Here is a 70,610-nt window from a genome sequence, read left to right as displayed (position 1 = left end):
AAACACAGGGTAACCTGTGTCTCTTTAGACTTGGTAGAAACCACACGGGTGTTTGCTGCATGTGCCCATGGAAACGGGGGCCTGCTGGAACTAGCCTTGCTGTCCCATTTTGAAGGCTGCATTCATGCTGCCTTGAAGCTACCTGACATTCCCTGCTCTTGACAGGCCTGTCAACCCTGTAAGAATGCTTCGCTGAAAAGTATGAGTCTGTTCTGTCTGAGCCAGATGCTTCCGTGGCCGCGGTTGTGGTCTGTCTGACAAGCTCTAGAGCTAAAGGGAATCTCAACGTGAAAACTTGCCTCCAGGTTAGGTCACTAGTAGCCGTGCAGAAAGGGAGGCAGGCAGCTGTTTCCATCAGTTCTTAGTCGCTTACATGCTTGATGTGAAAGGAAGTACACTTTTGAGGACTTGTAGGCCTCTCGGGTACGTATCACTTTCCTCCAAGTTCACTGAGTACCTCCACACCCCCGTGGGCCTGCTGAGCCACTTCGAGACCCGTTGGTTGATCCCTCGGAGGCCCTCTGTGCATGCCGCGTGATGGGCAACACCCTGTACGTTCCTTGAGGAGAGGTACATTTCCACAGTCTTCGAACAGCCTCAGGACAACATTTATGGCGAGTCCGACTTTGTCATGGCCCTTGTGTGAGCTTCCGTGAGAAAAGAGTGTGCTTTGAGTACTTCGAGGACCTCGTACCCGAAGTCACTCTGCCTGAGGAGAAAGTCAGCATCTCACCATGCGTTGTCGCTAACGGCACACCCAGCCTGAACAGATGCCTGGAAGTAAGGCCCTGACCTGCCGTGCACAAGCGGAGGCGTGCAGCAGTTTCCATGAGGCGGTGGCCTCTGCTCTGGGTAACTTCCACGGCAGCACAGTTTTCTGGACACCTAGGAGGCTAGCGTGGGCACCCTGCTCCCGGCAGGAACACTGAGTACCCCCAGGCCCACCTGGGTCTGCTAAGCAACATCCAGGCCCGTAGCCCTTTAGAGCCCCTCTGTGTATGCCGAGAGTAGGGAAACGCACTGCACTCTCTTTGGGAGCAGCTTAATTTCCTCAGCACTCGCACACGTTCACGAGCACCGTTGTGGCACGTCCCTCATGGCGTCGAAGTCTGACGCATTGCCCTAGTCTGACCTGAACTCAGAGTAAACCTCGGCTTCGCATTCCATCCAGGAGCTCCTGCCTGAAGTCACCGTGCCTCCCAGAGATAGTGGGCGTGCGTTCTAACTGCCATTTAAGACAGTCCTGCTCTTCCTGTGACACTGCAGGCTTTTGGATAGCCACAGGCCCAGAGGAGCAGCTGCGGCGTTCCTTGGTTGAGGCAGTTCGCTTGATGCAGAACACCCTACTTCGAGAAGTTGATTCAGGGGAGGAAACACAGGGTAACCTGTGTCTCTTTAGACTTGGTAGAAACCACACGGGTGTTTGCTGCATGTGCCCATGGAAACGGGGGCCTGCTGGAACTAGCCTTGCTTTCCCATTTTGAAGGCTGCATTCATGCTGCCTTGAAGCTACCTGACATTCCCTGCTCTTGACAGGCCTGTCAACCCTGTAAGAATGCTTCGCTGAAAAGTATGAGTCTGTTCTGTCTGAGCCAGATGCTTCCGTGGCCGCGGTTGTGGTCTGCCTGACAAGCTCTAGAGCTAAAGGGAATCTCAACGTGAAAACTTGCCTCCAGGTTAGGTCACTAGTAGCCGTGCAGAAAGGGAGGCAGGCAGCTGTTTCCATCAGTTCTTAGTCGCTTACATGCTTGATGTGAAAGGAAGTACACTTTTGAGGACTTGTAGGCCTCTCGGGTACGTATCACTTTCCTCCAAGTTCACTGAGTACCTCCACACCCCCGTGGGCCTGCTGAGCCACTTCGAGACCCGTTGGTTGATCCCTCGGAGGCCCTCTGTGCATGCCGCGTGATGGGCAACACCCTGTACGTTCCTTGAGGAGAGGTACATTTCCACAGTCTTCGAACAGCCTCAGGACAACATTTATGGCGAGTCCGACTTTGTCATGGCCCTTGTGTGAGCTTCCGTGAGAAAAGAGTGTGCTTTGAGTACTTCGAGGACCTCGTACCCGAAGTCACTCTGCCTGAGGAGAAAGTCAGCATCTCACCATGCGGTGTCGCTAACGGCACACCCAGCCTGAACAGATGCCTGGAAGTAAGGTCCTGACCTGCCGTGCACAAGCGGAGGCGTGCAGCAGTTTCCATGAGGCGGTGGCCTCTGCTCTGGGTAACTTCCACGGCAGCACAGTTTTCTGGACACCTAGGAGGCTAGCGTGGGCACCCTGCTCCCGGCAGGAACACTGAGTACCCCCAGGCCCACCTGGGTCTGCTAAGCAACATCCAGGCCCGTAGCCCTTTAGAGCCCCTCTGTGTATGCCGAGAGTAGGGAAACGCACTGCACTCTCTTTGGGAGCAGCTTAATTTCCTCAGCACTCGCACACGTTCACGAACACCGTTGTGGCACGTCCCTCATGGCGTCGAAGTCTGACGCATTGCCCTAGTCTGACCTGAACTCAGAGTAACCCTCGGCTTCGCATTCCATCCAGGAGCTCCTGCCTGAAGTCACCGTGCCTCCCAGAGATAGTGGGCGTGCGTTCTAACTGCCATTTAAGACAGTCCTGCTCTTCCTGTGACACTGCAGGCTTTTGGATAGCCACAGGCCCAGAGGAGCAGCTGCGGCGTTCCTTGGTTGAGGCAGTTCGCTTGATGCAGAACACCCTACTTCGAGAAGTTGATTCAGGGGAGGAAACACAGGGTAACCTGTGTCTCTTTAGACTTGGTAGAAACCACAGGAGTGTATGCTGAGTGTGCCCATGGAAACGGGTTCCTGCTGGAACTAGCCTTGCTGTCCCATTTTGAAGGCTGCATTCATGCTGCCTTGAAGCTACCTGACATTCCCTGCTCTTGACAGGCCTGTCAACCCTGTAAGAATGCTTTGCGGAAAAGTATGCGTCCGTTCTGTCTGAACCAGGTGCTTCCGTGGCCGCGGTTGTGGTCCGCCTGACAAGCTCTAGCGCTATAGGGAATCTCAACGTGAAAACTTGCCTCCAGGTTTGGCCCCTAGTAGCCGTGCAGAAAGGGAGGCAGGCAGCTGTTTCCATGAGTTCTTAGTCGCTTATATGCTTGATGTGAAAGGAAGTACACTTTTGAGGACTCTTAGGCCTCTCCGGTATGCATCACTTTCGCTCCAAGTTCACTGACTACCTCCACACCCCCGTGGGCCGGCTGAGCCACTTCGAGACCCGTTGCTTGAACCCTCGAGGCCCTCTGTGCCTGCCGATTGATGGGCAACACCCTGTATGTTCCTTGAGGAGAGCTACATTTCCGGAGTCCTCGAACAGCCTCAGGACAACATTTATGGCGAGTCCGACTTTGTCATGGCCCTTGTGTGAGCTTCCGTGAGAAAAGAGTGTGCTTTGAGTACTTCGAGGACCTCGTACCCGAAGTCACTCTGCCTGAGGAGAAAGTCAGCATCTCACCATGCGTTGTCGCTAACGGCACACCCAGCCTGAACAGATGCCTGGAAGTAAGGCCCTGACCTGCCGTGCAGAAGCGGAGGCGTGCAGCAGTTTCCATGAGGCGGTGGCCTCTGCTCTGGGTAACTTCCACGGCAGCACAGTTTTCTGGACACCTAGGAGGCTAGCGTGGGCACCCTGCTCCCGGCAGGAACACTGAGTACCCCCAGGCCCACCTGGGTCTGCTAAGTAACATTCAGGCCCGTAGCCCTTTACAGCCCCTCTGTGTATGCCGAGCGTAGGGAAACGCACTGCACTCTCTTTGGGAGCAGCTTAATTTCCTCACCACTCGCACACGTTCAGGAACACCGTTGTGGCACTTCCCTCATGGCGTCGAAGTCTGACGCATTGCCCTAGTCTGAGCTGAACTCAGAGTAACCCTCGGCTTCGCATTCCATCTAGAAGCTCCTGCCTGAAGTCACCGTGCCTCCCAGAGATAGTGGGCGTGCGTTCTAACTGCCATTTAAGACAGTCCTGCTCTTCCTGTGACACTGCAGGCTTTTGGATAGCCACAGGCCCAGAGGAGCAGCTGCGGCGTTCCTTGGTTGAGGCAGTTCGCTTGATGCAGAACACCCTACTTCGAGAAGTTGATTCAGGGGAGGAAACACAGGGTAACCTGTGTCTCTTTAGACTTGGTAGAAACCACACGGGTGTTTGCTGCATGTGCCCATGGAAACGGGGGCCTGCTGGAACTAGCCTTGCTTTCCCATTTTGAAGGCTGCATTCATGCTGCCTTGAAGCTACCTGACATTCCCTGCTCTTGACAGGCCTGTCAACCCTGTAAGAATGCTTCGCTGAAAAGTATGAGTCTGTTCTGTCTGAGCCAGATGCTTCCGTGGCCGCGGTTGTGGTCTGCCTGACAAGCTCTAGAGCTAAAGGGAATCTCAACGTGAAAACTTGCCTCCAGGTTAGGTCACTAGTAGCCGTGCAGAAAGGGAGGCAGGCAGCTGTTTCCATCAGTTCTTAGTCGCTTACATGCTTGATGTGAAAGGAAGTACACTTTTGAGGACTTGTAGGCCTCTCGGGTACGTATCACTTTCCTCCAAGTTCACTGAGTACCTCCACACCCCCGTGGGCCTGCTGAGCCACTTCGAGACCCGTTGGTTGATCCCTCGGAGGCCCTCTGTGCATGCCGCGTGATGGGCAACACCCTGTACGTTCCTTGAGGAGAGGTACATTTCCACAGTCTTCGAACAGCCTCAGGACAACATTTATGGCGAGTCCGACTTTGTCATGGCCCTTGTGTGAGCTTCCGTGAGAAAAGAGTGTGCTTTGAGTACTTCGAGGACCTCGTACCCGAAGTCACTCTGCCTGAGGAGAAAGTCAGCATCTCACCATGCGTTGTCGCTAACGGCACACCCAGCCTGAACAGATGCCTGGAAGTAAGGCCCTGACCTGCCGTGCACAAGCGGAGGCGTGCAGCAGTTTCCATGAGGCGGTGGCCTCTGCTCTGGGTAACTTCCACGGCAGCACAGTTTTCTGGACACCTAGGAGGCTAGCGTGGGCACCCTGCTCCCGGCAGGAACACTGAGTACCCCCAGGCCCACCTGGGTCTGCTAAGTAACATTCAGGCCCGTAGCCCTTTACAGCCCCTCTGTGTATGCCGAGCGTAGGGAAACGCACTGCACTCTCTTTGGGAGCAGCTTAATTTCCTCACCACTCGCACACGTTCAGGAACACCGTTGTGGCACTTCCCTCATGGCGTCGAAGTCTGACGCATTGCCCTAGTCTGAGCTGAACTCAGAGTAACCCTCGGCTTCGCATTCCATCTAGAAGCTCCTGCCTGAAGTCACCGTGCCTCCCAGAGATAGTGGGCGTGCGTTCTAACTGCCATTTAAGACAGTCCTGCTCTTCCTGTGACACTGCAGGCTTTTGGATAGCCACAGGCCCAGAGGAGCAGCTGCGGCGTTCCTTGGTTGAGGCAGTTCGCTTGATGCAGAACACCCTACTTCGAGAAGTTGATTCAGGGGAGGAAACACAGGGTAACCTGTGTCTCTTTAGACTTGGTAGAAACCACACGGGTGTTTGCTGCATGTGCCCATGGAAACGGGGGCCTGCTGGAACTAGCCTTGCTTTCCCATTTTGAAGGCTGCATTCATGCTGCCTTGAAGCTACCTGACATTCCCTGCTCTTGACAGGCCTGTCAACCCTGTAAGAATGCTTCGCTGAAAAGTATGAGTCTGTTCTGTCTGAGCCAGATGCTTCCGTGGCCGCGGTTGTGGTCTGCCTGACAAGCTCTAGAGCTAAAGGGAATCTCAACGTGAAAACTTGCCTCCAGGTTAGGTCACTAGTAGCCGTGCAGAAAGGGGGGCAGGCAGCTGTTTCCATCAGTTCTTAGTCGCTTACATGCTTTATGTGAAAGGAAGTACACTTTTGAGGACTTGTAGGCCTCTCGGGTACGTATCACTTTCCTCCAAGTTCACTGAGTACCTCCACACCCCCGTGGGCCTGCTGAGCCACTTCGAGACCCGTTGGTTGATCCCTCGGAGGCCCTCTGTGCATGCCGCGTGATGGGCAACACCCTGTACGTTCCTTGAGGAGAGGTACATTTCCACAGTCTTCGAACAGCCTCAGGACAACATTTATGGCGAGTCCGACTTTGTCATGGCCCTTGTGTGAGCTTCCGTGAGAAAACAGTGTGCTTTGAGTACTTCGAGGACCTCGTACCCGAAGTCACTCTGCCTGAGGAGAAAGTCAGCATCTCACCATGCGGTGTCGCTAACGGCACACCCAGCCTGAACAGATGCCTGGAAGTAAGGCCCTGACCTGCCGTGCACAAGCGGAGGCGTGCAGCAGTTTCCATGAGGCGGTGGCCTCTGCTCTGGGTAACTTCCACGGCAGCACAGTTTTCTGGACACCTAGGAGGCTAGCGTGGGCACCCTGCTCCCGGCAGGAACACTGAGTACCCCCAGGCCCACCTGCGTCTGCTAAGCAACATCCAGGCCCGTAGCCCTTTAGAGCCCCTCTGTGTATGCCGAGAGTAGGGAAACGCACTGCACTCTCTTTGGGAGCAGCTTAATTTCCTCAGCACTCGCACACGTTCACGAACACCGTTGTGGCACGTCCCTCATGGCGTCGAAGTCTGACGCATTGCCCTAGTCTGACCTGAACTCAGAGTAACCCTCGGCTTCGCATTCCATCCAGGAGCTCCTGCCTGAAGTCACCGTGCCTCCCAGAGATAGTGGGCGTGCGTTCTAACTGCCATTTAAGACAGTCCTGCTCTTCCTGTGACACTGCAGGCTTTTGGATAGCCACAGGCCCAGAGGAGCAGCTGCGGCGTTCCTTGGTTGAGGCAGTTCGCTTGATGCAGAACACCCTACTTCGAGAAGTTGATTCAGGGGAGGAAACACAGGGTAACCTGTGTCTCTTTAGACTTGGTAGAAACCACACGGGTGTTTGCTGCATGTGCCCATGGAAACGGGGGCCTGCTGGAACTAGCCTTGCTTTCCCATTTTGAAGGCTGCATTCATGCTGCCTTGAAGCTACCTGACATTCCCTGCTCTTGACAGGCCTGTCAACCCTGTAAGAATGCTTCGCTGAAAAGTATGAGTCTGTTCTGTCTGAGCCAGATGCTTCCGTGGCCGCGGTTGTGGTCTGCCTGACAAGCTCTAGAGCTAAAGGGAATCTCAACGTGAAAACTTGCCTCCAGGTTAGGTCACTAGTAGCCGTGCAGAAAGGGAGGCAGGCAGCTGTTTCCATCAGTTCCTAGTCGCTTACATGCTTGATGTGAAAGGAAGTACACTTTTGAGGACTTGTAGGCCTCTCGGGTACGTATCACTTTCCTCCAAGTTCACTGAGTACCTCCACACCCCCGTGGGCCTGCTGAGCCACTTCGAGACCCGTTGGTTGATCCCTCGGAGGCCCTCTGTGCATGCCGCGTGATGGGCAACACCCTGTACGTTCCTTGAGGAGAGGTACATTTCCACAGTCTTCGAACAGCCTCAGGACAACATTTATGGCGAGTCCGACTTTGTCATGGCCCTTGTGTGAGCTTCCGTGAGAAAAGAGTGTGCTTTGAGTACTTCGAGGACCTCGTACCCGAAGTCACTCTGCCTGAGGAGAAAGTCAGCATCTCACCATGCGTTGTCGCTAACGGCACACCCAGCCTGAACAGATGCCTGGAAGTAAGGCCCTGACCTGCCGTGCAGAAGCGGAGGCGTGCAGCAGTTTCCATGAGGCGGTGGCCTCTGCTCTGGGTAACTTCCACGGCAGCACAGTTTTCTGGACACCTAGGAGGCTAGCGTGGGCACCCTGCTCCCGGCAGGAACACTGAGTACCCCCAGGCGCACCTGCGTCTGCTAAGCAACATCCAGGCCCGTAGCCCTTTAGAGCCCCTCTGTGTATGCCGAGAGTAGGGAAACGCACTGCACTCTCTTTGGGAGCAGCTTAATTTCCTCAGCACTCGCACACGTTCACGAACACCGTTGTGGCACGTCCCTCATGGCGTCGAAGTCTGACGCATTGCCCTAGTCTGACCTGAACTCAGAGTAACCCTCGGCTTTGCATTCCATCCAGGAGCTCCTGCCTGAAGTCACCGTGCCTCCCAGAGATAGTGGGCGTGCGTTCTAACTGCCATTTAAGACAGTCCTGCTCTTCCTGTGACACTGCAGGCTTTTGGATAGCCACAGGCCCAGAGGAGCAGCTGCGGCGTTCCTTGGTTGAGGCAGTTCGCTTGATGCAGAACACCCTACTTCGAGAAGTTGATTCAGGGGAGGAAACACAGGGTAACCTGTGTCTCTTTAGACTTGGTAGAAACCACAGGAGTGTATGCTGAGTGTGCCCATGGAAACGGGTTCCTGCTGGAACTAGCCTTGCTGTCCCATTTTGAAGGCTGCATTCATGCTGCCTTGAAGCTACCTGACATTCCCTGCTCTTGACAGGCCTGTCAACCCTGTAAGAATGCTTTGCGGAAAAGTATGCGTCCGTTCTGTCTGAACCAGGTGCTTCCGTGGCCGCGGTTGTGGTCCGCCTGACAAGCTCTAGCGCTATAGGGAATCTCAACGTGAAAACTTGCCTCCAGGTTTGGCCCCTAGTAGCCGTGCAGAAAGGGAAGCGGGCAGCTGTTTCCATGAGTTCTTAGTCGCTTATATGCTTGATGTGAAAGGAAGTACACTTTTGAGGACTCTTAGGCCTCTCCGGTATGCATCACTTTCGCTCCAAGTTCACTGACTACCTCCACACCCCCGTGGGCCGGCTGAGCCACTTCGAGACCCGTTGCTTGAACCCTCGGAGGCCCTCTGTGCCTGCCGATTGATGGGCAACACCCTGTATGTTCCTTGAGGAGAGCTACATTTCCGGAGTCCTCGAACAGCCTCAGGACAACATTTATGGCGAGTCCGACTTTGTCATGGCCCTTGTGTGAGCTTCCGTGAGAAAAGAGTGTGCTTTGAGTACTTCGAGGACCTCGTACCCGAAGTCACTCTGCCTGAGGAGAAAGTCAGCATCTCACCATGCGGTGTCGCTAACGGCACACCCAGCCTGAACAGATGCCTGGAAGTAAGGCCCTGACCTGCCGTGCAGAAGCGGAGGCGTGCAGCAGTTTCCATGAAGCGGTGGCCTCTGCTCTGGGTAACTTCCACGGCAGCACAGTTTTCTGGACACCTAGGAGGCTAGCGTGGGCACCCTGCTCCCGGCAGGAACACTGAGTACCCCCAGGCCCACCTGGGTCTGCTAAGTAACATTCAGGCCCGTAGCCCTTTACAGCCCCTCTGTGTATGCCGAGCGTAGGGAAACGCACTGCACTCTCTTTGGGAGCAGCTTAATTTCCTCACCACTCGCACACGTTCAGGAACACCGTTGTGGCACTTCCCTCATGGCGTCGAAGTCTGACGCATTGCCCTAGTCTGAGCTGAACTCAGAGTAACCCTCGGCTTCGCATTCCATCTAGAAGCTCCTGCCTGAAGTCACCGTGCCTCCCAGAGATAGTGGGCGTGCGTTCTAACTGCCATTTAAGACAGTCCTGCTCTTCCTGTGACACTGCAGGCTTTTGGATAGCCACAGGCCCAGAGGAGCAGCTGCGGCGTTCCTTGGTTGAGGCAGTTCGCTTGATGCAGAACACCCTACTTCGAGAAGTTGATTCAGGGGAGGAAACACAGGGTAACCTGTGTCTCTTTAGACTTGGTAGAAACCACACGGGTGTTTGCTGCATGTGCCCATGGAAACGGGGGCCTGCTGGAACTAGCCTTGCTTTCCCATTTTGAAGGCTGCATTCATGCTGCCTTGAAGCTACCTGACATTCCCTGCTCTTGACAGGCCTGTCAACCCTGTAAGAATGCTTCGCTGAAAAGTATGAGTCTGTTCTGTCTGAGCCAGATGCTTCCGTGGCCGCGGTTGTGGTCTGCCTGACAAGCTCTAGAGCTAAAGGGAATCTCAACGTGAAAACTTGCCTCCAGGTTAGGTCACTAGTAGCCGTGCAGAAAGGGAGGCAGGCAGCTGTTTCCATCAGTTCTTAGTCGCTTACATGCTTGATGTGAAAGGAAGTACACTTTTGAGGACTTGTAGGCCTCTCGGGTACGTATCACTTTCCTCCAAGTTCACTGAGTACCTCCACACCCCCGTGGGCCTGCTGAGCCACTTCGAGACCCGTTGGTTGATCCCTCGGAGGCCCTCTGTGCATGCCGCGTGATGGGCAACACCCTGTACGTTCCTTGAGGAGAGGTACATTTCCACAGTCTTCGAACAGCCTCAGGACAACATTTATGGCGAGTCCGACTTTGTCATGGCCCTTGTGTGAGCTTCCGTGAGAAAACAGTGTGCTTTGAGTACTTCGAGGACCTCGTACCCGAAGTCACTCTGCCTGAGGAGAAAGTCAGCATCTCACCATGCGTTGTCGCTAACGGCACACCCAGCCTGAACAGATGCCTGGATGTAAGGCCCTGACTTGCCGTGCAGAAGCGGAGGCGTGCAGCAGTTTCCATGAGGCGGTGGCCTCTGCTCTGGGTAACTTCCACGGCAGCACAGTTTTCTGGACACCTAGGAGGCTAGCGTGGGCACCCTGCTCCCGGCAGGAACACTGAGTACCCCCAGGCCCACCTGGGTCTGCTAAGTAACATTCAGGCCCGTAGCCCTTTACAGCCCCTCTGTGTATGCCGAGCGTAGGGAAACGCACTGCACTCTCTTTGGGAGCAGCTTAATTTCCTCACCACTCGCACACGTTCAGGAACACCGTTGTGGCACTTCCCTCATGGCGTCGAAGTCTGACGCATTGCCCTAGTCTGAGCTGAACTCAGAGTAACCCTCGGCTTCGCATTCCATCTAGAAGCTCCTGCCTGAAGTCACCGTGCCTCCCAGAGATAGTGGGCGTGCGTTCTAACTGCCATTTAAGACAGTCCTGCTCTTCCTGTGACACTGCAGGCTTTTGGATAGCCACAGGCCCAGAGGAGCAGCTGCGGCATTCCTTGGTTGAGGCAGTTCGCTTGATGCAGAACACCCTACTTCGAGAAGTTGATTCAGGGGAGGAAACACAGGGTAACCTGTGTCTCTTTAGACTTGGTAGAAACCACACGGGTGTTTGCTGCATGTGCCCATGGAAACGGGGGCCTGCTGGAACTAGCCTTGCTGTCCCATTTTGAAGGCTGCATTCATGCTGCCTTGAAGCTACCTGACATTCCCTGCTCTTGACAGGCCTGTCAACCCTGTAAGAATGCTTCGCTGAAAAGTATGAGTCTGTTCTGTCTGAGCCAGATGCTTCCGTGGCCGCGGTTGTGGTCTGTCTGACAAGCTCTAGAGCTAAAGGGAATCTCAACGTGAAAACTTGCCTCCAGGTTAGGTCACTAGTAGCCGTGCAGAAAGGGAGGCAGGCAGCTGTTTCCATCAGTTCTTAGTCGCTTACATGCTTGATGTGAAAGGAAGTACACTTTTGAGGACTTGTAGGCCTCTCGGGTACGTATCACTTTCCTCCAAGTTCACTGAGTACCTCCACACCCCCGTGGGCCTGCTGAGCCACTTCGAGACCCGTTGGTTGATCCCTCGGAGGCCCTCTGTGCATGCCGCGTGATGGGCAACACCCTGTACGTTCCTTGAGGAGAGGTACATTTCCACAGTCTTCGAACAGCCTCAGGACAACATTTATGGCGAGTCCGACTTTGTCATGGCCCTTGTGTGAGCTTCCGTGAGAAAAGAGTGTGCTTTGAGTACTTCGAGGACCTCGTACCCGAAGTCACTCTGCCTGAGGAGAAAGTCAGCATCTCACCATGCGTTGTCGCTAACGGCACACCCAGCCTGAACAGATGCCTGGAAGTAAGGCCCTGACCTGCCGTGCACAAGCGGAGGCGTGCAGCAGTTTCCATGAGGCGGTGGCCTCTGCTCTGGGTAACTTCCACGGCAGCACAGTTTTCTGGACACCTAGGAGGCTAGCGTGGGCACCCTGCTCCCGGCAGGAACACTGAGTACCCCCAGGCCCACCTGGGTCTGCTAAGCAACATCCAGGCCCGTAGCCCTTTAGAGCCCCTCTGTGTATGCCGAGAGTAGGGAAACGCACTGCACTCTCTTTGGGAGCAGCTTAATTTCCTCAGCACTCGCACACGTTCACGAGCACCGTTGTGGCACGTCCCTCATGGCGTCGAAGTCTGACGCATTGCCCTAGTCTGACCTGAACTCAGAGTAAACCTCGGCTTCGCATTCCATCCAGGAGCTCCTGCCTGAAGTCACCGTGCCTCCCAGAGATAGTGGGCGTGCGTTCTAACTGCCATTTAAGACAGTCCTGCTCTTCCTGTGACACTGCAGGCTTTTGGATAGCCACAGGCCCAGAGGAGCAGCTGCGGCGTTCCTTGGTTGAGGCAGTTCGCTTGATGCAGAACACCCTACTTCGAGAAGTTGATTCAGGGGAGGAAACACAGGGTAACCTGTGTCTCTTTAGACTTGGTAGAAACCACACGGGTGTTTGCTGCATGTGCCCATGGAAACGGGGGCCTGCTGGAACTAGCCTTGCTTTCCCATTTTGAAGGCTGCATTCATGCTGCCTTGAAGCTACCTGACATTCCCTGCTCTTGACAGGCCTGTCAACCCTGTAAGAATGCTTCGCTGAAAAGTATGAGTCTGTTCTGTCTGAGCCAGATGCTTCCGTGGCCGCGGTTGTGGTCTGCCTGACAAGCTCTAGAGCTAAAGGGAATCTCAACGTGAAAACTTGCCTCCAGGTTAGGTCACTAGTAGCCGTGCAGAAAGGGAGGCAGGCAGCTGTTTCCATCAGTTCTTAGTCGCTTACATGCTTGATGTGAAAGGAAGTACACTTTTGAGGACTTGTAGGCCTCTCGGGTACGTATCACTTTCCTCCAAGTTCACTGAGTACCTCCACACCCCCGTGGGCCTGCTGAGCCACTTCGAGACCCGTTGGTTGATCCCTCGGAGGCCCTCTGTGCATGCCGCGTGATGGGCAACACCCTGTACGTTCCTTGAGGAGAGGTACATTTCCACAGTCTTCGAACAGCCTCAGGACAACATTTATGGCGAGTCCGACTTTGTCATGGCCCTTGTGTGAGCTTCCGTGAGAAAAGAGTGTGCTTTGAGTACTTCGAGGACCTCGTACCCGAAGTCACTCTGCCTGAGGAGAAAGTCAGCATCTCACCATGCGGTGTCGCTAACGGCACACCCAGCCTGAACAGATGCCTGGAAGTAAGGTCCTGACCTGCCGTGCACAAGCGGAGGCGTGCAGCAGTTTCCATGAGGCGGTGGCCTCTGCTCTGGGTAACTTCCACGGCAGCACAGTTTTCTGGACACCTAGGAGGCTAGCGTGGGCACCCTGCTCCCGGCAGGAACACTGAGTACCCCCAGGCCCACCTGGGTCTGCTAAGCAACATCCAGGCCCGTAGCCCTTTAGAGCCCCTCTGTGTATGCCGAGAGTAGGGAAACGCACTGCACTCTCTTTGGGAGCAGCTTAATTTCCTCAGCACTCGCACACGTTCACGAACACCGTTGTGGCACGTCCCTCATGGCGTCGAAGTCTGACGCATTGCCCTAGTCTGACCTGAACTCAGAGTAACCCTCGGCTTCGCATTCCATCCAGGAGCTCCTGCCTGAAGTCACCGTGCCTCCCAGAGATAGTGGGCGTGCGTTCTAACTGCCATTTAAGACAGTCCTGCTCTTCCTGTGACACTGCAGGCTTTTGGATAGCCACAGGCCCAGAGGAGCAGCTGCGGCGTTCCTTGGTTGAGGCAGTTCGCTTGATGCAGAACACCCTACTTCGAGAAGTTGATTCAGGGGAGGAAACACAGGGTAACCTGTGTCTCTTTAGACTTGGTAGAAACCACAGGAGTGTATGCTGAGTGTGCCCATGGAAACGGGTTCCTGCTGGAACTAGCCTTGCTGTCCCATTTTGAAGGCTGCATTCATGCTGCCTTGAAGCTACCTGACATTCCCTGCTCTTGACAGGCCTGTCAACCCTGTAAGAATGCTTTGCGGAAAAGTATGCGTCCGTTCTGTCTGAACCAGGTGCTTCCGTGGCCGCGGTTGTGGTCCGCCTGACAAGCTCTAGCGCTATAGGGAATCTCAACGTGAAAACTTGCCTCCAGGTTTGGCCCCTAGTAGCCGTGCAGAAAGGGAGGCAGGCAGCTGTTTCCATGAGTTCTTAGTCGCTTATATGCTTGATGTGAAAGGAAGTACACTTTTGAGGACTCTTAGGCCTCTCCGGTATGCATCACTTTCGCTCCAAGTTCACTGACTACCTCCACACCCCCGTGGGCCGGCTGAGCCACTTCGAGACCCGTTGCTTGAACCCTCGAGGCCCTCTGTGCCTGCCGATTGATGGGCAACACCCTGTATGTTCCTTGAGGAGAGCTACATTTCCGGAGTCCTCGAACAGCCTCAGGACAACATTTATGGCGAGTCCGACTTTGTCATGGCCCTTGTGTGAGCTTCCGTGAGAAAAGAGTGTGCTTTGAGTACTTCGAGGACCTCGTACCCGAAGTCACTCTGCCTGAGGAGAAAGTCAGCATCTCACCATGCGTTGTCGCTAACGGCACACCCAGCCTGAACAGATGCCTGGAAGTAAGGCCCTGACCTGCCGTGCAGAAGCGGAGGCGTGCAGCAGTTTCCATGAGGCGGTGGCCTCTGCTCTGGGTAACTTCCACGGCAGCACAGTTTTCTGGACACCTAGGAGGCTAGCGTGGGCACCCTGCTCCCGGCAGGAACACTGAGTACCCCCAGGCCCACCTGGGTCTGCTAAGTAACATTCAGGCCCGTAGCCCTTTACAGCCCCTCTGTGTATGCCGAGCGTAGGGAAACGCACTGCACTCTCTTTGGGAGCAGCTTAATTTCCTCACCACTCGCACACGTTCAGGAACACCGTTGTGGCACTTCCCTCATGGCGTCGAAGTCTGACGCATTGCCCTAGTCTGAGCTGAACTCAGAGTAACCCTCGGCTTCGCATTCCATCTAGAAGCTCCTGCCTGAAGTCACCGTGCCTCCCAGAGATAGTGGGCGTGCGTTCTAACTGCCATTTAAGACAGTCCTGCTCTTCCTGTGACACTGCAGGCTTTTGGATAGCCACAGGCCCAGAGGAGCAGCTGCGGCCTTCCTTGGTTGAGGCAGTTCGCTTGATGCAGAACACCCTACTTCGAGAAGTTGATTCAGGGGAGGAAACACAGGGTAACCTGTGTCTCTTTAGACTTGGTAGAAACCACACGGGTGTTTGCTGCATGTGCCCATGGAAACGGGGGCCTGCTGGAACTAGCCTTGCTTTCCCATTTTGAAGGCTGCATTCATGCTGCCTTGAAGCTACCTGACATTCCCTGCTCTTGACAGGCCTGTCAACCCTGTAAGAATGCTTCGCTGAAAAGTATGAGTCTGTTCTGTCTGAGCCAGATGCTTCCGTGGCCGCGGTTGTGGTCTGCCTGACAAGCTCTAGAGCTAAAGGGAATCTCAACGTGAAAACTTGCCTCCAGGTTAGGTCACTAGTAGCCGTGCAGAAAGGGAGGCAGGCAGCTGTTTCCATCAGTTCTTAGTCGCTTACATGCTTGATGTGAAAGGAAGTACACTTTTGAGGACTTGTAGGCCTCTCGGGTACGTATCACTTTCCTCCAAGTTCACTGAGTACCTCCACACCCCCGTGGGCCTGCTGAGCCACTTCGAGACCCGTTGGTTGATCCCTCGGAGGCCCTCTGTGCATGCCGCGTGATGGGCAACACCCTGTACGTTCCTTGAGGAGAGGTACATTTCCACAGTCTTCGAACAGCCTCAGGACAACATTTATGGCGAGTCCGACTTTGTCATGGCCCTTGTGTGAGCTTCCGTGAGAAAAGAGTGTGCTTTGAGTACTTCGAGGACCTCGTACCCGAAGTCACTCTGCCTGAGGAGAAAGTCAGCATCTCACCATGCGTTGTCGCTAACGGCACACCCAGCCTGAACAGATGCCTGGAAGTAAGGCCCTGACCTGCCGTGCACAAGCGGAGGCGTGCAGCAGTTTCCATGAGGCGGTGGCCTCTGCTCTGGGTAACTTCCACGGCAGCACAGTTTTCTGGACACCTAGGAGGCTAGCGTGGGCACCCTGCTCCCGGCAGGAACACTGAGTACCCCCAGGCCCACCTGGGTCTGCTAAGTAACATTCAGGCCCGTAGCCCTTTACAGCCCCTCTGTGTATGCCGAGCGTAGGGAAACGCACTGCACTCTCTTTGGGAGCAGCTTAATTTCCTCACCACTCGCACACGTTCAGGAACACCGTTGTGGCACTTCCCTCATGGCGTCGAAGTCTGACGCATTGCCCTAGTCTGAGCTGAACTCAGAGTAACCCTCGGCTTCGCATTCCATCTAGAAGCTCCTGCCTGAAGTCACCGTGCCTCCCAGAGATAGTGGGCGTGCGTTCTAACTGCCATTTAAGACAGTCCTGCTCTTCCTGTGACACTGCAGGCTTTTGGATAGCCACAGGCCCAGAGGAGCAGCTGCGGCGTTCCTTGGTTGAGGCAGTTCGCTTGATGCAGAACACCCTACTTCGAGAAGTTGATTCAGGGGAGGAAACACAGGGTAACCTGTGTCTCTTTAGACTTGGTAGAAACCACACGGGTGTTTGCTGCATGTGCCCATGGAAACGGGGGCCTGCTGGAACTAGCCTTGCTTTCCCATTTTGAAGGCTGCATTCATGCTGCCTTGAAGCTACCTGACATTCCCTGCTCTTGACAGGCCTGTCAACCCTGTAAGAATGCTTCGCTGAAAAGTATGAGTCTGTTCTGTCTGAGCCAGATGCTTCCGTGGCCGCGGTTGTGGTCTGCCTGACAAGCTCTAGAGCTAAAGGGAATCTCAACGTGAAAACTTGCCTCCAGGTTAGGTCACTAGTAGCCGTGCAGAAAGGGGGGCAGGCAGCTGTTTCCATCAGTTCTTAGTCGCTTACATGCTTTATGTGAAAGGAAGTACACTTTTGAGGACTTGTAGGCCTCTCGGGTACGTATCACTTTCCTCCAAGTTCACTGAGTACCTCCACACCCCCGTGGGCCTGCTGAGCCACTTCGAGACCCGTTGGTTGATCCCTCGGAGGCCCTCTGTGCATGCCGCGTGATGGGCAACACCCTGTACGTTCCTTGAGGAGAGGTACATTTCCACAGTCTTCGAACAGCCTCAGGACAACATTTATGGCGAGTCCGACTTTGTCATGGCCCTTGTGTGAGCTTCCGTGAGAAAACAGTGTGCTTTGAGTACTTCGAGGACCTCGTACCCGAAGTCACTCTGCCTGAGGAGAAAGTCAGCATCTCACCATGCGGTGTCGCTAACGGCACACCCAGCCTGAACAGATGCCTGGAAGTAAGGCCCTGATTTGCCGTGCACAAGCGGAGGCGTGCAGCAGTTTCCATGAGGCGGTGGCCTCTGCTCTGGGTAACTTCCACGGCAGCACAGTTTTCTGGACACCTAGGAGGCTAGCGTGGGCACCCTGCTCCCGGCAGGAACACTGAGTACCCCCAGGCCCACCTGCGTCTGCTAAGCAACATCCAGGCCCGTAGCCCTTTAGAGCCCCTCTGTGTATGCCGAGAGTAGGGAAACGCACTGCACTCTCTTTGGGAGCAGCTTAATTTCCTCAGCACTCGCACACGTTCACGAACACCGTTGTGGCACGTCCCTCATGGCGTCGAAGTCTGACGCATTGCCCTAGTCTGACCTGAACTCAGAGTAACCCTCGGCTTCGCATTCCATCCAGGAGCTCCTGCCTGAAGTCACCGTGCCTCCCAGAGATAGTGGGCGTGCGTTCTAACTGCCATTTAAGACAGTCCTGCTCTTCCTGTGACACTGCAGGCTTTTGGATAGCCACAGGCCCAGAGGAGCAGCTGCGGCGTTCCTTGGTTGAGGCAGTTCGCTTGATGCAGAACACCCTACTTCGAGAAGTTGATTCAGGGGAGGAAACACAGGGTAACCTGTGTCTCTTTAGACTTGGTAGAAACCACACGGGTGTTTGCTGCATGTGCCCATGGAAACGGGGGCCTGCTGGAACTAGCCTTGCTTTCCCATTTTGAAGGCTGCATTCATGCTGCCTTGAAGCTACCTGACATTCCCTGCTCTTGACAGGCCTGTCAACCCTGTAAGAATGCTTCGCTGAAAAGTATGAGTCTGTTCTGTCTGAGCCAGATGCTTCCGTGGCCGCGGTTGTGGTCTGCCTGACAAGCTCTAGAGCTAAAGGGAATCTCAACGTGAAAACTTGCCTCCAGGTTAGGTCACTAGTAGCCGTGCAGAAAGGGAGGCAGGCAGCTGTTTCCATCAGTTCCTAGTCGCTTACATGCTTGATGTGAAAGGAAGTACACTTTTGAGGACTTGTAGGCCTCTCGGGTACGTATCACTTTCCTCCAAGTTCACTGAGTACCTCCACACCCCCGTGGGCCTGCTGAGCCACTTCGAGACCCGTTGGTTGATCCCTCGGAGGCCCTCTGTGCATGCCGCGTGATGGGCAACACCCTGTACGTTCCTTGAGGAGAGGTACATTTCCACAGTCTTCGAACAGCCTCAGGACAACATTTATGGCGAGTCCGACTTTGTCATGGCCCTTGTGTGAGCTTCCGTGAGAAAAGAGTGTGCTTTGAGTACTTCGAGGACCTCGTACCCGAAGTCACTCTGCCTGAGGAGAAAGTCAGCATCTCACCATGCGTTGTCGCTAACGGCACACCCAGCCTGAACAGATGCCTGGAAGTAAGGCCCTGACCTGCCGTGCAGAAGCGGAGGCGTGCAGCAGTTTCCATGAGGCGGTGGCCTCTGCTCTGGGTAACTTCCACGGCAGCACAGTTTTCTGGACACCTAGGAGGCTAGCGTGGGCACCCTGCTCCCGGCAGGAACACTGAGTACCCCCAGGCGCACCTGCGTCTGCTAAGCAACATCCAGGCCCGTAGCCCTTTAGAGCCCCTCTGTGTATGCCGAGAGTAGGGAAACGCACTGCACTCTCTTTGGGAGCAGCTTAATTTCCTCAGCACTCGCACACGTTCACGAACACCGTTGTGGCACGTCCCTCATGGCGTCGAAGTCTGACGCATTGCCCTAGTCTGACCTGAACTCAGAGTAACCCTCGGCTTTGCATTCCATCCAGGAGCTCCTGCCTGAAGTCACCGTGCCTCCCAGAGATAGTGGGCGTGCGTTCTAACTGCCATTTAAGACAGTCCTGCTCTTCCTGTGACACTGCAGGCTTTTGGATAGCCACAGGCCCAGAGGAGCAGCTGCGGCGTTCCTTGGTTGAGGCAGTTCGCTTGATGCAGAACACCCTACTTCGAGAAGTTGATTCAGGGGAGGAAACACAGGGTAACCTGTGTCTCTTTAGACTTGGTAGAAACCACAGGAGTGTATGCTGAGTGTGCCCATGGAAACGGGTTCCTGCTGGAACTAGCCTTGCTGTCCCATTTTGAAGGCTGCATTCATGCTGCCTTGAAGCTACCTGACATTCCCTGCTCTTGACAGGCCTGTCAACCCTGTAAGAATGCTTTGCGGAAAAGTATGCGTCCGTTCTGTCTGAACCAGGTGCTTCCGTGGCCGCGGTTGTGGTCCGCCTGACAAGCTCTAGCGCTATAGGGAATCTCAACGTGAAAACTTGCCTCCAGGTTTGGCCCCTAGTAGCCGTGCAGAAAGGGAAGCGGGCAGCTGTTTCCATGAGTTCTTAGTCGCTTATATGCTTGATGTGAAAGGAAGTACACTTTTGAGGACTCTTAGGCCTCTCCGGTATGCATCACTTTCGCTCCAAGTTCACTGACTACCTCCACACCCCCGTGGGCCGGCTGAGCCACTTCGAGACCCGTTGCTTGAACCCTCGGAGGCCCTCTGTGCCTGCCGATTGATGGGCAACACCCTGTATGTTCCTTGAGGAGAGCTACATTTCCGGAGTCCTCGAACAGCCTCAGGACAACATTTATGGCGAGTCCGACTTTGTCATGGCCCTTGTGTGAGCTTCCGTGAGAAAAGAGTGTGCTTTGAGTACTTCGAGGACCTCGTACCCGAAGTCACTCTGCCTGAGGAGAAAGTCAGCATCTCACCATGCGGTGTCGCTAACGGCACACCCAGCCTGAACAGATGCCTGGAAGTAAGGCCCTGACCTGCCGTGCAGAAGCGGAGGCGTGCAGCAGTTTCCATGAAGCGGTGGCCTCTGCTCTGGGTAACTTCCACGGCAGCACAGTTTTCTGGACACCTAGGAGGCTAGCGTGGGCACCCTGCTCCCGGCAGGAACACTGAGTACCCCCAGGCCCACCTGGGTCTGCTAAGTAACATTCAGGCCCGTAGCCCTTTACAGCCCCTCTGTGTATGCCGAGCGTAGGGAAACGCACTGCACTCTCTTTGGGAGCAGCTTAATTTCCTCACCACTCGCACACGTTCAGGAACACCGTTGTGGCACTTCCCTCATGGCGTCGAAGTCTGACGCATTGCCCTAGTCTGAGCTGAACTCAGAGTAACCCTCGGCTTCGCATTCCATCTAGAAGCTCCTGCCTGAAGTCACCGTGCCTCCCAGAGATAGTGGGCGTGCGTTCTAACTGCCATTTAAGACAGTCCTGCTCTTCCTGTGACACTGCAGGCTTTTGGATAGCCACAGGCCCAGAGGAGCAGCTGCGGCGTTCCTTGGTTGAGGCAGTTCGCTTGATGCAGAACACCCTACTTCGAGAAGTTGATTCAGGGGAGGAAACACAGGGTAACCTGTGTCTCTTTAGACTTGGTAGAAACCACACGGGTGTTTGCTGCATGTGCCCATGGAAACGGGGGCCTGCTGGAACTAGCCTTGCTTTCCCATTTTGAAGGCTGCATTCATGCTGCCTTGAAGCTACCTGACATTCCCTGCTCTTGACAGGCCTGTCAACCCTGTAAGAATGCTTCGCTGAAAAGTATGAGTCTGTTCTGTCTGAGCCAGATGCTTCCGTGGCCGCGGTTGTGGTCTGCCTGACAAGCTCTAGAGCTAAAGGGAATCTCAACGTGAAAACTTGCCTCCAGGTTAGGTCACTAGTAGCCGTGCAGAAAGGGAGGCAGGCAGCTGTTTCCATCAGTTCTTAGTCGCTTACATGCTTGATGTGAAAGGAAGTACACTTTTGAGGACTTGTAGGCCTCTCGGGTACGTATCACTTTCCTCCAAGTTCACTGAGTACCTCCACACCCCCGTGGGCCTGCTGAGCCACTTCGAGACCCGTTGGTTGATCCCTCGGAGGCCCTCTGTGCATGCCGCGTGATGGGCAACACCCTGTACGTTCCTTGAGGAGAGGTACATTTCCACAGTCTTCGAACAGCCTCAGGACAACATTTATGGCGAGTCCGACTTTGTCATGGCCCTTGTGTGAGCTTCCGTGAGAAAAGAGTGTGCTTTGAGTACTTCGAGGACCTCGTACCCGAAGTCACTCTGCCTGAGGAGAAAGTCAGCATCTCACCATGCGGTGTCGCTAACGGCACACCCAGCCTGAACAGATGCCTGGAAGTAAGGCCCTGATTTGCCGTGCACAAGCGGAGGCGTGCAGCAGTTTCCATGAGGCGGTGGCCTCTGCTCTGGGTAACTTCTACGGCAGCACAGTTTTCTGGACACCTAGGAGGCTAGCGTGGGCACCCTGCTCCCGGCAGGAACACTGAGTACCCCCAGGCCCACCTGGGTCTGCTAAGCAACATCCAGGCCCGTAGCCCTTTAGAGCCCCTCTGTGTATGCCGAGAGTAGGGAAACGCACTGCACTCTCTTTGGGAGCAGCTTAATTTCCTCAGCACTCGCACACGTTCACGAACACCGTTGTGGCACGTCCCTCATGGCGTCGAAGTCTGACGCATTGCCCTAGTCTGACCTGAACTCAGAGTAACCCTCGGCTTTGCATTCCATCCAGGAGCTCCTGCCTGAAGTCACCGTGCCTCCCAGAGATAGTGGGCGTGCGTTCTAACTGCCATTTAAGACAGTCCTGCTCTTCCTGTGACACTGCAGGCTTTTGGATAGCCACAGGCCCAGAGGAGCAGCTGCGGCGTTCCTTGGTTGAGGCAGTTCGCTTGATGCAGAACACCCTACTTCGAGAAGTTGATTCAGGGGAGGAAACACAGGGTAACCTGTGTCTCTTTAGACTTGTTAGAAACCACAGGAGTGTATGCTGAGTGTGCCCATGGAAACGGGTTCCTGCTGGAACTAGCCTTGCTGTCCCATTTTGAAGGCTGCATTCATGCTGCCTTGAAGCTACCTGACATTCCCTGCTCTTGACAGGCCTGTCAACCCTGTAAGAATGTAATGCGGTAAAGTATGCGTCCGTTCTGTCTGAACCAGGTGCTTCCGTGGCCGCGGTTGTGGTCCGCCTGACAAGCTCTAGCGCTATAGGGAATCTCAACGTGAAAACTTGCCTCCAGGTTTGGCCCCTAGTAGCCGTGCAGAAAGGGAAGCGGGCAGCTGTTTCCATGAGTTCTTAGTCGCTTATATGCTTGATGTGAAAGGAAGTACACTTTTGAGGACTCTTAGGCCTCTCCGGTATGCATCACTTTCGCTCCAAGTTCACTGACTACCTCCACACCCCCGTGGGCCGGCTGAGCCACTTCGAGACCCGTTGCTTGAACCCTCGGAGGCCCTCTGTGCCTGCCGATTGATGGGCAACACCCTGTATGTTCCTTGAGGAGAGCTACATTTCCGGAGTCCTCGAACAGCCTCAGGACAACATTTATGGCGAGTCCGACTTTGTCATGGCCCTTGTGTGAGCTTCCGTGAGAAAAGAGTGTGCTTTGAGTACTTCGAGGACCTCGTACCCGAAGTCACTCTGCCTGAGGAGAAAGTCAGCATCTCACCATGCGGTGTCGCTAACGGCACACCCAGCCTGAACAGATGCCTGGAAGTAAGGCCCTGACCTGCCGTGCAGAAGCGGAGGCGTGCAGCAGTTTCCATGAGGCGGTGGCCTCTGCTCTGGGTAACTTCCACGGCAGCACAGTTTTCTGGACACCTAGGAGGCTAGCGTGGGCACCCTGCTCCCGGCAGGAACACTGAGTACCCCCAGGCCCACCTGGGTCTGCTAAGTAACATTCAGGCCCGTAGCCCTTTACAGCCCCTCTGTGTATGCCGAGCGTAGGGAAACGCACTGCACTCTCTTTGGGAGCAGCTTAATTTCCTCACCACTCGCACACGTTCAGGAACACCGTTGTGGCACTTCCCTCATGGCGTCGAAGTCTGACGCATTGCCCTAGTCTGACCTGAACTCAGAGTAACCCTCGGCTTCGCATTCCATCTAGGAGCTCCTGCCTGAAGTCACCGTGCCTCCCAGAGATAGTGGGCGTGCGTTCTAACTGCCATTTAAGACAGTCCTGCTCTTCCTGTGACACTGCAGGCTTTTGGATAGCCACAGGCCCAGAGGAGCAGCTGCGGCGTTCCTTGGTTGAGGCAGTTCGCTTGATGCAGAACACCCTACTTCGAGAAGTTGATTCAGGGGAGGAAACACAGGGTAACCTGTGTCTCTTTAGACTTGGTAGAAACCACACGGGTGTTTGCTGCATGTGCCCATGGAAACGGGGGCCTGCTGGAACTAGCCTTGCTTTCCCATTTTGAAGGCTGCATTCATGCTGCCTTGAAGCTACCTGACATTCCCTGCTCTTGACAGGCCTGTCAACCCTGTAAGAATGCTTCGCTGAAAAGTATGAGTCTGTTCTGTCTGAGCCAGATGCTTCCGTGGCCGCGGTTGTGGTCTGCCTGACAAGCTCTAGAGCTAAAGGGAATCTCAACGTGAAAACTTGCCTCCAGGTTAGGTCACTAGTAGCCGTGCAGAAAGGGAGGCAGGCAGCTGTTTCCATCAGTTCTTAGTCGCTTACATGCTTGATGTGAAAGGAAGTACACTTTTGAGGACTTGTAGGCCTCTCGGGTACGTATCACTTTCCTCCAAGTTCACTGAGTACCTCCACACCCCCGTGGGCCTGCTGAGCCACTTCGAGACCCGTTGGTTGATCCCTCGGAGGCCCTCTGTGCATGCCGCGTGATGGGCAACACCCTGTACGTTCCTTGAGGAGAGGTACATTTCCACAGTCTTCGAACAGCCTCAGGACAACATTTATGGCGAGTCCGACTTTGTCATGGCCCTTGTGTGAGCTTCCGTGAGAAAAGAGTGTGCTTTGAGTACTTCGAGGACCTCGTACCCGAAGTCACTCTGCCTGAGGAGAAAGTCAGCATCTCACCATGCGTTGTCGCTAACGGCACACCCAGCCTGAACAGATGCCTGGAAGTAAGGCCCTGACCTGCCGTGCAGAAGCGGAGGCGTGCAGCAGTTTCCATGAGGCGGTGGCCTCTGCTCTGGGTAACTTCCACGGCAGCACAGTTTTCTGGACACCTAGGAGGCTAGCGTGGGCACCCTGCTCCCGGCAGGAACACTGAGTACCCCCAGGCCCACCTGGGTCTGCTAAGTAACATTCAGGCCCGTAGCCCTTTACAGCCCCTCTGTGTATGCCGAGCGTAGGGAAACGCACTGCACTCTCTTTGGGAGCAGCTTAATTTCCTCACCACTCGCACACGTTCAGGAACACCGTTGTGGCACTTCCCTCATGGCGTCGAAGTCTGACGCATTGCCCTAGTCTGAGCTGAACTCAGAGTAACCCTCGGCTTCGCATTCCATCTAGAAGCTCCTGCCTGAAGTCACCGTGCCTCCCAGAGATAGTGGGCGTGCGTTCTAACTGCCATTTAAGACAGTCCTGCTCTTCCTGTGACACTGCAGGCTTTTGGATAGCCACAGGCCCAGAGGAGCAGCTGCGGCGTTCCTTGGTTGAGGCAGTTCGCTTGATGCAGAACACCCTACTTCGAGAAGTTGATTCAGGGGAGGAAACACAGGGTAACCTGTGTCTCTTTAGACTTGGTAGAAACCACACGGGTGTTTGCTGCATGTGCCCATGGAAACGGGGGCCTGCTGGAACTAGCCTTGCTTTCCCATTTTGAAGGCTGCATTCATGCTGCCTTGAAGCTACCTGACATTCCCTGCTCTTGACAGGCCTGTCAACCCTGTAAGAATGCTTCGCTGAAAAGTATGAGTCTGTTCTGTCTGAGCCAGATGCTTCCGTGGCCGCGGTTGTGGTCTGCCTGACAAGCTCTAGAGCTAAAGGGAATCTCAACGTGAAAACTTGCCTCCAGGTTAGGTCACTAGTAGCCGTGCAGAAAGGGAGGCAGGCAGCTGTTTCCATCAGTTCTTAGTCGCTTACATGCTTGATGTGAAAGGAAGTACACTTTTGAGGACTTGTAGGCCTCTCGGGTACGTATCACTTTCCTCCAAGTTCACTGAGTACCTCCACACCCCCGTGGGCCTGCTGAGCCACTTCGAGACCCGTTGGTTGATCCCTCGGAGGCCCTCTGTGCATGCCGCGTGATGGGCAACACCCTGTACGTTCCTTGAGGAGAGGTACATTTCCACAGTCTTCGAACAGCCTCAGGACAACATTTATGGCGAGTCCGACTTTGTCATGGCCCTTGTGTGAGCTTCCGTGAGAAAAGAGTGTGCTTTGAGTACTTCGAGGACCTCGTACCCGAAGTCACTCTGCCTGAGGAGAAAGTCAGCATCTCACCATGCGGTGTCGCTAACGGCACACCCAGCCTGAACAGATGCCTGGAAGTAAGGCCCTGATTTGCCGTGCACAAGCGGAGGCGTGCAGCAGTTTCCATGAGGCGGTGGCCTCTGCTCTGGGTAACTTCCACGGCAGCACAGTTTTCTGGACACCTAGGAGGCTAGCGTGGGCACCCTGCTCCCGGCAGGAACACTGAGTACCCCCAGGCCCACCTGGGTCTGCTAAGCAACATCCAGGCCCGTAGCCCTTTAGAGCCCCTCTGTGTATGCCGAGAGTAGGGAAACGCACTGCACTCTCTTTGGGAGCAGCTTAATTTCCTCAGCACTCGCACACGTTCACGAACACCGTTGTGGCACGTCCCTCATGGCGTCGAAGTCTGACGCATTGCCCTAGTCTGACCTGAACTCAGAGTAACCCTCGGCTTTGCATTCCATCCAGGAGCTCCTGCCTGAAGTCACCGTGCCTCCCAGAGATAGTGGGCGTGCGTTCTAACTGCCATTTAAGACAGTCCTGCTCTTCCTGTGACACTGCAGGCTTTTGGATAGCCACAGGCCCAGAGGAGCAGCTGCGGCGTTCCTTGGTTGAGGCAGTTCGCTTGATGCAGAACACCCTACTTCGAGAAGTTGATTCAGGGGAGGAAACACAGGGTAACCTGTGTCTCTTTAGACTTGTTAGAAACCACAGGAGTGTATGCTGAGTGTGCCCATGGAAACGGGTTCCTGCTGGAACTAGCCTTGCTGTCCCATTTTGAAGGCTGCATTCATGCTGCCTTGAAGCTACCTGACATTCCCTGCTCTTGACAGGCCTGTCAACCCTGTAAGAATGTAATGCGGTAAAGTATGCGTCCGTTCTGTCTGAACCAGGTGCTTCCGTGGCCGCGGTTGTGGTCCGCCTGACAAGCTCTAGCGCTATAGGGAATCTCAACGTGAAAACTTGCCTCCAGGTTTGGCCCCTAGTAGCCGTGCAGAAAGGGAAGCGGGCAGCTGTTTCCATGAGTTCTTAGTCGCTTATATGCTTGATGTGAAAGGAAGTACACTTTTGAGGACTCTTAGGCCTCTCCGGTATGCATCACTTTCGCTCCAAGTTCACTGACTACCTCCACACCCCCGTGGGCCGGCTGAGCCACTTCGAGACCCGTTGCTTGAACCCTCGGAGGCCCTCTGTGCCTGCCGATTGATGGGCAACACCCTGTATGTTCCTTGAGGAGAGCTACATTTCCGGAGTCCTCGAACAGCCTCAGGACAACATTTATGGCGAGTCCGACTTTGTCATGGCCCTTGTGTGAGCTTCCGTGAGAAAAGAGTGTGCTTTGAGTACTTCGAGGACCTCGTACCCGAAGTCACTCTGCCTGAGGAGAAAGTCAGCATCTCACCATGCGGTGTCGCTAACGGCACACCCAGCCTGAACAGATGCCTGGAAGTAAGGCCCTGACCTGCCGTGCAGAAGCGGAGGCGTGCAGCAGTTTCCATGAGGCGGTGGCCTCTGCTCTGGGTAACTTCCACGGCAGCACAGTTTTCTGGACACCTAGGAGGCTAGCGTGGGCACCCTGCTCCCGGCAGGAACACTGAGTACCCCCAGGCCCACCTGGGTCTGCTAAGTAACATTCAGGCCCGTAGCCCTTTACAGCCCCTCTGTGTATGCCGAGCGTAGGGAAACGCACTGCACTCTCTTTGGGAGCAGCTTAATTTCCTCACCACTCGCACACGTTCAGGAACACCGTTGTGGCACTTCCCTCATGGCGTCGAAGTCTGACGCATTGCCCTAGTCTGACCTGAACTCAGAGTAACCCTCGGCTTCGCATTCCATCTAGGAGCTCCTGCCTGAAGTCACCGTGCCTCCCAGAGATAGTGGGCGTGCGTTCTAACTGCCATTTAAGACAGTCCTGCTCTTCCTGTGACACTGCAGGCTTTTGGATAGCCACAGGCCCAGAGGAGCAGCTGCGGCGTTCCTTGGTTGAGGCAGTTCGCTTGATGCAGAACACCCTACTTCGAGAAGTTGATTCAGGGGAGGAAACACAGGGTAACCTGTGTCTCTTTAGACTTGGTAGAAACCACACGGGTGTTTGCTGCATGTGCCCATGGAAACGGGGGCCTGCTGGAACTAGCCTTGCTTTCCCATTTTGAAGGCTGCATTCATGCTGCCTTGAAGCTACCTGACATTCCCTGCTCTTGACAGGCCTGTCAACCCTGTAAGAATGCTTCGCTGAAAAGTATGAGTCTGTTCTGTCTGAGCCAGATGCTTCCGTGGCCGCGGTTGTGGTCTGCCTGACAAGCTCTAGAGCTAAAGGGAATCTCAACGTGAAAACTTGCCTCCAGGTTAGGTCACTAGTAGCCGTGCAGAAAGGGAGGCAGGCAGCTGTTTCCATCAGTTCTTAGTCGCTTACATGCTTGATGTGAAAGGAAGTACACTTTTGAGGACTTGTAGGCCTCTCGGGTACGTATCACTTTCCTCCAAGTTCACTGAGTACCTCCACACCCCCGTGGGCCTGCTGAGCCACTTCGAGACCCGTTGGTTGATCCCTCGGAGGCCCTCTGTGCATGCCGCGTGATGGGCAACACCCTGTACGTTCCTTGAGGAGAGGTACATTTCCACAGTCTTCGAACAGCCTCAGGACAACATTTATGGCGAGTCCGACTTTGTCATGGCCCTTGTGTGAGCTTCCGTGAGAAAAGAGTGTGCTTTGAGTACTTCGAGGACCTCGTACCCGAAGTCACTCTGCCTGAGGAGAAAGTCAGCATCTCACCATGCGTTGTCGCTAACGGCACACCCAGCCTGAACAGATGCCTGGAAGTAAGGCCCTGACCTGCCGTGCAGAAGCGGAGGCGTGCAGCAGTTTCCATGAGGCGGTGGCCTCTGCTCTGGGTAACTTCCACGGCAGCACAGTTTTCTGGACACCTAGGAGGCTAGCGTGGGCACCCTGCTCCCGGCAGGAACACTGAGTACCCCCAGGCCCACCTGGGTCTGCTAAGTAACATTCAGGCCCGTAGCCCTTTACAGCCCCTCTGTGTATGCCGAGCGTAGGGAAACGCACTGCACTCTCTTTGGGAGCAGCTTAATTTCCTCACCACTCGCACACGTTCAGGAACACCGTTGTGGCACTTCCCTCATGGCGTCGAAGTCTGACGCATTGCCCTAGTCTGAGCTGAACTCAGAGTAACCCTCGGCTTCGCATTCCATCTAGAAGCTCCTGCCTGAAGTCACCGTGCCTCCCAGAGATAGTGGGCGTGCGTTCTAACTGCCATTTAAGACAGTCCTGCTCTTCCTGTGACACTGCAGGCTTTTGGATAGCCACAGGCCCAGAGGAGCAGCTGCGGCGTTCCTTGGTTGAGGCAGTTCGCTTGATGCAGAACACCCTACTTCGAGAAGTTGATTCAGGGGAGGAAACACAGGGTAACCTGTGTCTCTTTAGACTTGGTAGAAACCACACGGGTGTTTGCTGCATGTGCCCATGGAAACGGGGGCCTGCTGGAACTAGCCTTGCTTTCCCATTTTGAAGGCTGCATTCATGCTGCCTTGAAGCTACCTGACATTCCCTGCTCTTGACAGGCCTGTCAACCCTGTAAGAATGCTTCGCTGAAAAGTATGAGTCTGTTCTGTCTGAGCCAGATGCTTCCGTGGCCGCGGTTGTGGTCTGCCTGACAAGCTCTAGAGCTAAAGGGAATCTCAACGTGAAAACTTGCCTCCAGGTTAGGTCACTAGTAGCCGTGCAGAAAGGGAGGCAGGCAGCTGTTTCCATCAGTTCTTAGTCGCTTACATGCTTGATGTGAAAGGAAGTACACTTTTGAGGACTTGTAGGCCTCTCGGGTACGTATCACTTTCCTCCAAGTTCACTGAGTACCTCCACACCCCCGTGGGCCTGCTGAGCCACTTCGAGACCCGTTGGTTGATCCCTCGGAGGCCCTCTGTGCATGCCGCGTGATGGGCAACACCCTGTACGTTCCTTGAGGAGAGGTACATTTCCACAGTCTTCGAACAGCCTCAGGACAACATTTATGGCGAGTCCGACTTTGTCATGGCCCTTGTGTGAGCTTCCGTGAGAAAAGAGTGTGCTTTGAGTACTTCGAGGACCTCGTACCCGAAGTCACTCTGCCTGAGGAGAAAGTCAGCATCTCACCATGCGTTGTCGCTAACGGCACACCCAGCCTGAACAGATGCCTGGAAGTAAGGCCCTGACCTGCCGTGCAGAAGCGGAGGCGTGCAGCAGTTTCCATGAGGCGGTGGCCTCTGCTCTGGGTAACTTCCACGGCAGCACAGTTTTCTGGACACCTAGGAGGCTAGCGTGGGCACCCTGCTCCCGGCAGGAACACTGAGTACCCCCAGGCCCACCTGGGTCTGCTAAGTAACATTCAGGCCCGTAGCCCTTTACAGCCCCTCTGTGTATGCCGAGCGTAGGGAAACGCACTGCACTCTCTTTGGGAGCAGCTTAATTTCCTCACCACTCGCACACGTTCAGGAACACCGTTGTGGCACTTCCCTCATGGCGTCGAAGTCTGACGCATTGCCCTAGTCTGAGCTGAACTCAGAGTAACCCTCGGCTTCGCATTCCATCTAGAAGCTCCTGCCTGAAGTCACCGTGCCTCCCAGAGATAGTGGGCGTGCGTTCTAACTGCCATTTAAGACAGTCCTGCTCTTCCTGTGACACTGCAGGCTTTTGGATAGCCACAGGCCCAGAGGAGCAGCTGCGGCGTTCCTTGGTTGAGGCAGTTCGCTTGATGCAGAACACCCTACTTCGAGAAGTTGATTCAGGGGAGGAAACACAGGGTAACCTGTGTCTCTTTAGACTTGGTAGAAACCACAGGAGTGTATGCTGAGTGTGCCCATGGAAACGGGTTCCTGCTGGAACTAGCCTTGCTGTCCCATTTTGAAGGCTGCATTCATGCTGCCTTGAAGCTACCTGACATTCCCTGCTCTTGACAGGCCTGTCAACCCTGTAAGAATGCTTTGCGGAAAAGTAGGCGTCCGTTCTGTCTGAACCAGGTGCTTCCGTGGCCGCGGTTGTGGTCCGCCTGACAAGCTCTAGCGCTATAGGGAATCTCAACGTGAAAACTTGCCTCCAGGTTTGGCCCCTAGTAGCCGTGCAGAAAGGGAAGCGGGCAGCTGTTTCCATGAGTTCTTAGTCGCTTATATGCTTGATGTGAAAGGAAGTACACTTTTGAGGACTCTTAGGCCTCTCCGGTATGCATCACTTTCGCTCCAAGTTCACTGACTACCTCCACACCCCCGTGGGCCGGCTGAGCCACTTCGAGACCCGTTGCTTGAACCCTCGGAGGCCCTCTGTGCCTGCCGATTGATGGGCAACACCCTGTATGTTCCTTGAGGAGAGCTACATTTCCGGAGTCCTCGAACAGCCTCAGGACAACATTTATGGCGAGTCCGACTTTGTCATGGCCCTTGTGTGAGCTTCCGTGAGAAAAGAGTGTGCTTTGAGTACTTCGAGGACCTCGTACCCGAAGTCACTCTGCCTGAGGAGAAAGTCAGCATCTCACCATGCGGTGTCGCTAACGGCACACCCAGCCTGAACAGATGCCTGGAAGTAAGGCCCTGACCTGCCGTGCAGAAGCGGAGGCGTGCAGCAGTTTCCATGAGGCGGTGGCCTCTGCTCTGGGTAACTTCCACGGCAGCACAGTTTTCTGGACACCTAGGAGGCTAGCGTGGGCACCCTGCTCCCGGCAGGAACACTGAGTACCCCCAGGCCCACCTGGGTCTGCTAAGTAACATTCAGGCCCGTAGCCCTTTACAGCCCCTCTGTGTATGCCGAGCGTAGGGAAACGCACTGCACTCTCTTTGGGAGCAGCTTAATTTCCTCACCACTCGCACACGTTCAGGAACACCGTTGTGGCACTTCCCTCATGGCGTCGAAGTCTGACGCATTGCCCTAGTCTGAGCTGAACTCAGAGTAACCCTCGGCTTCGCATTCCATCTAGAAGCTCCTGCCTGAAGTCACCGTGCCTCCCAGAGATAGTGGGCGTGCGTTCTAACTGCCATTTAAGACAGTCCTGCTCTTCCTGTGACACTGCAGGCTTTTGGATAGCCACAGGCCCAGAGGAGCAGCTGCGGCGTTCCTTGGTTGAGGCAGTTCGCTTGATGCAGAACACCCTACTTCGAGAAGTTGATTCAGGGGAGGAAACACAGGGTAACCTGTGTCTCTTTAGACTTGGTAGAAACCACACGGGTGTTTGCTGCATGTGCCCATGGAAACGGGGGCCTGCTGGAACTAGCCTTGCTTTCCCATTTTGAAGGCTGCATTCATGCTGCCTTGAAGCTACCTGACATTCCCTGCTCTTGACAGGCCTGTCAACCCTGTAAGAATGCTTCGCTGAAAAGTATGAGTCTGTTCTGTCTGAGCCAGATGCTTCCGTGGCCGCGGTTGTGGTCTGCCTGACAAGCTCTAGAGCTAAAGGGAATCTCAACGTGAAAACTTGCCTCCAGGTTAGGTCACTAGTAGCCGTGCAGAAAGGGAGGCAGGCAGCTGTTTCCATCAGTTCTTAGTCGCTTACATGCTTGATGTGAAAGGAAGTACACTTTTGAGGACTTGTAGGCCTCTCGGGTACGTATCACTTTCCTCCAAGTTCACTGAGTACCTCCACACCCCCGTGGGCCTGCTGAGCCACTTCGAGACCCGTTGGTTGATCCCTCGGAGGCCCTCTGTGCATGCCGCGTGATGGGCAACACCCTGTACGTTCCTTGAGGAGAGGTACATTTCCACAGTCTTCGAACAGCCTCAGGACAACATTTATGGCGAGTCCGACTTTGTCATGGCCCTTGTGTGAGCTTCCGTGAGAAAACAGTGTGCTTTGAGTACTTCGAGGACCTCGTACCCGAAGTCACTCTGCCTGAGGAGAAAGTCAGCATCTCACCATGCGGTGTCGCTAACGGCACACCCAGCCTGAACAGATGCCTGGAAGTAAGGCCCTGACCTGCCGTGCAGAAGCGGAGGCGTGCAGCAGTTTCCATGAGGCGGTGGCCTCTGCTCTGGGTAACTTCCACGGCAGCACAGTTTTCTGGACACCTAGGAGGCTAGCGTGGGCACCCTGCTCCCGGCAGGAACACTGAGTACCCCCAGGCCCACCTGGGTCTGCTAAGTAACATTCAGGCCCGTAGCCCTTTACAGCCCCTCTGTGTATGCCGAGCGTAGGGAAACGCACTGCACTCTCTTTGGGAGCAGCTTAATTTCCTCACCACTCGCACACGTTCAGGAACACCGTTGTGGCACTTCCCTCATGGCGTCGAAGTCTGACGCATTGCCCTAGTCTGAGCTGAACTCAGAGTAACCCTCGGCTTCGCATTCCATCTAGAAGCTCCTGCCTGAAGTCACCGTGCCTCCCAGAGATAGTGGGCGTGCGTTCTAACTGCCATTTAAGACAGTCCTGCTCTTCCTGTGACACTGCAGGCTTTTGGATAGCCACAGGCCCAGAGGAGCAGCTGCGGCATTCCTTGGTTGAGGCAGTTCGCTTGATGCAGAACACCCTACTTCGAGAAGTTGATTCAGGGGAGGAAACACAGGGTAACCTGTGTCTCTTTAGACTTGGTAGAAACCACAGGAGTGTATGCTGAGTGTGCCCATGGAAACGGGTTCCTGCTGGAACTAGCCTTGCTGTCCCATTTTGAAGGCTGCATTCATGCTGCCTTGAAGCTACCTGACATTCCCTGCTCTTGACAGGCCTGTCAACCCTGTAAGAATGCTTTGCGGAAAAGTAGGCGTCCGTTCTGTCTGAACCAGGTGCTTCCGTGGCCGCGGTTGTGGTCCGCCTGACAAGCTCTAGCGCTATAGGGAATCTCAACGTGAAAACTTGCCTCCAGGTTTGGCCCCTAGTAGCCGTGCAGAAAGGGAAGCGGGCAGCTGTTTCCATGAGTTCTTAGTCGCTTATATGCTTGATGTGAAAGGAAGTACACTTTTGAGGACTCTTAGGCCTCTCCGGTATGCATCACTTTCGCTCCAAGTTCACTGACTACCTCCACACCCCCGTGGGCCGGCTGAGCCACTTCGAGACCCGTTGCTTGAACCCTCGGAGGCCCTCTGTGCCTGCCGATTGATGGGCAACACCCTGTATGTTCCTTGAGGAGAGCTACATTTCCGGAGTCCTCGAACAGCCTCAGGACAACATTTATGGCGAGTCCGACTTTGTCATGGCCCTTGTGTGAGCTTCCGTGAGAAAAGAGTGTGCTTTGAGTACTTCGAGGACCTCGTACCCGAAGTCACTCTGCCTGAGGAGAAAGTCAGCATCTCACCATGCGGTGTCGCTAACGGCACACCCAGCCTGAACAGATGCCTGGAAGTAAGGCCCTGACCTGCCGTGCACAAGCGGAGGCGTGCAGCAGTTTCCATGAGGCGGTGGCCTCTGCTCTGGGTAACTTCCACGGCAGCACAGTTTTCTGGACACCTAGGAGGCTAGCGTGGGCACCCTGCTCCCGGCAGGAACACTGAGTACCCCTAGGCCCACCTGGGTCTGCTAAGTAACATTCAGGCCCGTAGCCCTTTACAGCCCCTCTGTGTATGCCGAGCGTAGGGAAACGCACTGCACTCTCTTTGGGAGCAGCTTAATTTCCTCACCACTCGCACACGTTCAGGAACACCGTTGTGGCACTTCCCTCATGGCGTCGAAGTCTGACGCATTGCCCTAGTCTGAGCTGAACTCAGAGTAACCCTCGGCTTCGCATTCCATCTAGAAGCTCCTGCCTGAAGTCACCGTGCCTCCCAGAGATAGTGGGCGTGCGTTCTAACTGCCATTTAAGACAGTCCTGCTCTTCCTGTGACACTGCAGGCTTTTGGATAGCCACAGGCCCAGAGGAGCAGCTGCGGCGTTCCTTGGTTGAGGCAGTTCGCTTGATGCAGAACACCCTACTTCGAGAAGTTGATTCAGGGGAGGAAACACAGGGTAACCTGTGTCTCTTTAGACTTGGTAGAAACCACACGGGTGTTTGCTGCATGTGCCCATGGAAACGGGGGCCTGCTGGAACTAGCCTTGCTTTCCCATTTTGAAGGCTGCATTCATGCTGCCTTGAAGCTACCTGACATTCCCTGCTCTTGACAGGCCTGTCAACCCTGTAAGAATGCTTCGCTGAAAAGTATGAGTCTGTTCTGTCTGAGCCAGATGCTTCCGTGGCCGCGGTTGTGGTCTGCCTGACAAGCTCTAGAGCTAAAGGGAATCTCAACGTGAAAACTTGCCTCCAGGTTAGGTCACTAGTAGCCGTGCAGAAAGGGAGGCAGGCAGCTGTTTCCATCAGTTCTTAGTCGCTTACATGCTTTATGTGAAAGGAAGTACACTTTTGAGGACTTGTAGGCCTCTCGGGTACGTATCACTTTCCTCCAAGTTCACTGAGTACCTCCACACCCCCGTGGGCCTGCTGAGCCACTTCGAGACCCGTTGGTTGATCCCTCGGAGGCCCTCTGTGCATGCCGCGTGATGGGCAACACCCTGTACGTTCCTTGAGGAGAGGTACATTTCCACAGTCTTCGAACAGCCTCAGGACAACATTTATGGCGAGTCCGACTTTGTCATGGCCCTTGTGTGAGCTTCCGTGAGAAAACAGTGTGCTTTGAGTACTTCGAGGACCTCGTACCCGAAGTCACTCTGCCTGAGGAGAAAGTCAGCATCTCACCATGCGGTGTCGCTAACGGCACACCCAGCCTGAACAGATGCCTGGAAGTAAGGCCCTGACCTGCCGTGCAGAAGCGGAGGCGTGCAGCAGTTTCCATGAGGCGGTGGCCTCTGCTCTGGGTAACTTCCACGGCAGCACAGTTTTCTGGACACCTAGGAGGCTAGCGTGGGCACCCTGCTCCCGGCAGGAACACTGAGTACCCCCAGGCCCACCTGGGTCTGCTAAGCAACATCCAGGCCCGTAGCCCTTTAGAGCCCCTCTGTGTATGCCGAGAGTAGGGAAACGCACTGCACTCTCTTTGGGAGCAGCTTAATTTCCTCAGCACTCGCACACGTTCACGAACACCGTTGTGGCACGTCCCTCATGGCGTCGAAGTCTGACGCATTGCCCTAGTCTGACCTGAACTCAGAGTAACCCTCGGCTTCGCATTCCATCCAGGAGCTCCTGCCTGAAGTCACCGTGCCTCCCAGAGATAGTGGGCGTGCGTTCTAACTGCCATTTAAGACAGTCCTGCTCTTCCTGTGACACTGCAGGCTTTTGGATAGCCACAGGCCCAGAGGAGCAGCTGCGGCGTTCCTTGGTTGAGGCAGTTCGCTTGATGCAGAACACCCTACTTCGAGAAGTTGATTCAGGGGAGGAAACACAGGGTAACCTGTGTCTCTTTAGACTTGTTAGAAACCACAGGAGTGTATGCTGAGTGTGCCCATGGAAACGGGTTCCTGCTGGAACTAGCCTTGCTGTCCCATTTTGAAGGCTGCATTCATGCTGCCTTGAAGCTACCTGACATTCCCTGCTCTTGACAGGCCTGTCAACCCTGTAAGAATGCTTTGCGGAAAAGTATGCGTCCGTTCTGTCTGAACCAGGTGCTTCCGTGGCCGCGGTTGTGGTCCGCCTGACAAGCTCTAGCGCTATAGGGAATCTCAACGTGAAAACTTGCCTCCAGGTTTGGCCCCTAGTAGCCGTGCAGAAAGGGAAGCGGGCAGCTGTTTCCATGAGTTCTTAGTCGCTTATATGCTTGATGTGAAAGGAAGTACACTTTTGAGGACTCTTAGGCCTCTCCGGTATGCATCACTTTCGCTCCAAGTTCACTGAGTACCTCCACACCCCCGTGGGCCTGCTGAGCCACTTCGAGACCCGTTGGTTGATCCCTCGGAGGCCCTCTGTGCATGCCGCGTGATGGGCAACACCCTGTACGTTCCTTGAGGAGAGGTACATTTCCACAGTCTTCGAACAGCCTCAGGACAACATTTATGGCGAGTCCGACTTTGTCATGGCCCTTGTGTGAGCTTCCGTGAGAAAACAGTGTGCTTTGAGTACTTCGAGGACCTCGTACCCGAAGTCACTCTGCCTGAGGAGAAAGTCAGCATCTCACCATGCGTTGTCGCTAACGGCACACCCAGCCTGAACAGATGCCTGGAAGTAAGGCCCTGACCTGCCGTGCAGAAGCGGAGGCGTGCAGCAGTTTCCATGAGGCGGTGGCCTCTGCTCTGGGTAACTTCCACGGCAGCACAGTTTTCTGGACACCTAGGAGGCTAGCGTGGGCACCCTGCTCCCGGCAGGAACACTGAGTACCCCCAGGCCCACCTGGGTCTGCTAAGTAACATTCAGGCCCGTAGCCCTTTACAGCCCCTCTGTGTATGCCGAGCGTAGGGAAACGCACTGCACTCTCTTTGGGAGCAGCTTAATTTCCTCACCACTCGCACACGTTCAGGAACACCGTTGTGGCACTTCCCTCATGGCGTCGAAGTCTGACGCATTGCCCTAGTCTGAGCTGAACTCAGAGTAACCCTCGGCTTCGCATTCCATCCAGGAGCTCCTGCCTGAAGTCACCGTGCCTCCCAGAGATAGTGGGCGTGCGTTCTAACTGCCATTTAAGACAGTCCTGCTCTTCCTGTGACACTGCAGGCTTTTGGATAGCCACAGGCCCAGAGGAGCAGCTGCGGCATTCCTTGGTTGAGGCAGTTCGCTTGATGCAGAACACCCTACTTCGAGAAGTTGATTCAGGGGAGGAAACACAGGGTAACCTGTGTCTCTTTAGACTTGGGAGAAACCACAGGAGTGTATGCTGAGTGTGCCCATGGAAACGGGTTCCTGCTGGAACTAGCCTTGCTGTCCCATTTTGAAGGCTGCATTCATGCTGCCTTGAAGCTACCTGACATTCCCTGCTCTTGACAGGCCTGTCAACCCTGTAAGAATGCTTTGCGGAAAAGTATGCGTCCGTTCTGTCTGAACCAGGTGCTTCCGTGGCCGCGGTTGTGGTCCGCCTGACAAGCTCTAGCGCTATAGGGAATCTCAACGTGAAAACTTGCCTCCAGGTTTGGCCCCTAGTAGCCGTGCAGAAAGGGAAGCGGGCAGCTGTTTCCATGAGTTCTTAGTCGCTTATATGCTTGATGTGAAAGGAAGTACACTTTTGAGGACTCTTAGGCCTCTCCGGTATGCATCACTTTCGCTCCAAGTTCACTGACTACCTCCACACCCCCGTGGGCCGGCTGAGCCACTTCGAGACCCGTTGCTTGAACCCTCGGAGGCCCTCTGTGCCTGCCGATTGATGGGCAACACCCTGTATGTTCCTTGAGGAGAGCTACATTTCCGGAGTCCTCGAACAGCCTCAGGACAACATTTATGGCGAGTCCGACTTTGTCATGGCCCTTGTGTGAGCTTCCGTGAGAAAAGAGTGTGCTTTGAGTACTTCGAGGACCTCGTACCCGAAGTCACTCTGCCTGAGGAGAAAGTCAGCATCTCACCATGCGGTGTCGCTAACGGCACACCCAGCCTGAACAGATGCCTGGAAGTAAGGCCCTGACCTGCCGTGCAGAAGCGGAGGCGTGCAGCAGTTTCCATGAGGCGGTGGCCTCTGCTCTGGGTAACTTCCACGGCAGCACAGTTTTCTGGACACCTAGGAGGCTAGCGTGGGCACCCTGCTCCCGGCAGGAACACTGAGTACCCCCAGGCCCACCTGGGTCTGCTAAGTAACATTCAGGCCCGTAGCCCTTTACAGCCCCTCTGTGTATGCCGAGCGTAGGGAAACGCACTGCACTCTCTTTGGGAGCAGCTTAATTTCCTCACCACTCGCACACGTTCAGGAACACCGTTGTGGCACTTCCCTCATGGCGTCGAAGTCTGACGCATTGCCCTAGTCTGAGCTGAACTCAGAGTAACCCTCGGCTTCGCATTCCATCTAGAAGCTCCTACCTGAAGTCACCGTGCCTCCCAGAGATAGTGGGCGTGCGTTCTAACTGCCATTTAAGACAGTCCTGCTCTTCCTGTGACACTGCAGGCTTTTGGATAGCCACAGGCCCAGAGGAGCAGCTGCGGCATTCCTTGGTTGAGGCAGTTCGCTTGATGCAGAACACCCTACTTCGAGAAGTTGATTCAGGGGAGGAAACACAGGGTAACCTGTGTCTCTTTAGACTTGGGAGAAACCACAGGAGTGTATGCTGAGTGTGCCCATGGAAACGGGTTCCTGCTGGAACTAGCCTTGCTGTCCCATTTTGAAGGCTGCATTCATGCTGCCTTGAAGCTACCTGACATTCCCTGCTCTTGACAGGCCTGTCAACCCTGTAAGAATGCTTTGCGGAAAAGTATGCGTCCGTTCTGTCTGAACCAGGTGCTTCCGTGGCCGCGGTTGTGGTCCGCCTGACAAGCTCTAGCGCTATAGGGAATCTCAACGTGAAAACTTGCCTCCAGGTTTGGCCCCTAGTAGCCGTGCAGAAAGGGAAGCGGGCAGCTGTTTCCATGAGTTCTTAGTCGCTTATATGCTTGATGTGAAAGGAAGTACACTTTTGAGGACTCTTAGGCCTCTCCGGTATGCATCACTTTCGCTCCAAGTTCACTGACTACCTCCACACCCCCGTGGGCCGGCTGAGCCACTTCGAGACCCGTTGCTTGAACCCTCGGAGGCCCTCTGTGCCTGCCGATTGATGGGCAACACCCTGTATGTTCCTTGAGGAGAGCTACATTTCCGGAGTCCTCGAACAGCCTCAGGACAACATTTATGGCGAGTCCGACTTTGTCATGGCCCTTGTGTGAGCTTCCGTGAGAAAAGAGTGTGCTTTGAGTACTTCGAGGACCTCGTACCCGAAGTCACTCTGCCTGAGGAGAAAGTCAGCATCTCACCATGCGGTGTCGCTAACGGCACACCCAGCCTGAACAGATGCCTGGAAGTAAGGCCCTGACCTGCCGTGCACAAGCGGAGGCGTGCAGCAGTTTCCATGAGGCGGTGGCCTCTGCTCTGGGTAACTTCCACGGCAGCACAGTTTTCTGGACACCTAGGAGGCTAGCGTGGGCACCCTGCTCCCGGCAGGAACACTGAGTACCCCTAGGCCCACCTGGGTCTGCTAAGTAACATTCAGGCCCGTAGCCCTTTACAGCCCCTCTGTGTATGCCGAGCGTAGGGAAACGCACTGCACTCTCTTTGGGAGCAGCTTAATTTCCTCACCACTCGCACACGTTCAGGAACACCGTTGTGGCACTTCCCTCATGGCGTCGAAGTCTGACGCATTGCCCTAGTCTGAGCTGAACTCAGAGTAACCCTCGGCTTCGCATTCCATCTAGAAGCTCCTGCCTGAAGTCACCGTGCCTCCCAGAGATAGTGGGCGTGCGTTCTAACTGCCATTTAAGACAGTCCTGCTCTTCCTGTGACACTGCAGGCTTTTGGATAGCCACAGGCCCAGAGGAGCAGCTGCGGCGTTCCTTGGTTGAGGCAGTTCGCTTGATGCAGAACACCCTACTTCGAGAAGTTGATTCAGGGGAGGAAACACAGGGTAACCTGTGTCTCTTTAGACTTGGTAGAAACCACACGGGTGTTTGCTGCATGTGCCCATGGAAACGGGGGCCTGCTGGAACTAGCCTTGCTTTCCCATTTTGAAGGCTGCATTCATGCTGCCTTGAAGCTACCTGACATTCCCTGCTCTTGACAGGCCTGTCAACCCTGTAAGAATGCTTCGCTGAAAAGTATGAGTCTGTTCTGTCTGAGCCAGATGCTTCCGTGGCCGCGGTTGTGGTCTGCCTGACAAGCTCTAGAGCTAAAGGGAATCTCAACGTGAAAACTTGCCTCCAGGTTAGGTCACTAGTAGCCGTGCAGAAAGGGAGGCAGGCAGCTGTTTCCATCAGTTCTTAGTCGCTTACATGCTTTATGTGAAAGGAAGTACACTTTTGAGGACTTGTAGGCCTCTCGGGTACGTATCACTTTCCTCCAAGTTCACTGAGTACCTCCACACCCCCGTGGGCCTGCTGAGCCACTTCGAGACCCGTTGGTTGATCCCTCGGAGGCCCTCTGTGCATGCCGCGTGATGGGCAACACCCTGTACGTTCCTTGAGGAGAGGTACATTTCCACAGTCTTCGAACAGCCTCAGGACAACATTTATGGCGAGTCCGACTTTGTCATGGCCCTTGTGTGAGCTTCCGTGAGAAAACAGTGTGCTTTGAGTACTTCGAGGACCTCGTACCCGAAGTCACTCTGCCTGAGGAGAAAGTCAGCATCTCACCATGCGGTGTCGCTAACGGCACACCCAGCCTGAACAGATGCCTGGAAGTAAGGCCCTGACCTGCCGTGCAGAAGCGGAGGCGTGCAGCAGTTTCCATGAGGCGGTGGCCTCTGCTCTGGGTAACTTCCACGGCAGCACAGTTTTCTGGACACCTAGGAGGCTAGCGTGGGCACCCTGCTCCCGGCAGGAACACTGAGTACCCCCAGGCCCACCTGGGTCTGCTAAGCAACATCCAGGCCCGTAGCCCTTTAGAGCCCCTCTGTGTATGCCGAGAGTAGGGAAACGCACTGCACTCTCTTTGGGAGCAGCTTAATTTCCTCAGCACTCGCACACGTTCACGAACACCGTTGTGGCACGTCCCTCATGGCGTCGAAGTCTGACGCATTGCCCTAGTCTGACCTGAACTCAGAGTAACCCTCGGCTTCGCATTCCATCCAGGAGCTCCTGCCTGAAGTCACCGTGCCTCCCAGAGATAGTGGGCGTGCGTTCTAACTGCCATTTAAGACAGTCCTGCTCTTCCTGTGACACTGCAGGCTTTTGGATAGCCACAGGCCCAGAGGAGCAGCTGCGGCGTTCCTTGGTTGAGGCAGTTCGCTTGATGCAGAACACCCTACTTCGAGAAGTTGATTCAGGGGAGGAAACACAGGGTAACCTGTGTCTCTTTAGACTTGTTAGAAACCACAGGAGTGTATGCTGAGTGTGCCCATGGAAACGGGTTCCTGCTGGAACTAGCCTTGCTGTCCCATTTTGAAGGCTGCATTCATGCTGCCTTGAAGCTACCTGACATTCCCTGCTCTTGACAGGCCTGTCAACCCTGTAAGAATGCTTTGCGGAAAAGTATGCGTCCGTTCTGTCTGAACCAGGTGCTTCCGTGGCCGCGGTTGTGGTCCGCCTGACAAGCTCTAGCGCTATAGGGAATCTCAACGTGAAAACTTGCCTCCAGGTTTGGCCCCTAGTAGCCGTGCAGAAAGGGAAGCGGGCAGCTGTTTCCATGAGTTCTTAGTCGCTTATATGCTTGATGTGAAAGGAAGTACACTTTTGAGGACTCTTAGGCCTCTCCGGTATGCATCACTTTCGCTCCAAGTTCACTGAGTACCTCCACACCCCCGTGGGCCTGCTGAGCCACTTCGAGACCCGTTGGTTGATCCCTCGGAGGCCCTCTGTGCATGCCGCGTGATGGGCAACACCCTGTACGTTCCTTGAGGAGAGGTACATTTCCACAGTCTTCGAACAGCCTCAGGACAACATTTATGGCGAGTCCGACTTTGTCATGGCCCTTGTGTGAGCTTCCGTGAGAAAACAGTGTGCTTTGAGTACTTCGAGGACCTCGTACCCGAAGTCACTCTGCCTGAGGAGAAAGTCAGCATCTCACCATGCGTTGTCGCTAACGGCACACCCAGCCTGAACAGATGCCTGGAAGTAAGGCCCTGACCTGCCGTGCAGAAGCGGAGGCGTGCAGCAGTTTCCATGAGGCGGTGGCCTCTGCTCTGGGTAACTTCCACGGCAGCACAGTTTTCTGGACACCTAGGAGGCTAGCGTGGGCACCCTGCTCCCGGCAGGAACACTGAGTACCCCCAGGCCCACCTGGGTCTGCTAAGTAACATTCAGGCCCGTAGCCCTTTACAGCCCCTCTGTGTATGCCGAGCGTAGGGAAACGCACTGCACTCTCTTTGGGAGCAGCTTAATTTCCTCACCACTCGCACACGTTCAGGAACACCGTTGTGGCACTTCCCTCATGGCGTCGAAGTCTGACGCATTGCCCTAGTCTGAGCTGAACTCAGAGTAACCCTCGGCTTCGCATTCCATCTAGAAGCTCCTACCTGAAGTCACCGTGCCTCCCAGAGATAGTGGGCGTGCGTTCTAACTGCCATTTAAGACAGTCCTGCTCTTCCTGTGACACTGCAGGCTTTTGGATAGCCACAGGCCCAGAGGAGCAGCTGCGGCATTCCTTGGTTGAGGCAGTTCGCTTGATGCAGAACACCCTACTTCGAGAAGTTGATTCAGGGGAGGAAACACAGGGTAACCTGTGTCTCTTTAGACTTGGGAGAAACCACAGGAGTGTATGCTGAGTGTGCCCATGGAAACGGGTTCCTGCTGGAACTAGCCTTGCTGTCCCATTTTGAAGGCTGCATTCATGCTGCCTTGAAGCTACCTGACATTCCCTGCTCTTGACAGGCCTGTCAACCCTGTAAGAATGCTTTGCGGAAAAGTATGCGTCCGTTCTGTCTGAACCAGGTGCTTCCGTGGCCGCGGTTGTGGTCCGCCTGACAAGCTCTAGCGCTATAGGGAATCTCAACGTGAAAACTTGCCTCCAGGTTTGGCCCCTAGTAGCCGTGCAGAAAGGGAAGCGGGCAGCTGTTTCCATGAGTTCTTAGTCGCTTATATGCTTGGTGTGAAAGGAAGTACACTTTTGAGGACTCTTAGGCCTCTCCGGTATGCATCACTTTCGCTCCAAGTTCACTGACTACCTCCACACCCCCGTGGGCCGGCTGAGCCACTTCGAGACCCGTTGCTTGAACCCTCGGAGGCCCTCTGTGCCTGCCGATTGATGGGCAACACCCTGTATGTTCCTTGAGGAGAGCTACATTTCCGGAGTCCTCGAACAGCCTCAGGACAACATTTATGGCGAGTCCGACTTTGTCATGGCCCTTGTGTGAGCTTCCGTGAGAAAAGAGTGTGCTTTGAGTACTTCGAGGACCTCGTACCCGAAGTCACTCTGCCTGAGGAGAAAGTCAGCATCTCACCATGCGGTGTCGCTAACGGCACACCCAGCCTGAACAGATGCCTGGAAGTAAGGCCCTGACCTGCCGTGCACAAGCGGAGGCGTGCAGCAGTTTCCATGAGGCGGTGGCCTCTGCTCTGGGTAACTTCCACGGCAGCACAGTTTTCTGGACACCTAGGAGGCTAGCGTGGGCACCCTGCTCCCGGCAGGAACACTGAGTACCCCTAGGCCCACCTGGGTCTGCTAAGTAACATTCAGGCCCGTAGCCCTTTACAGCCCCTCTGTGTATGCCGAGCGTAGGGAAACGCACTGCACTCTCTTTGGGAGCAGCTTAATTTCCTCACCACTCGCACACGTTCAGGAACACCGTTGTGGCACTTCCCTCATGGCGTCGAAGTCTGACGCATTGCCCTAGTCTGAGCTGAACTCAGAGTAACCCTCGGCTTCGCATTCCATCTAGAAGCTCCTGCCTGAAGTCACCGTGCCTCCCAGAGATAGTGGGCGTGCGTTCTAACTGCCATTTAAGACAGTCCTGCTCTTCCTGTGACACTGCAGGCTTTTGGATAGCCACAGGCCCAGAGGAGCAGCTGCGGCGTTCCTTGGTTGAGGCAGTTCGCTTGATGCAGAACACCCTACTTCGAGAAGTTGATTCAGGGGAGGAAACACAGGGTAACCTGTGTCTCTTTAGACTTGGTAGAAACCACACGGGTGTTTGCTGCATGTGCCCATGGAAACGGGGGCCTGCTGGAACTAGCCTTGCTTTCCCATTTTGAAGGCTGCATTCATGCTGCCTTGAAGCTACCTGACATTCCCTGCTCTTGACAGGCCTGTCAACCCTGTAAGAATGCTTCGCTGAAAAGTATGAGTCTGTTCTGTCTGAGCCAGATGCTTCCGTGGCCGCGGTTGTGGTCTGCCTGACAAGCTCTAGAGCTAAAGGGAATCTCAACGTGAAAACTTGCCTCCAGGTTAGGTCACTAGTAGCCGTGCAGAAAGGGAGGCAGGCAGCTGTTTCCATCAGTTCTTAGTCGCTTACATGCTTTATGTGAAAGGAAGTACACTTTTGAGGACTTGTAGGCCTCTCGGGTACGTATCACTTTCCTCCAAGTTCACTGAGTACCTCCACACCCCCGTGGGCCTGCTGAGCCACTTCGAGACCCGTTGGTTGATCCCTCGGAGGCCCTCTGTGCATGCCGCGTGATGGGCAACACCCTGTACGTTCCTTGAGGAGAGGTACATTTCCACAGTCTTCGAACAGCCTCAGGACAACATTTATGGCGAGTCCGACTTTGTCATGGCCCTTGTGTGAGCTTCCGTGAGAAAACAGTGTGCTTTGAGTACTTCGAGGACCTCCTACCCGAAGTCACTCTGCCTGAGGAGAAAGTCAGCATCTCACCATGCGGTGTCGCTAACGGCACACCCAGCCTGAACAGATGCCTGGAAGTAAGGCCCTGACCTGCCGTGCAGAAGCGGAGGCGTGCAGCAGTTTCCATGAGGCGGTGGCCTCTGCTCTGGGTAACTTCCACGGCAGCACAGTTTTCTGGACACCTAGGAGGCTAGCGTGGGCACCCTGCTCCCGGCAGGAACACTGAGTACCCCCAGGCCCACCTGGGTCTGCTAAGCAACATCCAGGCCCGTAGCCCTTTAGAGCCCCTCTGTGTATGCCGAGAGTAGGGAAACGCACTGCACTCTCTTTGGGAGCAGCTTAATTTCCTCAGCACTCGCACACGTTCACGAACACCGTTGTGGCACGTCCCTCATGGCGTCGAAGTCTGACGCATTGCCCTAGTCTGACCTGAACTCAGAGTAACCCTCGGCTTCGCATTCCATCCAGGAGCTCCTGCCTGAAGTCACCGTGCCTCCCAGAGATAGTGGGCGTGCGTTCTAACTGCCATTTAAGACAGTCCTGCTCTTCCTGTGACACTGCAGGCTTTTGGATAGCCACAGGCCCAGAGGAGCAGCTGCGGCGTTCCTTGGTTGAGGCAGTTCGCTTGATGCAGAACACCCTACTTCGAGAAGTTGATTCAGGGGAGGAAACACAGGGTAACCTGTGTCTCTTTAGACTTGTTAGAAACCACAGGAGTGTATGCTGAGTGTGCCCATGGAAACGGGTTCCTGCTGGAACTAGCCTTGCTGTCCCATTTTGAAGGCTGCATTCATGCTGCCTTGAAGCTACCTGACATTCCCTGCTCTTGACAGGCCTGTCAACCCTGTAAGAATGCTTTGCGGAAAAGTATGCGTCCGTTCTGTCTGAACCAGGTGCTTCCGTGGCCGCGGTTGTGGTCCGCCTGACAAGCTCTAGCGCTATAGGGAATCTCAACGTGAAAACTTGCCTCCAGGTTTGGCCCCTAGTAGCCGTGCAGAAAGGGAAGCGGGCAGCTGTTTCCATGAGTTCTTAGTCGCTTATATGCTTGATGTGAAAGGAAGTACACTTTTGAGGACTCTTAGGCCTCTCCGGTATGCATCACTTTCGCTCCAAGTTCACTGACTACCTCCACACCCCCGTGGGCCGGCTGAGCCACTTCGAGACCCGTTGCTTGAACCCTCGGAGGCCCTCTGTGCCTGCCGATTGATGGGCAACACCCTGTATGTTCCTTGAGGAGAGCTACATTTCCGGAGTCCTCGAACAGCCTCAGGACAACATTTATGGCGAGTCCGACTTTGTCATGGCCCTTGTGTGAGCTTCCGTGAGAAAAGAGTGTGCTTTGAGTACTTCGAGGACCTCGTACCCGAAGTCACTCTGCCTGAGGAGAAAGTCAGCATCTCACCATGCGGTGTCGCTAACGGCACACCCAGCCTGAACAGATGCCTGGAAGTAAGGCCCTGACCTGCCGTGCAGAAGCGGAGGCGTGCAGCAGTTTCCATGAGGCGGTGGCCTCTGCTCTGGGTAACTTCCACGGCAGCACAGTTTTCTGGACACCTAGGAGGCTAGCGTGGGCACCCTGCTCCCGGCAGGAACACTGAGTACCCCCAGGCCCACCTGGGTCTGCTAAGTAACATTCAGGCCCGTAGCCCTTTACAGCCCCTCTGTGTATGCCGAGCGTAGGGAAACGCACTGCACTCTCTTTGGGAGCAGCTTAATTTCCTCACCACTCGCACACGTTCAGGAACACCGTTGTGGCACTTCCCTCATGGCGTCGAAGTCTGACGCATTGCCCTAGTCTGAGCTGAACTCAGAGTAACCCTCGGCTTCGCATTCCATCTAGAAGCTCCTACCTGAAGTCACCGTGCCTCCCAGAGATAGTGGGCGTGCGTTCTAACTGCCATTTAAGACAGTCCTGCTCTTCCTGTGACACTGCAGGCTTTTGGATAGCCACAGGCCCAGAGGAGCAGCTGCGGCATTCCTTGGTTGAGGCAGTTCGCTTGATGCAGAACACCCTACTTCGAGAAGTTGATTCAGGGGAGGAAACACAGGGTAACCTGTGTCTCTTTAGACTTGTTAGAAACCACAGGAGTGTATGCTGAGTGTGCCCATGGAAACGGGTTCCTGCTGGAACTAGCCTTGCTGTCCCATTTTGAAGGCTGCATTCATGCTGCCTTGAAGCTACCTGACATTCCCTGCTCTTGACAGGCCTGTCAACCCTGTAAGAATGCTTTGCGGAAAAGTATGCGTCCGTTCTGTCTGAACCAGGTGCTTCCGTGGCCGCGGTTGTGGTCCGCCTGACAAGCTCTAGCGCTATAGGGAATCTCAACGTGAAAACTTGCCTCCAGGTTTGGCCCCTAGTAGCCGTGCAGAAAGGGAAGCGGGCAGCTGTTTCCATGAGTTCTTAGTCGCTTATATGCTTGATGTGAAAGGAAGTACACTTTTGAGGACTCTTAGGCCTCTCCGGTATGCATCACTTTCGCTCCAAGTTCACTGAGTACCTCCACACCCCCGTGGGCCTGCTGAGCCACTTCGAGACCCGTTGGTTGATCCCTCGGAGGCCCTCTGTGCATGCCGCGTGATGGGCAACACCCTGTACGTTCCTTGAGGAGAGGTACATTTCCACAGTCTTCGAACAGCCTCAGGACAACATTTATGGCGAGTCCGACTTTGTCATGGCCCTTGTGTGAGCTTCCGTGAGAAAACAGTGTGCTTTGAGTACTTCGAGGACCTCGTACCCGAAGTCACTCTGCCTGAGGAGAAAGTCAGCATCTCACCATGCGTTGTCGCTAACGGCACACCCAGCCTGAACAGATGCCTGGAAGTAAGGCCCTGACCTGCCGTGCAGAAGCGGAGGCGTGCAGCAGTTTCCATGAGGCGGTGGCCTCTGCTCTGGGTAACTTCCACGGCAGCACAGTTTTCTGGACACCTAGGAGGCTAGCGTGGGCACCCTGCTCCCGGCAGGAACACTGAGTACCCCCAGGCCCACCTGGGTCTGCTAAGTAACATTCAGGCCCGTAGCCCTTTACAGCCCCTCTGTGTATGCCGAGCGTAGGGAAACGCACTGCACTCTCTTTGGGAGCAGCTTAATTTCCTCACCACTCGCACACGTTCAGGAACACCGTTGTGGCACTTCCCTCATGGCGTCGAAGTCTGACGCATTGCCCTAGTCTGAGCTGAACTCAGAGTAACCCTCGGCTTCGCATTCCATCTAGAAGCTCCTACCTGAAGTCACCGTGCCTCCCAGAGATAGTGGGCGTGCGTTCTAACTGCCATTTAAGACAGTCCTGCTCTTCCTGTGACACTGCAGGCTTTTGGATAGCCACAGGCCCAGAGGAGCAGCTGCGGCATTCCTTGGTTGAGGCAGTTCGCTTGATGCAGAACACCCTACTTCGAGAAGTTGATTCAGGGGAGGAAACACAGGGTAACCTGTGTCTCTTTAGACTTGGGAGAAACCACAGGAGTGTATGCTGAGTGTGCCCATGGAAACGGGTTCCTGCTGGAACTAGCCTTGCTGTCCCATTTTGAAGGCTGCATTCATGCTGCCTTGAAGCTACCTGACATTCCCTGCTCTTGACAGGCCTGTCAACCCTGTAAGAATGCTTTGCGGAAAAGTATGCGTCCGTTCTGTCTGAACCAGGTGCTTCCGTGGCCGCGGTTGTGGTCCGCCTGACAAGCTCTAGCGCTATAGGGAATCTCAACGTGAAAACTTGCCTCCAGGTTTGGCCCCTAGTAGCCGTGCAGAAAGGGAAGCGGGCAGCTGTTTCCATGAGTTCTTAGTCGCTTATATGCTTGGTGTGAAAGGAAGTACACTTTTGAGGACTCTTAGGCCTCTCCGGTATGCATCACTTTCGCTCCAAGTTCACTGACTACCTCCACACCCCCGTGGGCCGGCTGAGCCACTTCGAGACCCGTTGCTTGAACCCTCGGAGGCCCTCTGTGCCTGCCGATTGATGGGCAACACCCTGTATGTTCCTTGAGGAGAGCTACATTTCCGGAGTCCTCGAACAGCCTCAGGACAACATTTATGGCGAGTCCGACTTTGTCATGGCCCTTGTGTGAGCTTCCGTGAGAAAAGAGTGTGCTTTGAGTACTTCGAGGACCTCGTACCCGAAGTCACTCTGCCTGAGGAGAAAGTCAGCATCTCACCATGCGGTGTCGCTAACGGCACACCCAGCCTGAACAGATGCCTGGAAGTAAGGCCCTGACCTGCCGTGCACAAGCGGAGGCGTGCAGCAGTTTCCATGAGGCGGTGGCCTCTGCTCTGGGTAACTTCCACGGCAGCACAGTTTTCTGGACACCTAGGAGGCTAGCGTGGGCACCCTGCTCCCGGCAGGAACACTGAGTACCCCTAGGCCCACCTGGGTCTGCTAAGTAACATTCAGGCCCGTAGCCCTTTACAGCCCCTCTGTGTATGCCGAGCGTAGGGAAACGCACTGCACTCTCTTTGGGAGCAGCTTAATTTCCTCACCACTCGCACACGTTCAGGAACACCGTTGTGGCACTTCCCTCATGGCGTCGAAGTCTGACGCATTGCCCTAGTCTGAGCTGAACTCAGAGTAACCCTCGGCTTCGCATTCCATCTAGAAGCTCCTGCCTGAAGTCACCGTGCCTCCCAGAGATAGTGGGCGTGCGTTCTAACTGCCATTTAAGACAGTCCTGCTCTTCCTGTGACACTGCAGGCTTTTGGATAGCCACAGGCCCAGAGGAGCAGCTGCGGCGTTCCTTGGTTGAGGCAGTTCGCTTGATGCAGAACACCCTACTTCGAGAAGTTGATTCAGGGGAGGAAACACAGGGTAACCTGTGTCTCTTTAGACTTGGTAGAAACCACACGGGTGTTTGCTGCATGTGCCCATGGAAACGGGGGCCTGCTGGAACTAGCCTTGCTTTCCCATTTTGAAGGCTGCATTCATGCTGCCTTGAAGCTACCTGACATTCCCTGCTCTTGACAGGCCTGTCAACCCTGTAAGAATGCTTCGCTGAAAAGTATGAGTCTGTTCTGTCTGAGCCAGATGCTTCCGTGGCCGCGGTTGTGGTCTGCCTGACAAGCTCTAGAGCTAAAGGGAATCTCAACGTGAAAACTTGCCTCCAGGTTAGGTCACTAGTAGCCGTGCAGAAAGGGAGGCAGGCAGCTGTTTCCATCAGTTCTTAGTCGCTTACATGCTTTATGTGAAAGGAAGTACACTTTTGAGGACTTGTAGGCCTCTCGGGTACGTATCACTTTCCTCCAAGTTCACTGAGTACCTCCACACCCCCGTGGGCCTGCTGAGCCACTTCGAGACCCGTTGGTTGATCCCTCGGAGGCCCTCTGTGCATGCCGCGTGATGGGCAACACCCTGTACGTTCCTTGAGGAGAGGTACATTTCCACAGTCTTCGAACAGCCTCAGGACAACATTTATGGCGAGTCCGACTTTGTCATGGCCCTTGTGTGAGCTTCCGTGAGAAAACAGTGTGCTTTGAGTACTTCGAGGACCTCCTACCCGAAGTCACTCTGCCTGAGGAGAAAGTCAGCATCTCACCATGCGGTGTCGCTAACGGCACACCCAGCCTGAACAGATGCCTGGAAGTAAGGCCCTGACCTGCCGTGCAGAAGCGGAGGCGTGCAGCAGTTTCCATGAGGCGGTGGCCTCTGCTCTGGGTAACTTCCACGGCAGCACAGTTTTCTGGACACCTAGGAGGCTAGCGTGGGCACCCTGCTCCCGGCAGGAACACTGAGTACCCCCAGGCCCACCTGGGTCTGCTAAGCAACATCCAGGCCCGTAGCCCTTTAGAGCCCCTCTGTGTATGCCGAGAGTAGGGAAACGCACTGCACTCTCTTTGGGAGCAGCTTAATTTCCTCAGCACTCGCACACGTTCACGAACACCGTTGTGGCACGTCCCTCATGGCGTCGAAGTCTGACGCATTGCCCTAGTCTGACCTGAACTCAGAGTAACCCTCGGCTTCGCATTCCATCCAGGAGCTCCTGCCTGAAGTCACCGTGCCTCCCAGAGATAGTGGGCGTGCGTTCTAACTGCCATTTAAGACAGTCCTGCTCTTCCTGTGACACTGCAGGCTTTTGGATAGCCACAGGCCCAGAGGAGCAGCTGCGGCGTTCCTTGGTTGAGGCAGTTCGCTTGATGCAGAACACCCTACTTCGAGAAGTTGATTCAGGGGAGGAAACACAGGGTAACCTGTGTCTCTTTAGACTTGTTAGAAACCACAGGAGTGTATGCTGAGTGTGCCCATGGAAACGGGTTCCTGCTGGAACTAGCCTTGCTGTCCCATTTTGAAGGCTGCATTCATGCTGCCTTGAAGCTACCTGACATTCCCTGCTCTTGACAGGCCTGTCAACCCTGTAAGAATGCTTTGCGGAAAAGTATGCGTCCGTTCTGTCTGAACCAGGTGCTTCCGTGGCCGCGGTTGTGGTCCGCCTGACAAGCTCTAGCGCTATAGGGAATCTCAACGTGAAAACTTGCCTCCAGGTTTGGCCCCTAGTAGCCGTGCAGAAAGGGAAGCGGGCAGCTGTTTCCATGAGTTCTTAGTCGCTTATATGCTTGATGTGAAAGGAAGTACACTTTTGAGGACTCTTAGGCCTCTCCGGTATGCATCACTTTCGCTCCAAGTTCACTGAGTACCTCCACACCCCCGTGGGCCTGCTGAGCCACTTCGAGACCCGTTGGTTGATCCCTCGGAGGCCCTCTGTGCATGCCGCGTGATGGGCAACACCCTGTACGTTCCTTGAGGAGAGGTACATTTCCACAGTCTTCGAACAGCCTCAGGACAACATTTATGGCGAGTCCGACTTTGTCATGGCCCTTGTGTGAGCTTCCGTGAGAAAACAGTGTGCTTTGAGTACTTCGAGGACCTCGTACCCGAAGTCACTCTGCCTGAGGAGAAAGTCAGCATCTCACCATGCGTTGTCGCTAACGGCACACCCAGCCTGAACAGATGCCTGGAAGTAAGGCCCTGACCTGCCGTGCAGAAGCGGAGGCGTGCAGCAGTTTCCATGAGGCGGTGGCCTCTGCTCTGGGTAACTTCCACGGCAGCACAGTTTTCTGGACACCTAGGAGGCTAGCGTGGGCACCCTGCTCCCGGCAGGAACACTGAGTACCCCCAGGCCCACCTGGGTCTGCTAAGTAACATTCAGGCCCGTAGCCCTTTACAGCCCCTCTGTGTATGCCGAGCGTAGGGAAACGCACTGCACTCTCTTTGGGAGCAGCTTAATTTCCTCACCACTCGCACACGTTCAGGAACACCGTTGTGGCACTTCCCTCATGGCGTCGAAGTCTGACGCATTGCCCTAGTCTGAGCTGAACTCAGAGTAACCCTCGGCTTCGCATTCCATCCAGGAGCTCCTGCCTGAAGTCACCGTGCCTCCCAGAGATAGTGGGCGTGCGTTCTAACTGCCATTTAAGACAGTCCTGCTCTTCCTGTGACACTGCAGGCTTTTGGATAGCCACAGGCCCAGAGGAGCAGCTGCGGCATTCCTTGGTTGAGGCAGTTCGCTTGATGCAGAACACCCTACTTCGAGAAGTTGATTCAGGGGAGGAAACACAGGGTAACCTGTGTCTCTTTAGACTTGGGAGAAACCACAGGAGTGTATGCTGAGTGTGCCCATGGAAACGGGTTCCTGCTGGAACTAGCCTTGCTGTCCCATTTTGAAGGCTGCATTCATGCTGCCTTGAAGCTACCTGACATTCCCTGCTCTTGACAGGCCTGTCAACCCTGTAAGAATGCTTTGCGGAAAAGTATGCGTCCGTTCTGTCTGAACCAGGTGCTTCCGTGGCCGCGGTTGTGGTCCGCCTGACAAGCTCTAGCGCTATAGGGAATCTCAACGTGAAAACTTGCCTCCAGGTTTGGCCCCTAGTAGCCGTGCAGAAAGGGAAGCGGGCAGCTGTTTCCATGAGTTCTTAGTCGCTTATATGCTTGATGTGAAAGGAAGTACACTTTTGAGGACTCTTAGGCCTCTCCGGTATGCATCACTTTCGCTCCAAGTTCACTGACTACCTCCACACCCCCGTGGGCCGGCTGAGCCACTTCGAGACCCGTTGCTTGAACCCTCGGAGGCCCTCTGTGCCTGCCGATTGATGGGCAACACCCTGTATGTTCCTTGAGGAGAGCTACATTTCCGGAGTCCTCGAACAGCCTCAGGACAACATTTATGGCGAGTCCGACTTTGTCATGGCCCTTGTGTGAGCTTCCGTGAGAAAAGAGTGTGCTTTGAGTACTTCGAGGACCTCGTACCCGAAGTCACTCTGCCTGAGGAGAAAGTCAGCATCTCACCATGCGGTGTCGCTAACGGCACACCCAGCCTGAACAGATGCCTGGAAGTAAGGCCCTGACCTGCCGTGCAGAAGCGGAGGCGTGCAGCAGTTTCCATGAGGCGGTGGCCTCTGCTCTGGGTAACTTCCACGGCAGCACAGTTTTCTGGACACCTAGGAGGCTAGCGTGGGCACCCTGCTCCCGGCAGGAACACTGAGTACCCCCAGGCCCACCTGGGTCTGCTAAGTAACATTCAGGCCCGTAGCCCTTTACAGCCCCTCTGTGTATGCCGAGCGTAGGGAAACGCACTGCACTCTCTTTGGGAGCAGCTTAATTTCCTCACCACTCGCACACGTTCAGGAACACCGTTGTGGCACTTCCCTCATGGCGTCGAAGTCTGACGCATTGCCCTAGTCTGACCTGAACTCAGAGTAACCCTCGGCTTCGCATTCCATCTAGAAGCTCCTACCTGAAGTCACCGTGCCTCCCAGAGATAGTGGGCGTGCGTTCTAACTGCCATTTAAGACAGTCCTGCTCTTCCTGTGACACTGCAGGCTTTTGGATAGCCACAGGCCCAGAGGAGCAGCTGCGGCATTCCTTGGTTGAGGCAGTTCGCTTGATGCAGAACACCCTACTTCGAGAAGTTGATTCAGGGGAGGAAACACAGGGTAACCTGTGTCTCTTTAGACTTGGGAGAAACCACAGGAGTGTATGCTGAGTGTGCCCATGGAAACGGGTTCCTGCTGGAACTAGCCTTGCTGTCCCATTTTGAAGGCTGCATTCATGCTGCCTTGAAGCTACCTGACATTCCCTGCTCTTGACAGGCCTGTCAACCCTGTAAGAATGCTTTGCGGAAAAGTATGCGTCCGTTCTGTCTGAACCAGGTGCTTCCGTGGCCGCGGTTGTGGTCCGCCTGACAAGCTCTAGCGCTATAGGGAATCTCAACGTGAAAACTTGCCTCCAGGTTTGGCCCCTAGTAGCCGTGCAGAAAGGGAAGCGGGCAGCTGTTTCCATGAGTTCTTAGTCGCTTATATGCTTGGTGTGAAAGGAAGTACACTTTTGAGGACTCTTAGGCCTCTCCGGTATGCATCACTTTCGCTCCAAGTTCACTGACTACCTCCACACCCCCGTGGGCCGGCTGAGCCACTTCGAGACCCGTTGCTTGAACCCTCGGAGGCCCTCTGTGCCTGCCGATTGATGGGCAACACCCTGTATGTTCCTTGAGGAGAGCTACATTTCCGGAGTCCTCGAACAGCCTCAGGACAACATTTATGGCGAGTCCGACTTTGTCATGGCCCTTGTGTGAGCTTCCGTGAGAAAAGAGTGTGCTTTGAGTACTTCGAGGACCTCGTACCCGAAGTCACTCTGCCTGAGGAGAAAGTCAGCATCTCACCATGCGGTGTCGCTAACGGCACACCCAGCCTGAACAGATGCCTGGAAGTAAGGCCCTGACCTGCCGTGCAGAAGCGGAGGCGTGCAGCAGTTTCCATGAGGCGGTGGCCTCTGCTCTGGGTAACTTCCACGGCAGCACAGTTTTCTGGACACCTAGGAGGCTAGCGTGGGCACCCTGCTCCCGGCAGGAACACTGAGTACCCCCAGGCCCACCTGGGTCTGCTAAGTAACATTCAGGCCCGTAGCCCTTTACAGCCCCTCTGTGTATGCCGAGCGTAGGGAAACGCACTGCACTCTCTTTGGGAGCAGCTTAATTTCCTCACCACTCGCACACGTTCAGGAACACCGTTGTGGCACTTCCCTCATGGCGTCGAAGTCTGACGCATTGCCCTAGTCTGAGCTGAACTCAGAGTAACCCTCGGCTTCGCATTCCATCTAGAAGCTCCTGCCTGAAGTCACCGTGCCTCCCAGAGATAGTGGGCGTGCGTTCTAACTGCCATTTAAGACAGTCCTGCTCTTCCTGTGACACTGCAGGCTTTTGGATAGCCACAGGCCCAGAGGAGCAGCTGCGGCGTTCCTTGGTTGAGGCAGTTCGCTTGATGCAGAACACCCTACTTCGAGAAGTTGATTCAGGGGAGGAAACACAGGGTAACCTGTGTCTCTTTAGACTTGGTAGAAACCACACGGGTGTTTGCTGCATGTGCCCATGGAAACGGGGGCCTGCTGGAACTAGCCTTGCTTTCCCATTTTGAAGGCTGCATTCATGCTGCCTTGAAGCTACCTGACATTCCCTGCTCTTGACAGGCCTGTCAACCCTGTAAGAATGCTTCGCTGAAAAGTATGAGTCTGTTCTGTCTGAGCCAGATGCTTCCGTGGCCGCGGTTGTGGTCTGCCTGACAAGCTCTAGAGCTAAAGGGAATCTCAACGTGAAAACTTGCCTCCAGGTTAGGTCACTAGTAGCCGTGCAGAAAGGGAGGCAGGCAGCTGTTTCCATCAGTTCTTAGTCGCTTACATGCTTTATGTGAAAGGAAGTACACTTTTGAGGACTTGTAGGCCTCTCAGGTACGTATCACTTTCCTCCAAGTTCACTGAGTACCTCCACACCCCCGTGGGCATGCTGAGCCACTTCGAGACCCGTTGGTTGATCCCTCGGAGGCCCTCTGTGCATGCCGCGTGATGGGCAACACCCTGTACGTTCCTTGAGGAGAGGTACATTTCCACAGTCTTCGAACAGCCTCAGGACAACATTTATGGCGAGTCCGACTTTGTCATGGCCCTTGTGTGAGCTTCCGTGAGAAAACAGTGTGCTTTGAGTACTTCGAGGACCTCGTACCCGAAGTCACTCTGCCTGAGGAGAAAGTCAGCATCTCACCATGCGTTGTCGCTAACGGCACACCCAGCCTGAACAGATGCCTGGAAGTAAGGCCCTGACCTGCCGTGCAGAAGCGGAGGCGTGCAGCAGTTTCCATGAGGCGGTGGCCTCTGCTCTGGGTAACTTCCACGGCAGCACAGTTTTCTGGACACCTAGGAGGCTAGCGTGGGCACCCTGCTCCCGGCAGGAACACTGAGTACCCCCAGGCCCACCTGGGTCTGCTAAGTAACATTCAGGCCCGTAGCCCTTTACAGCCCCTCTGTGTATGCCGAGCGTAGGGAAACGCACTGCACTCTCTTTGGGAGCAGCTTAATTTCCTCACCACTCGCACACGTTCAGGAACACCGTTGTGGCACTTCCCTCATGGCGTCGAAGTCTGACGCATTGCCCTAGTCTGAGCTGAACTCAGAGTAACCCTCGGCTTCGCATTCCATCCAGGAGCTCCTGCCTGAAGTCACCGTGCCTCCCAGAGATAGTGGGCGTGCGTTCTAACTGCCATTTAAGACAGTCCTGCTCTTCCTGTGACACTGCAGGCTTTTGGATAGCCACAGGCCCAGAGGAGCAGCTGCGGCATTCCTTGGTTGAGGCAGTTCGCTTGATGCAGAACACCCTACTTCGAGAAGTTGATTCAGGGGAGGAAACACAGGGTAACCTGTGTCTCTTTAGACTTGGGAGAAACCACAGGAGTGTATGCTGAGTGTGCCCATGGAAACGGGTTCCTGCTGGAACTAGCCTTGCTTTCCCATTTTGAAGGCTGCATTCATGCTGCCTTGAAGCTACCTGACATTCCCTGCTCTTGACAGGCCTGTCAACCCTGTAAGAATGCTTTGCGGAAAAGTATGCGTCCGTTCTGTCTGAACCAGGTGCTTCCGTGGCCGCGGTTGTGGTCCGCCTGACAAGCTCTAGCGCTATAGGGAATCTCAACGTGAAAACTTGCCTCCAGGTTTGGCCCCTAGTAGCCGTGCAGAAAGGGAAGCGGGCAGCTGTTTCCATGAGTTCTTAGTCGCTTATATGCTTGATGTGAAAGGAAGTACACTTTTGAGGACTTGTAGGCCTCTCCGGTATGCATCACTTTCGCTCCAAGTTCACTGAGTACCTCCACACCCCCGTGGGCCTGCTGAGCCACTTCGAGACCCGTTGGTTGATCCCTCGGAGGCCCTCTGTGCATGCCGCGTGATGGGCAACACCCTGTACGTTCCTTGAGGAGAGGTACATTTCCACAGTCTTCGAACAGCCTCAGGACAACATTTATGGCGAGTCCGACTTTGTCATGGCCCTTGTGTGAGCTTCCGTGAGAAAACAGTGTGCTTTGAGTACTTCGAGGACCTCGTACCCGAAGTCACTCTGCCTGAGGAGAAAGTCAGCATCTCACCATGCGTTGTCGCTAACGGCACACCCAGCCTGAACAGATGCCTGGAAGTAAGGCCCTGACCTGCCGTGCAGAAGCGGAGGCGTGCAGCAGTTTCCATGAGGCGGTGGCCTCTGCTCTGGGTAACTTCCACGGCAGCACAGTTTTCTGGACACCTAGGAGGCTAGCGTGGGCACCCTGCTCCCGGCAGGAACACTGAGTACCCCCAGGCCCACCTGGGTCTGCTAAGTAACATTCAGGCCCGTAGCCCTTTACAGCCCCTCTGTGTATGCCGAGCGTAGGGAAACGCACTGCACTCTCTTTGGGAGCAGCTTAATTTCCTCACCACTCGCACACGTTCAGGAACACCGTTGTGGCACTTCCCTCATGGCGTCGAAGTCTGACGCATTGCCCTAGTCTGACCTGAACTCAGAGTAACCCTCGGCTTCGCATTCCATCCAGGAGCTCCTGCCTGAAGTCACCGTGCCTCCCAGAGATAGTGGGCGTGCGTTCTAACTGCCATTTAAGACAGTCCTGCTCTTCCTGTGACACTGCAGGCTTTTGGATAGCCACAGGCCCAGAGGAGCAGCTGCGGCATTCCTTGGTTGAGGCAGTTCGCTTGATGCAGAACACCCTACTTCGAGAAGTTGATTCAGGGGAGGAAACACAGGGTAACCTGTGTCTCTTTAGACTTGGGAGAAACCACAGGAGTGTATGCTGAGTGTGCCCATGGAAACGGGTTCCTGCTGGAACTAGCCTTGCTGTCCCATTTTGAAGGCTGCATTCATGCTGCCTTGAAGCTACCTGACATTCCCTGCTCTTGACAGGCCTGTCAACCCTGTAAGAATGCTTTGCGGAAAAGTATGCGTCCGTTCTGTCTGAACCAGGTGCTTCCGTGGCCGCGGTTGTGGTCCGCCTGACAAGCTCTAGCGCTATAGGGAATCTCAACGTGAAAACTTGCCTCCAGGTTTGGCCCCTAGTAGCCGTGCAGAAAGGGAAGCGGGCAGCTGTTTCCATGAGTTCTTAGTCGCTTATATGCTTGATGTGAAAGGAAGTACACTTTTGAGGACTCTTAGGCCTCTCCGGTATGCATCACTTTCGCTCCAAGTTCACTGACTACCTCCACACCCCCGTGGGCCGGCTGAGCCACTTCGAGACCCGTTGCTTGAACCCTCGGAGGCCCTCTGTGCCTGCCGATTGATGGGCAACACCCTGTATGTTCCTTGAGGAGAGCTACATTTCCGGAGTCCTCGAACAGCCTCAGGACAACATTTATGGCGAGTCCGACTTTGTCATGGCCCTTGTGTGAGCTTCCGTGAGAAAAGAGTGTGCTTTGAGTACTTCGAGGACCTCGTACCCGAAGTCACTCTGCCTGAGGAGAAAGTCAGCATCTCACCATGCGGTGTCGCTAACGGCACACCCAGCCTGAACAGATGCCTGGAAGTAAGGCCCTGACCTGCCGTGCAGAAGCGGAGGCGTGCAGCAGTTTCCATGAGGCGGTGGCCTCTGCTCTGGGTAACTTCCACGGCAGCACAGTTTTCTGGACACCTAGGAGGCTAGCGTGGGCACCCTGCTCCCGGCAGGAACACTGAGTACCCCCAGGCCCACCTGGGTCTGCTAAGTAACATTCAGGCCCGTAGCCCTTTACAGCCCCTCTGTGTATGCCGAGCGTAGGGAAACGCACTGCACTCTCTTTGGGAGCAGCTTAATTTCCTCACCACTCGCACACGTTCAGGAACACCGTTGTGGCACTTCCCTCATGGCGTCGAAGTCTGACGCATTGCCCTAGTCTGAGCTGAACTCAGAGTAACCCTCGGCTTCGCATTCCATCTAGAAGCTCCTGCCTGAAGTCACCGTGCCTCCCAGAGATAGTGGGCGTGCGTTCTAACTGCCATTTAAGACAGTCCTGCTCTTCCTGTGACACTGCAGGCTTTTGGATAGCCACAGGCCCAGAGGAGCAGCTGCGGCATTCCTTGGTTGAGGCAGTTCGCTTGATGCAGAACACCCTACTTCGAGAAGTTGATTCAGGGGAGGAAACACAGGGTAACCTGTGTCTCTTTAGACTTGGGAGAAACCACAGGAGTGTATGCTGAGTGTGCCCATGGAAACGGGTTCCTGCTGGAACTAGCCTTGCTGTCCCATTTTGAAGGCTGCATTCATGCTGCCTTGAAGCTACCTGACATTCCCTGCTCTTGACAGGCCTGTCAACCCTGTAAGAATGCTTTGCGGAAAAGTATGCGTCCGTTCTGTCTGAACCAGGTGCTTCCGTGGCCGCGGTTGTGGTCCGCCTGACAAGCTCTAGCGCTATAGGGAATCTCAACGTGAAAACTTGCCTCCAGGTTTGGCCCCTAGTAGCCGTGCAGAAAGGGAAGCGGGCAGCTGTTTCCATGAGTTCTTAGTCGCTTATATGCTTGATGTGAAAGGAAGTACACTTTTGAGGACTCTTAGGCCTCTCCGGTATGCATCACTTTCGCTCCAAGTTCACTGACTACCTCCACACCCCCGTGGGCCGGCTGAGCCACTTCGAGACCCGTTGCTTGAACCCTCGGAGGCCCTCTGTGCCTGCCGATTGATGGGCAACACCCTGTATGTTCCTTGAGGAGAGCTACATTTCCGGAGTCCTCGAACAGCCTCAGGACAACATTTATGGCGAGTCCGACTTTGTCATGGCCCTTGTGTGAGCTTCCGTGAGAAAAGAGTGTGCTTTGAGTACTTCGAGGACCTCGTACCCGAAGTCACTCTGCCTGAGGAGAAAGTCAGCATCTCACCATGCGGTGTCGCTAACGGCACACCCAGCCTGAACAGATGCCTGGAAGTAAGGCCCTGACCTGCCGTGCAGAAGCGGAGGCGTGCAGCAGTTTCCATGAGGCGGTGGCCTCTGCTCTGGGTAACTTCCACGGCAGCACAGTTTTCTGGACACCTAGGAGGCTAGCGTGGGCACCCTGCTCCCGGCAGGAACACTGAGTACCCCCAGGCCCACCTGGGTCTGCTAAGTAACATTCAGGCCCGTAGCCCTTTACAGCCCCTCTGTGTATGCCGAGCGTAGGGAAACGCACTGCACTCTCTTTGGGAGCAGCTTAATTTCCTCACCACTCGCACACGTTCAGGAACACCGTTGTGGCACTTCCCTCATGGCGTCGAAGTCTGACGCATTGCCCTAGTCTGACCTGAACTCAGAGTAACCCTCGGCTTCGCATTCCATCCAGGAGCTCCTGCCTGAAGTCACCGTGCCTCCCAGAGATAGTGGGCGTGCGTTCTAACTGCCATTTAAGACAGTCCTGCTCTTCCTGTGACACTGCAGGCTTTTGGATAGCCACAGGCCCAGAGGAGCAGCTGCGGCATTCCTTGGTTGAGGCAGTTCGCTTGATGCAGAACACCCTACTTCGAGAAGTTGATTCAGGGGAGGAAACACAGGGTAACCTGTGTCTCTTTAGACTTGGGAGAAACCACAGGAGTGTATGCTGAGTGTGCCCATGGAAACGGGTTCCTGCTGGAACTAGCCTTGCTGTCCCATTTTGAAGGCTGCATTCATGCTGCCTTGAAGCTACCTGACATTCCCTGCTCTTGACAGGCCTGTCAACCCTGTAAGAATGCTTCGCTGAAAAGTATGAGTCTGTTCTGTCTGAGCCAGATGCTTCCGTGGCCGCGGTTGTGGTCTGCCTGACAAGCTCTAGAGCTAAAGGGAATCTCAACGTGAAAACTTGCCTCCAGGTTAGGTCACTAGTAGCCGTGCAGAAAGGGAGGCAGGCAGCTGTTTCCATCAGTTCTTAGTCGCTTACATGCTTGATGTGAAAGGAAGTACACTTTTGAGGACTTGTAGGCCTCTCGGGTACGTATCACTTTCCTCCAAGTTCACTGAGTACCTCCACACCCCCGTGGGCATGCTGAGCCACTTCGAGACCCGTTGGTTGATCCCTCGGAGGCCCTCTGTGCATGCCGCGTGATGGGCAACACCCTGTACGTTCCTTGAGGAGAGGTACATTTCCACAGTCTTCGAACAGCCTCAGGACAACATTTATGGCGAGTCCGACTTTGTCATGGCCCTTGTGTGAGCTTCCGTGAGAAAACAGTGTGCTTTGAGTACTTCGAGGACCTCGTACCCGAAGTCACTCTGCCTGAGGAGAAAGTCAGCATCTCACCATGCGGTGTCGCTAACGGCACACCCAGCCTGAACAGATGCCTGGAAGTAAGGCCCTGATTTGCCGTGCACAAGCGGAGGCGTGCAGCAGTTTCCATGAGGCGGTGGCCTCTGCTCTGGGTAACTTCCACGGCAGCACAGTTTTCTGGACACCTAGGAGGCTAGCGTGGGCACCCTGCTCCCGGCAGGAACACTGAGTACCCCCAGGCCCACCTGGGTCTGCTAAGCAACATCCAGGCCCGTAGCCCTTTAGAGCCCCTCTGTGTATGCCGAGAGTAGGGAAACGCACTGCACTCTCTTTGGGAGCAGCTTAATTTCCTCAGCACTCGCACACGTTCACGAACACCGTTGTGGCACGTCCCTCATGGCGTCGAAGTCTGACGCATTGCCCTAGTCTGACCTGAACTCAGAGTAACCCTCGGCTTCGCATTCCATCCAGGAGCTCCTGCCTGAAGTCACCGTGCCTCCCAGAGATAGTGGGCGTGCGTTCTAACTGCCATTTAAGACAGTCCTGCTCTTCCTGTGACACTGCAGGCTTTTGGATAGCCACAGGCCCAGAGGAGCAGCTGCGGCGTTCCTTGGTTGAGGCAGTTCGCTTGATGCAGAACACCCTACTTCGAGAAGTTGATTCAGGGGAGGAAACACAGGGTAACCTGTGTCTCTTTAGACTTGGTAGAAACCACACGGGTGTTTGCTGCATGTGCCCATGGAAACGGGGGCCTGCTGGAACTAGCCTTGCTTTCCCATTTTGAAGGCTGCATTCATGCTGCCTTGAAGCTACCTGACATTCCCTGCTCTTGACAGGCCTGTCAACCCTGTAAGAATGCTTCGCTGAAAAGTATGAGTCTGTTCTGTCTGAGCCAGATGCTTCCGTGGCCGCGGTTGTGGTCTGCCTGACAAGCTCTAGAGCTAAAGGGAATCTCAACGTGAAAACTTGCCTCCAGGTTAGGTCACTAGTAGCCGTGCAGAAAGGGAGGCAGGCAGCTGTTTCCATCAGTTCTTAGTCGCTTACATGCTTTATGTGAAAGGAAGTACACTTTTGAGGACTTGTAGGCCTCTCGGGTACGTATCACTTTCCTCCAAGTTCACTGAGTACCTCCACACCCCCGTGGGCATGCTGAGCCACTTCGAGACCCGTTGGTTGATCCCTCGGAGGCCCTCTGTGCATGCCGCGTGATGGGCAACACCCTGTACGTTCCTTGAGGAGAGGTACATTTCCACAGTCTTCGAACAGCCTCAGGACAACATTTATGGCGAGTCCGACTTTGTCATGGCCCTTGTGTGAGCTTCCGTGAGAAAACAGTGTGCTTTGAGTACTTCGAGGACCTCGTACCCGAAGTCACTCTGCCTGAGGAGAAAGTCAGCATCTCACCATGCGTTGTCGCTAACGGCACACCCAGCCTGAACAGATGCCTGGAAGTAAGGCCCTGACCTGCCGTGCAGAAGCGGAGGCGTGCAGCAGTTTCCATGAGGCGGTGGCCTCTGCTCTGGGTAACTTCCACGGCAGCACAGTTTTCTGGACACCTAGGAGGCTAGCGTGGGCACCCTGCTCCCGGCAGGAACACTGAGTACCCCCAGGCCCACCTGGGTCTGCTAAGTAACATTCAGGCCCGTAGCCCTTTACAGCCCCTCTGTGTATGCCGAGCGTAGGGAAACGCACTGCACTCTCTTTGGGAGCAGCTTAATTTCCTCACCACTCGCACACGTTCAGGAACACCGTTGTGGCACTTCCCTCATGGCGTCGAAGTCTGACGCATTGCCCTAGTCTGAGCTGAACTCAGAGTAACCCTCGGCTTCGCATTCCATCCAGGAGCTCCTGCCTGAAGTCACCGTGCCTCCCAGAGATAGTGGGCGTGCGTTCTAACTGCCATTTAAGACAGTCCTGCTCTTCCTGTGACACTGCAGGCTTTTGGATAGCCACAGGCCCAGAGGAGCAGCTGCGGCATTCCTTGGTTGAGGCAGTTCGCTTGATGCAGAACACCCTACTTCGAGAAGTTGATTCAGGGGAGGAAACACAGGGTAACCTGTGTCTCTTTAGACTTGGGAGAAACCACAGGAGTGTATGCTGAGTGTGCCCATGGAAACGGGTTCCTGCTGGAACTAGCCTTGCTTTCCCATTTTGAAGGCTGCATTCATGCTGCCTTGAAGCTACCTGACATTCCCTGCTCTTGACAGGCCTGTCAACCCTGTAAGAATGCTTTGCGGAAAAGTATGCGTCCGTTCTGTCTGAACCAGGTGCTTCCGTGGCCGCGGTTGTGGTCCGCCTGACAAGCTCTAGCGCTATAGGGAATCTCAACGTGAAAACTTGCCTCCAGGTTTGGCCCCTAGTAGCCGTGCAGAAAGGGAAGCGGGCAGCTGTTTCCATGAGTTCTTAGTCGCTTATATGCTTGATGTGAAAGGAAGTACACTTTTGAGGACTTGTAGGCCTCTCCGGTATGCATCACTTTCGCTCCAAGTTCACTGAGTACCTCCACACCCCCGTGGGCCTGCTGAGCCACTTCGAGACCCGTTGGTTGATCCCTCGGAGGCCCTCTGTGCATGCCGCGTGATGGGCAACACCCTGTACGTTCCTTGAGGAGAGGTACATTTCCACAGTCTTCGAACAGCCTCAGGACAACATTTATGGCGAGTCCGACTTTGTCATGGCCCTTGTGTGAGCTTCCGTGAGAAAACAGTGTGCTTTGAGTACTTCGAGGACCTCGTACCCGAAGTCACTCTGCCTGAGGAGAAAGTCAGCATCTCACCATGCGTTGTCGCTAACGGCACACCCAGCCTGAACAGATGCCTGGAAGTAAGGCCCTGACCTGCCGTGCAGAAGCGGAGGCGTGCAGCAGTTTCCATGAGGCGGTGGCCTCTGCTCTGGGTAACTTCCACGGCAGCACAGTTTTCTGGACACCTAGGAGGCTAGCGTGGGCACCCTGCTCCCGGCAGGAACACTGAGTACCCCCAGGCCCACCTGGGTCTGCTAAGTAACATTCAGGCCCGTAGCCCTTTACAGCCCCTCTGTGTATGCCGAGCGTAGGGAAACGCACTGCACTCTCTTTGGGAGCAGCTTAATTTCCTCACCACTCGCACACGTTCAGGAACACCGTTGTGGCACTTCCCTCATGGCGTCGAAGTCTGACGCATTGCCCTAGTCTGACCTGAACTCAGAGTAACCCTCGGCTTCGCATTCCATCCAGGAGCTCCTGCCTGAAGTCACCGTGCCTCCCAGAGATAGTGGGCGTGCGTTCTAACTGCCATTTAAGACAGTCCTGCTCTTCCTGTGACACTGCAGGCTTTTGGATAGCCACAGGCCCAGAGGAGCAGCTGCGGCATTCCTTGGTTGAGGCAGTTCGCTTGATGCAGAACACCCTACTTCGAGAAGTTGATTCAGGGGAGGAAACACAGGGTAACCTGTGTCTCTTTAGACTTGGGAGAAACCACAGGAGTGTATGCTGAGTGTGCCCATGGAAACGGGTTCCTGCTGGAACTAGCCTTGCTGTCCCATTTTGAAGGCTGCATTCATGCTGCCTTGAAGCTACCTGACATTCCCTGCTCTTGACAGGCCTGTCAACCCTGTAAGAATGCTTTGCGGAAAAGTATGCGTCCGTTCTGTCTGAACCAGGTGCTTCCGTGGCCGCGGTTGTGGTCCGCCTGACAAGCTCTAGCGCTATAGGGAATCTCAACGTGAAAACTTGCCTCCAGGTTTGGCCCCTAGTAGCCGTGCAGAAAGGGAAGCGGGCAGCTGTTTCCATGAGTTCTTAGTCGCTTATATGCTTGATGTGAAAGGAAGTACACTTTTGAGGACTCTTAGGCCTCTCCGGTATGCATCACTTTCGCTCCAAGTTCACTGACTACCTCCACACCCCCGTGGGCCGGCTGAGCCACTTCGAGACCCGTTGCTTGAACCCTCGGAGGCCCTCTGTGCCTGCCGATTGATGGGCAACACCCTGTATGTTCCTTGAGGAGAGCTACATTTCCGGAGTCCTCGAACAGCCTCAGGACAACATTTATGGCGAGTCCGACTTTGTCATGGCCCTTGTGTGAGCTTCCGTGAGAAAAGAGTGTGCTTTGAGTACTTCGAGGACCTCGTACCCGAAGTCACTCTGCCTGAGGAGAAAGTCAGCATCTCACCATGCGGTGTCGCTAACGGCACACCCAGCCTGAACAGATGCCTGGAAGTAAGGCCCTGACCTGCCGTGCAGAAGCGGAGGCGTGCAGCAGTTTCCATGAGGCGGTGGCCTCTGCTCTGGGTAACTTCCACGGCAGCACAGTTTTCTGGACACCTAGGAGGCTAGCGTGGGCACCCTGCTCCCGGCAGGAACACTGAGTACCCCCAGGCCCACCTGGGTCTGCTAAGTAACATTCAGGCCCGTAGCCCTTTACAGCCCCTCTGTGTATGCCGAGCGTAGGGAAACGCACTGCACTCTCTTTGGGAGCAGCTTAATTTCCTCACCACTCGCACACGTTCAGGAACACCGTTGTGGCACTTCCCTCATGGCGTCGAAGTCTGACGCATTGCCCTAGTCTGAGCTGAACTCAGAGTAACCCTCGGCTTCGCATTCCATCTAGAAGCTCCTGCCTGAAGTCACCGTGCCTCCCAGAGATAGTGGGCGTGCGTTCTAACTGCCATTTAAGACAGTCCTGCTCTTCCTGTGACACTGCAGGCTTTTGGATAGCCACAGGCCCAGAGGAGCAGCTGCGGCATTCCTTGGTTGAGGCAGTTCGCTTGATGCAGAACACCCTACTTCGAGAAGTTGATTCAGGGGAGGAAACACAGGGTAACCTGTGTCTCTTTAGACTTGGGAGAAACCACAGGAGTGTATGCTGAGTGTGCCCATGGAAACGGGTTCCTGCTGGAACTAGCCTTGCTGTCCCATTTTGAAGGCTGCATTCATGCTGCCTTGAAGCTACCTGACATTCCCTGCTCTTGACAGGCCTGTCAACCCTGTAAGAATGCTTTGCGGAAAAGTATGCGTCCGTTCTGTCTGAACCAGGTGCTTCCGTGGCCGCGGTTGTGGTCCGCCTGACAAGCTCTAGCGCTATAGGGAATCTCAACGTGAAAACTTGCCTCCAGGTTTGGCCCCTAGTAGCCGTGCAGAAAGGGAAGCGGGCAGCTGTTTCCATGAGTTCTTAGTCGCTTATATGCTTGATGTGAAAGGAAGTACACTTTTGAGGACTCTTAGGCCTCTCCGGTATGCATCACTTTCGCTCCAAGTTCACTGACTACCTCCACACCCCCGTGGGCCGGCTGAGCCACTTCGAGACCCGTTGCTTGAACCCTCGGAGGCCCTCTGTGCCTGCCGATTGATGGGCAACACCCTGTATGTTCCTTGAGGAGAGCTACATTTCCGGAGTCCTCGAACAGCCTCAGGACAACATTTATGGCGAGTCCGACTTTGTCATGGCCCTTGTGTGAGCTTCCGTGAGAAAAGAGTGTGCTTTGAGTACTTCGAGGACCTCGTACCCGAAGTCACTCTGCCTGAGGAGAAAGTCAGCATCTCACCATGCGGTGTCGCTAACGGCACACCCAGCCTGAACAGATGCCTGGAAGTAAGGCCCTGACCTGCCGTGCAGAAGCGGAGGCGTGCAGCAGTTTCCATGAGGCGGTGGCCTCTGCTCTGGGTAACTTCCACGGCAGCACAGTTTTCTGGACACCTAGGAGGCTAGCGTGGGCACCCTGCTCCCGGCAGGAACACTGAGTACCCCCAGGCCCACCTGGGTCTGCTAAGTAACATTCAGGCCCGTAGCCCTTTACAGCCCCTCTGTGTATGCCGAGCGTAGGGAAACGCACTGCACTCTCTTTGGGAGCAGCTTAATTTCCTCACCACTCGCACACGTTCAGGAACACCGTTGTGGCACTTCCCTCATGGCGTCGAAGTCTGACGCATTGCCCTAGTCTGAGCTGAAATCAGAGTAACCCTCGGCTTCGCATTCCATCTAGGAGCTCCTGCCTGAAGTCACCGTGCCTCCCAGAGATAGTGGGCGTGCGTTCTAACTGCCATTTAAGACAGTCCTGCTCTTCCTGTGACACTGCAGGCTTTTGGATAGCCACAGGCCCAGAGGAGCAGCTGCGGCGTTCCTTGGTTGAGGCAGTTCGCTTGATGCAGAACACCCTACTTCGAGAAGTTGATTCAGGGGAGGAAACACAGGGTAACCTGTGTCTCTTTAGACTTGGTAGAAACCACACGGGTGTTTGCTGCATGTGCCCATGGAAACGGGGGCCTGCTGGAACTAGCCTTGCTTTCCCATTTTGAAGGCTGCATTCATGCTGCCTTGAAGCTACCTGACATTCCCTGCTCTTGACAGGCCTGTCAACCCTGTAAGAATGCTTCGCTGAAAAGTATGAGTCTGTTCTGTCTGAGCCAGATGCTTCCGTGGCCGCGGTTGTGGTCTGCCTGACAAGCTCTAGAGCTAAAGGGAATCTCAACGTGAAAACTTGCCTCCAGGTTAGGTCACTAGTAGCCGTGCAGAAAGGGAGGCAGGCAGCTGTTTCCATCAGTTCTTAGTCGCTTACATGCTTGATGTGAAAGGAAGTACACTTTTGAGGACTTGTAGGCCTCTCGGGTACGTATCACTTTCCTCCAAGTTCACTGAGTACCTCCACACCCCCGTGGGCATGCTGAGCCACTTCGAGACCCGTTGGTTGATCCCTCGGAGGCCCTCTGTGCATGCCGCGTGATGGGCAACACCCTGTACGTTCCTTGAGGAGAGGTACATTTCCACAGTCTTCGAACAGCCTCAGGACAACATTTATGGCGAGTCCGACTTTGTCATGGCCCTTGTGTGAGCTTCCGTGAGAAAACAGTGTGCTTTGAGTACTTCGAGGACCTCGTACCCGAAGTCACTCTGCCTGAGGAGAAAGTCAGCATCTCACCATGCGGTGTCGCTAACGGCACACCCAGCCTGAACAGATGCCTGGAAGTAAGGCCCTGATTTGCCGTGCACAAGCGGAGGCGTGCAGCAGTTTCCATGAGGCGGTGGCCTCTGCTCTGGGTAACTTCCACGGCAGCACAGTTTTCTGGACACCTAGGAGGCTAGCGTGGGCACCCTGCTCCCGGCAGGAACACTGAGTACCCCCAGGCCCACCTGGGTCTGCTAAGCAACATCCAGGCCCGTAGCCCTTTAGAGCCCCTCTGTGTATGCCGAGAGTAGGGAAACGCACTGCACTCTCTTTGGGAGCAGCTTAATTTCCTCAGCACTCGCACACGTTCACGAACACCGTTGTGGCACGTCCCTCATGGCGTCGAAGTCTGACGCATTGCCCTAGTCTGACCTGAACTCAGAGTAACCCTCGGCTTCGCATTCCATCCAGGAGCTCCTGCCTGAAGTCACCGTGCCTCCCAGAGATAGTGGGCGTGCGTTCTAACTGCCATTTAAGACAGTCCTGCTCTTCCTGTGACACTGCAGGCTTTTGGATAGCCACAGGCCCAGAGGAGCAGCTGCGGCGTTCCTTGGTTGAGGCAGTTCGCTTGATGCAGAACACCCTACTTCGAGAAGTTGATTCAGGGGAGGAAACACAGGGTAACCTGTGTCTCTTTAGACTTGGTAGAAACCACAGGAGTGTATGCTGAGTGTGCCCATGGAAACGGGTTCCTGCTGGAACTAGCCTTGCTGTCCCATTTTGAAGGCTGCATTCATGCTGCCTTGAAGCTACCTGACATTCCCTGCTCTTGACAGGCCTGTCAACCCTGTAAGAATGCTTTGCGGAAAAGTATGCGTCCGTTCTGTCTGAACCAGGTGCTTCCGTGGCCGCGGTTGTGGTCCGCCTGACAAGCTCTAGCGCTATAGGGAATCTCAACGTGAAAACTTGCCTCCAGATTTGGCCCCTAGTAGCCGTGCAGAAAGGGAAGCGGGCAGCTGTTTCCATGAGTTCTTAGTCGCTTATATGCTTGATGTGAAAGGAAGTACACTTTTGAGGACTCTTAGGCCTCTCCGGTATGCATCACTTTCGCTCCAAGTTCACTGACTACCTCCACACCCCCGTGGGCCGGCTGAGCCACTTCGAGACCCGTTGCTTGAACCCTCGGAGGCCCTCTGTGCCTGCCGATTGATGGGCAACACCCTGTATGTTCCTTGAGGAGAGCTACATTTCCGGAGTCCTCGAACAGCCTCAGGACAACATTTATGGCGAGTCCGACTTTGTCATGGCCCTTGTGTGAGCTTCCGTGAGAAAAGAGTGTGCTTTGAGTACTTCGAGGACCTCGTACCCGAAGTCACTCTGCCTGAGGAGAAAGTCAGCATCTCACCATGCGGTGTCGCTAACGGCACACCCAGCCTGAACAGATGCCTGGAAGTAAGGCCCTGACCTGCCGTGCAGAAGCGGAGGCGTGCAGCAGTTTCCATGAGGCGGTGGCCTCTGCTCTGGGTAACTTCCACGGCAGCACAGTTTTCTGGACACCTAGGAGGCTAGCGTGGGCACCCTGCTCCCGGCAGGAACACTGAGTACCCCCAGGCCCACCTGGGTCTGCTAAGTAACATTCAGGCCCGTAGCCCTTTACAGCCCCTCTGTGTATGCCGAGCGTAGGGAAACGCACTGCACTCTCTTTGGGAGCAGCTTAATTTCCTCACCACTCGCACACGTTCAGGAACACCGTTGTGGCACTTCCCTCATGGCGTCGAAGTCTGACGCATTGCCCTAGTCTGAGCTGAACTCAGAGTAACCCTCGGCTTCGCATTCCATCTAGAAGCTCCTGCCTGAAGTCACCGTGCCTCCCAGAGATAGTGGGCGTGCGTTCTAACTGCCATTTAAGACAGTCCTGCTCTTCCTGTGACACTGCAGGCTTTTGGATAGCCACAGGCCCAGAGGAGCAGCTGCGGCGTTCCTTGGTTGAGGCAGTTCGCTTGATGCAGAACACCCTACTTCGAGAAGTTGATTCAGGGGAGGAAACACAGGGTAACCTGTGTCTCTTTAGACTTGGTAGAAACCACACGGGTGTTTGCTGCATGTGCCCATGGAAACGGGGGCCTGCTGGAACTAGCCTTGCTTTCCCATTTTGAAGGCTGCATTCATGCTGCCTTGAAGCTACCTGACATTCCCTGCTCTTGACAGGCCTGTCAACCCTGTAAGAATGCTTCGCTGAAAAGTATGAGTCTGTTCTGTCTGAGCCAGATGCTTCCGTGGCCGCGGTTGTGGTCTGCCTGACAAGCTCTAGAGCTAAAGGGAATCTCAACGTGAAAACTTGCCTCCAGGTTAGGTCACTAGTAGCCGTGCAGAAAGGGAGGCAGGCAGCTGTTTCCATCAGTTCTTAGTCGCTTACATGCTTTATGTGAAAGGAAGTACACTTTTGAGGACTTGTAGGCCTCTCGGGTACGTATCACTTTCCTCCAAGTTCACTGAGTACCTCCACACCCCCGTGGGCATGCTGAGCCACTTCGAGACCCGTTGGTTGATCCCTCGGAGGCCCTCTGTGCATGCCGCGTGATGGGCAACACCCTGTACGTTCCTTGAGGAGAGGTACATTTCCACAGTCTTCGAACAGCCTCAGGACAACATTTATGGCGAGTCCGACTTTGTCATGGCCCTTGTTTGAGCTTCCGTGAGAAAACAGT

The sequence above is a fragment of the Pseudorca crassidens genome, chromosome 17, assembly GCF_039906515.1.
Source record: "Pseudorca crassidens isolate mPseCra1 chromosome 17, mPseCra1.hap1, whole genome shotgun sequence".
In the NCBI taxonomy this organism is placed as follows: Eukaryota; Metazoa; Chordata; class Mammalia; order Artiodactyla; family Delphinidae; genus Pseudorca; species Pseudorca crassidens.
This window is presented reverse-complemented; position numbering follows the sequence as displayed.